At 42.0% G+C, this 72,089-nt stretch overlaps 1 protein-coding gene across 1 annotated transcript; it reads right to left on the bottom strand.

The window, feature by feature from the left end:
* Positions 1-37,982: 37,982 nt before the first annotated feature.
* Positions 37,983-62,360, bottom strand: LOC148773028 (odorant-binding protein-like). The gene is made up of 6 exons (XM_088834379.1): positions 62,283-62,360; positions 61,671-61,810; positions 55,012-55,079; positions 50,379-50,489; positions 48,352-48,453; positions 37,983-38,080 (listed from the first exon to the last, which is right to left on the bottom strand). The coding sequence occupies exons 1-6, from the start codon at positions 62,358-62,360 to the stop codon at positions 37,983-37,985; spliced, it is 597 nt and encodes a 198-aa protein (XP_088690505.1).
* Between the last annotated feature and the right edge of the window lie 9,729 nt (positions 62,361-72,089).

Below are 72,089 nucleotides of genomic sequence, written 5' to 3'. Positions count from 1 at the left end.
CTAAGTTGAGATAGATCCCCTGTTTGAGTTCCCTGAGACATACAGCAAATTCCCATTGGCTATCTATTTTTCATATGTCCATGTCATTTTGCATATTTCTCTTTCCGTACATTTTACCGTCTCCTCCCCTCTCCACATGCACATAAGTCTCTCCTCTATGACTGATTCTCCACTGATGCCCTGCAAATAAATCCATTATCAGTACCATCTTTCTAAATAAGTCCTTTATCAGTACCATCTTTCTAGATTCCATAGATATGCAGATTCCATATGTATGTGTTAGAATACAATATCAGTTTTCTGATACACTGTAAGCCTGGGAACACTTGTAAGATAAAACTTTGACCTGTTCCATGTTTCAAATGCATTGTTCTTATCAACACTGATATCACCCCCTCAAGTAACCACACAGGAACACTAAGAGGTGTGTGTGCCATGGGGACAACAGGTGTCTATTTCAGAAAAGGTTACTGGGTAGAATGGTAGGTTCATGAAAGAGTAAATCATGCCCTGTTATTATGTGTGATCAGGTGAATGTGTCCGTGGAAGGAGAGAAAGGTGGTTCCTACTAAGCCTGGTGTACAAACAGATATGAGAGGCAGGTATATACGCAAGGAAGATGAGACAAGTAAGTAGGTTCCATAGTAGGATGGGCTCAGCCCCAAATTCATGAAGATCCTGGCAAGTTTTTGGGGTCCAGCTCCTGATGCTGAGGAGTAAGGTGTCCTACTAACCAAGTTGGACTGGGGTCAATTCTTAAGACAAAAGCACATGTTTGTGTCATGGGAACCATTGAGAGCTCTTGGATTCTACAAGTGAACATCTGATTGTCACGTTTCATTTCTTCTTCTATAGATTCAGAAAAATCCGTGGGTTCCCAGGGGTCGACAATTCTGTTTTTTGTTCGGTGATTTTACCGGCAAAGGAAATAATGTAGACTCAAAATACAAAGAGAAGTTCAACAACGCGGTGAGAGAAAAAGGGATTCCAGAAGAAAATGTCCTGAACTTCATCGACATTGGTAAAGGAATTAAATTTTTTCCCTACACATACAATTCACCTGGTGTGTATAAACCAGAGAACAAGTCAACTTATTCAAAATGTCTTCTTCCACAAGTAATCTCTTTTAAGATCGTTATTAAAACAAAGGAAGGAAGGAACAAAGAAAACTTGGAAATGCTGGGAAATGTTAGTAATCGGTGGCTCTTTCATTTCTCCCATTTTGTTTTTCCCTAGATAACTGTCCAGAGGAGTGAAAAAAAGTGACTCTGACACTTTTGTAAGTAAACACAGTCCATTATTAACGCTGCCCTATTCAGATGAAGCAATAAGTAACACTGTTATTCATATTTGTGAAATGTTAGTTCCACCACTTTAAATGTATCACTAAAGAATTTTTTGTTCAGTAATATCACTGCTCTTGAGCCATATTATTGAAAGCACTTTGATTAATTAACGCCAAGCAGCTGTGGTGAGAGAGTCTTATCCTGCAGAAATCTTGCAGACCAGAGTCATCTGACAGAAGCAGGAATCCTCATGAGTTGGTGGAAATTATTAGTGTTCCCATCAGTCCTGACCTCGTGGGTGTCCCCACACATTCCTCCCCCAAGAGAATCGGTATGAAACAGAGCTCTGCTTCCCTGAAGCAGGGCTTCCCTGATACCTCAGTTGGTAAAGAAACCGCCTGCAATGCAGGAGACCCCGGATCGATTCCTGGGTCTGGAGGATCTGCTGGAGAAAGGAAAGGCTACCCACTCCAGTATTCTTGGGCTTCCCTTGTGGCTCAGTGGGGGAGACCTGGGTTGGATCCCTGGGTTGGGAAGATTCCTTGGAGAAGGGAAAGGCTTCTCCAGTATACTGGTGTGGTGAGATCTATGGACTGTCGTGGTCCATGGCATTACAAGGAGTTGGAGATGACCGAGAGACTTCCACTTTCACACTTTCCGCAAGACCACTGTTTGATCTCATATGATTCCGAAAGAAACAGTAGATGCCTTCCCAACACACTGTCTGAAACATGCATTTGCGATGTATTCCTACTCAGATGTTCCAAAAGGGAGATATTTAAGCTTTCTAAACTAATACAATCTCCAGAAAGGACACTGATCTAAGCTAAATTATGGCGTTTAATACTCTGTTGAGAAAGAATCTTAACAAAAATAGTGACTAAAAGCACGAGCAGATGTGGTACCTATAGTCAATGGAACATTTCTCAGCCAGAAAAAGAAGCAACTACCTCTATTAACAGCAACATGGATGCACAAGTCAGAAAGAGAAAGAACAATGCCAGAAATATCACTTATAGTCTTCAGTTTAGTTCACTACCTGTCATATCCAACTCTTTGTGACCACATGGATTGCCGTAATCCAGGCCTCCCTGTCCATTATGAACTCCCGAAATTTGCTCTAACTCATGTCCATTGAGTCAGTGATGACCTCCAACCATCTCATCCTTTCTCGTCCCCGTCTCCAAACCGTCCAATCATCCCCAGCACCAGGATGTTTTCAAATAGGTCATTTATTCGCATTACGTGGCCAAAGTATTGGAGTTATAGCTTCTACATCAGCACTTCCAATGAATATCAAGACTGATTTCCTTTAGAATGAAATGGTTGGATCTCCTTGCAATCCAAGGGACTCTCAAGAGTCTTCTCCAACTCCACAGTTCAAAAGCATCAATTCTTTGGCGCTAATCTTTCTTTAGAGTCCACCTTTCATTTTAGTGTAGATAAAATGACATGGTTCAGATGGTCACAAATTTGCCAACAATGCAGGAGACCCACATTCGATCCCTGTTTCAGGAAGATCCCCTGGAGACTAAAATGGCAACACACTCCAGTATTCTTAACTGGAGCATCTCCATGGACAGAAGAACCTGGTGGGCTACAGTCCAAGGGGTCACGGAGAGTTGGACACGACTAAGTGACTTTCACTTTCTCATAGATATCACTTCTGCTTGGAATCTAAACCATGACATGGAGGAATTTATTTACAAAACAGAAACTGGCTCACAGACGTGGACAACAGACTTGTGGTTGTCAATTCGGAGGGACTTGGGGAAGAGAAGAGTCGGGAGGTTTGTGCTTGAAAAGAGAAAGTGAAAGTAAAGGCTAGTTGCTCAGTCATATCCAAACCTCTGTGACCCCATGCACCATAGTCTTCCAGACTTCACTGTGCATGGGATCTTGCAGGTAAAAATACTGGCGAGGGTAGCCATTCTATCATATATAGGATCTCACCAACACAGGGATCGAACCTGGGTCTCCTGAATTGTTTGCAGATACCTTACACTCTGAGAAGTGTGGGGTTATTAGATACAAACTATTATATACAGTATGGATAGAGAACAGTTTTCAACTGCACAGCACAGAGGACTGTACGCAATACTCTGTAAAACCTAAATGGGAAAGGAATCAGAAAAATAATAGATACTAATTTTTGTATGTATAATTACTTGGCTGTAAACCTGAAATCAATGCAACATTGATAATCAACTATACTCTAATATTTAAAAAAGTAAAGAATTTAATTCTTGAAGACCCAAAAGACAAAACTTACAGTATTTGATTTGTCTGCTGCAATTACCAAGCCTTAAAATCATCACTAGATGAAAATGTACATGCATTGGGAAATCATTATTCATAGAATCAATCCCCAAAGAAATTTCCAACCTTGTGTCCATCCTAGGGACAATTCCACAGGGAACTTACTGTCACAGAGGTCTGGAGTGCTGACATCCAGCTGGAGTTGTACACTGGCTCAGCGACCAGCTCCCTGTACCCTGAACAGCTGACTGCCTGAGGCCTACCCCTGTCAGCCATCACACGGTCAACTCTACTAAACGTCTGGTTCTGTTTTATTCACCTACAGAAAGATTCACTGAGACCAGACATGTCCTTGTCTCTGTGGAATCAAGATCAACAACACGAAGACTTTCCTGATTCCTGATTAACATGATCCTGCTCTCTTCACACTCACACTCCCTCTCACATCATATTGTTCCCCATCACTGCATCATGTCTTGATTCGTGTTATTTGATTGCTGAGGGTTTAAATAAATCGATTGAATATCTGCCTTGCACATGCATGACTGTGCAAAAGTCAACTCATTTAAAACACACAAATGTCCACATTAAGTATCCAGGAAACTGTGCCTTTCACAGGACAGGGGTTCATCAGAGACACTCCTTATGTAGATTTGGTAGACATGCCTTCAGGTGTCCAGGCAAGAGGGAGAAAGGAGACTAAAGCATCATGGGTCAGAGTTATGGATCCTCCACCATACGGGCTTCTCTGATGGATCAGATGGTAAAGAATCTGCCGGCAATGCAGAAGACCCAAGGTCTATCCTTGAATGAGGGAGATCCTCGGGAAGAGGAAACGGTAACACACTCCAGTGAAGAATGCCATGGACGGAGGAGCCTGGTTGGCTACAGTCCATAGCATCCTAAAGAGATGGACAGGCCTGAGCGACTAACACTTTCACTTCCAGGGTACTGTATGGAAGGGGTCAGTCTGATCAACGGAGAATGCCTAAAATGCATCCTATTCATTCCCAAGAAAGGAACATACATTCCACTCACTAAGGCTTGTGCACGAAAAGCACAGGATGACATTAGTATTCAGTTCAGTTCAATCGCTTAGTCGTGGCCGAATCTTTGTGACCCTATGAATCGCAGCACCCAGGTCTCCCTGTCCATCACCGACTCCCGGAGTTCACCCAAAGTCATGTCCATCGAGTCGGAGATGCCATCCAGCCATCTCATCCTCTGTCTTCCCCTTCTCCTCCTGCCCCCAATTACTCCCACCATAATCAACTCTTCACATGAGGTGGTTAAAATATTGGAGCTTAAACTTCAGCATCAGTCCTTCCAATGAACACTCAGGACTGATCTCATTTAGGATGGACTGCGTGGATCTCCTTGAAGTCCAAGGGACTCTCAAGAGTCTTCTCCAACACCACAGTTCAAAAGCATCGATTCTTCAGTGCTCAGCTCTCTTTTTCAGTACAACTCTCACATCCGTACATGACCACTAGAGGAAACATAGCCTTGACTAGATGGACCTTGGCTGACAAAATAATATCTCTGCTTTTTAATAGGCTATGTAGGTGAGTCATAACTTTCCTTCCAAGGAGAAAGCGTCTTTTCATTTCATGGCTACAGTCACCATCTGCAGTGATTTTGGAACCCAAAAAATAAAGTCTGACACTGCTTCCACTGTTTCCCCATCTAATTCACATGAAGTGATGGAACCAGATGCACTGATTTTGGTTTTCTGAATGTTGAGCTTTAAGCCAACTTTTTCACTCTCCTCTTTCACTTTCATCAAGAGGCTCTTTAGTTCCTCTTCACTTTCTGCCACAATGGTGGGGTCATCTGCTTATCTGAGGTTATTGATATTTGTCCCGACAGTCTTGATTCCAGCTTGTGCTTCTTCCAGCCCAGCATTTCTCATGATGTACTCTGCATTTACGTTATATAAGCAGGGTGGCAATATACAGCCTTGACGGACTCTTTTTCCTTTTGGGAACCAGTCTGTTGTTCCATGTCCAGTTGTAAATGTTGGTTCCTGACCTGCATACAGGTTTCTCAAAAGGCAGGTCAGGTGGTCTGCTATTCCCATCTCTTTCAGAAGTTTCATAGTTTATTCTGATCCATACAGTCAAATGCTTTGGCATAGTCAATAAAGCAGAAATAGATATTTTTCTGGAATTCTCTTGCTTTTTCGATGATTCAGCAGATGTTGGCAATTTGATCTCTGGTTCTTCTGCTTTTTCTAAGACCAGCTTGAACATCTGGAAGTTCACGGTTCATATATTGCTGAAATCTGGCTTGGAGAATTTTGAGCATGACTTTACTAGCATGTGAGATGAGTGCTATTTTGTGGTACTTTCAGCATTCTTTGGCATTATCTTTCTTTAGGGTTGGAATGAAAACTGAGCTTTTTCATTCCTGTGTCCACTGCTGAGTTTTCCCAATTTGCTGGCATAATTAGTCAAGCACTTTCACATCATCATCTTTCAGGATTTCAAAGAGCTCATCCTGAACTCCATCACCTCCACTGGGTTTCTTCTTAGTGAGGCTTCCTAAGGCCCACTTGACTTCACATTCCAGAATGTCTGACTCTATGTGAGTGATCACACCATCGTGATTATCTGGGTCTTGAAGATCTTCTTTGTACAGTTGTTTTATGCATTCTTGCCTCCTCTTCTTAATATCTTCTGCTTCTGTTAGGTCCCTACAATTCCAGTCCTTTCTACAGCCCATCTTTGCATGAAATATTCCCTTGATACCTCTAATTTTCTTGAAAAGATCTCTAGTCTTTCCTACTCTATTGTTTTTCTTTATTCCTTTGCATTGATTACTCAGGAAGTCTTTCTTACCTCTCTTTGCTATTCTTTGGAACTCTGCATTCAGATGCTTATATCTTTCCTTTTCTCCTCTTCCTTTTGCTTCTCTTCTTTTCACAACTATTGGTAAGGCCTCCTCAGACACCTTTTTTTTTTTTTCATTTATTTTTCTTGGGGATGGTTTTGCTCCCTGTCTTGAGTACAAGGTCATGAACCTCTGTCCAATGTTCTTCAGTAACTCTGTCTATCAGATCTAGTCCCTTAAATCTATTTCTCACTTCCACTGTGTAATCGTTAGGGATATGATTTAGGTCATTCCTCCCCGTGGTCATGTTTGAATCTGATAGTTGGACTGTGATGAAAGCTGATCACCGAAGAATTGATGCCTTTGAACTCTGGTGCTGCAGAAGATGCTTGAGAGTATCTTGGACTGCAAGGATATCCAACCAGTCCATTCTAAAGTAGATCAATCCTGAGTGTTGATTGGAAGGACTGATTCTAAAGCTAAAACTCCAATATTTTGGCCACCTCATGCAACGAGTTGACTCACTGGAAGAATCTGATGTTAGGAAGGATTGGCGGTGGGAGAAGACGGGGACGACAGAGAATGAGATGGCTGGATGGCATCACCGACTCGATGGACATGAGTTTGAGTGAACTCCGGGAGTTGGTGATGGACAGGGAGGTCTGGAGTGCTGTGATTCCTAGGGTCACGACTGAGCGACTGAACTGAACTGAATGGTCAAGTGGTTTTCCCTACTTTCTTCATTTTATGGCTGACTTTGGCAATAAAGAGTTCACGATCTGAGCCACAGTCTGCTGCTGGGCTTGTTTTTGCTGACTGCATAGAGTTTCTCTATCTTTGGCTCCAAAGAATATGATCAATCTGACTTCAGTTTTGACTGTCTGATGATGTCCATGTGTAGGATCTTCTCTTGTATTTTTGGAAGAGGGTACTTGCTATGACCAGTGCATTCTCTGGGCAGAACTCTGTTAGCCTTTGTCCAGCTCCATTCTGTACTCCAAATCAAATGTGCCTGTTACTCCAGGTGCTTTTTGACATCCTACTTTGTCTTCCAGGCCTTACAATGAAAAGGACATCTTTTTTTATTTTGTTAGTTATAGAAGGTCTTGTGGGTCTTCATAGTATTGTTGAACTCTAGTTTCTTCAACATTACTGGTCTGGGCATAGACTTGGATTACCGTGATATTGAATAGTTTCTCTTGGAAATGAACAGAGATCCTTCTGTCGTTTCTGAGACTGCATCCAAGTACCGCATTTTGGACTCTTTGGTTGACTATGATGGCTGCTCCATTTTCTAAGGGATTCCTGCCCACAGACCTCGATATAATGGTCATCTGAGCTCAATTCACTCAATCCAGTCTATTTTAGTTCGCTGGTTCCTAACATGTCGACATTCACTCTTGCCACCTCCTGTTTGATCACTTCCAATTTACCGTGATTTATGGAACTATCATTCAAGGTTCCTTCAATATTGCTCTTTACAGCATTGGACATTGCTTGTATCACCAGTCACATCCACAGCAGGGTACTGTTTTTGCTTTGGCTCCGTCTCTTCATTCTTTCTGGAGATATTTCTCCATTGATCTCCAGTAGCCTAATGGTCACTTACTGACTTGGGGAGGTGATCGTTCAGTGCCGCATCTTTTTGCCTTTTCTTACTGTTTATGGGGTTCTCTAGGCAGGAATTCAGAAGTGGTTTGCCATTCCTTTCTCCAATGGACCGCATTTTGTCATATCTCTCCACCACGCCCTGTCCATCTTGGCTGGCCCTACAGAGCCTGGCTCATATTTCATTGAGTTAGACAAGGTGGTCGTCCATGTGATTAGATTGTTTAGTTTTCTATGATTGTGATTTTTAGTTTATCTGACCTCTGATGGAAAAGGATCAGAAGCTTATGAAAGATTCCTGATGGGATAGTCTCACTGAGGGGGATACTGGGTCATGTTTTGATTGGTGAGACCCTGCTCAGTAAATCTTTAATCCAGGTTTCTGTTGATGGGTGGAGCTGTGTTCCCTCTGGGTCCAAACTATGGTGCAAGTATTGAAGATAATGGTGACCTCCCTCAAATGGTCCCATGCATGTACTGCTAGAGTTCCTGTGCTTAACCCTGAAGCAGGCCACACCAATCCACACTTTCACCCAACAGAGACTCCCAGACACCCACAGGCAAGTCCGGGACAGTCTCCTCTGGGGTCACTGTTCCTTTTTCCTGGGTCCTGGTGCACAAATTCCTGCTGTGCCCTCCAAGAGTCTATTTCGAGTCCTGTGTAAGTTCTGGCCACTCTATCGTTGGGTTAATGGCGGCCTCCTCCAGGAGGAATTATGCCATACCCACACTCAGAGCCCCTGTCCCTTGACACTCCCAGAAGCGTCCTTCTGATGAAGCAGAACAGCCACTACCCTCTTTTTCCATAAGATTGTGGAATGGACTGTGAGAGTGTCGAACTTAGCGAAGAACCAAAGGTGACTCCAGTTGGAACTGTTTCTTTGACTTGCTTTCTGTTGCCATTCTTACTATAATCATACCTTGTGGCCTGCCTCCGAATGCCCTACCCTTCAGCCTGACTGTGAAAGTGCCTTTTCTCAGCTCACAGGGAGATAAACTGACCCTACCCAGCTATGAAAAGAAGAAATTACCCAGGGGAAGGGAACAAGATAGCATAGGAACAGGACGGAGAGACCAATTTCTCCCCCACAAATTCATCAAGAGAACATTTGAACTTGGAGTAAAGTCCACCAAGCAACTTCTGAATGCTGGCAGAGGACATTAGGCACCCAGAAAAGCAGCCCATTGTCTTCAAAATGAGGTAGGAAAAACCAATAGATAAAAAGAGAGACAAAAGAAGTAAGAACAGTGCTCCGTCCAGGCTAGGGAGGCTTTAAAAAGAGAGAAGTTTCCAAACACCAGGAAACACTCACTGGCGAGTCTGTGGCAAGCCTTGGAACCTCAGAGGGCCACATTACCAGCAGGAAAAGAAAGAAAGAATTAAAACCCACAGATTACCCGCCAAACATTAACTCCAAGAGGAGAAGCAGTGCAGACGCCTGCATCCGCCATTAGCAAGACGGGGCTGGGCAGGGAGGGGTCGGCTGAACTGCTTAGAGAGAGGACTGGGCATGAATGCCACGAGAACCTTCTGAGAAAACTAACTGGGGATAGCAAAGCAGACTGGGATAGCTTCCCTCGTGAAAAGGTGGAAAGACCTAACCTAAGACTCTGCCAGCCCCGCTCACATAAAAAAGAACCCCATCCCCCACCGAGACAGGCAGGGAGGGCAACCAGAGCCAGAGGGGGCAACCGCGGCCTCAGAAACGCATCCGATACCAAACTGCAGGCTGGCTTTGTTGCTAATCAAGACTTCTTGCGCTCGGGCCGGTAGATATCCACCTCAAAAACTGCGTCGGTTGTACACACAGAAAACCAAATGGCAGAGACTGGGGAGGCCATAACTTACAGAGACCGCACTGACAAAACATCTGGTCACCTGAGCTGCTTGGACCGGGGAAGGCACAAAACGCAGGCCCAACGAAGCCTGCGCCTGTGTGGAGTACCCAAGAAACTGAACTTGACCCGCTCAGACCTGGGAAGTGCATACAACCCAGCTCTGGCCTCGGACAGTTCCCAGCAGAGCCTCTAGAGACTGTGCAGTGTAGACTGGGACAGCACACATGCTGTGAGTGGGGACAAACCCATTGTGGCTGAGACACTGCGAAAACTCCCCACAGACGCCAGAGATATTTGTCTGCAGCGTTCCTCCCTTCCCAGAACAGGACTGACAAACTGACCCTTAAAAAGTGTCCACCACCGCCCCCTAGTGTTCAGGGCTGAAATTAGACACGGAAGAGACCACCAAGCAGAAGCTAATACAGAGGGAACCACCTTGGAAATGACAGATAGAGAAGTCTAGGGGCTACTCCAAGAATAAGACCGAAAACCAGAGGGAAGAGGCTTAAGCCCGAATCCTGAAAATATCAGAGAACTCCTGACTCCAGGGAACATTAATCGATAGGAGCTCATCAACTGCCTCCATACCTACACTAAAACCAAACACCACCCAAGGGTCAACAAGTTCCAGAGCTAGACATACCACGCAAATTCTCCAGCAACACAGGAAAATAGCCCTGAGCTTCAATATACAGGCTGCCAAAAGTCACTCCAAACCCACTGACATCTCATAACTCATTACTGGACAATTCATTACACTCCAGAGAGAAGAAATCCAGCTCCTCTCACCAGAACACTGACACAAGCTGCCCTAACCAGGAAACCTTGACAAGCCACCCAACCAACCCCACACACAGCAAGGAAACTACATAATAAAGAGAACTCCACAAACTGCCAGAAGATGGAAAGACCACCCCAAGCAAAGCAATATAAGCAAGATGAAGAGGCAGAGAAATATCCAGCAAGTAAAGGAACAAGATAAATGCCCACCAATACAAACAAAAGAGGAAGATATAGGGAATCTACCCGATAAAGAATCTTGAATATTGCTGGTGAAAATGATTCAAAATCTTGAAAGCAAAATGGAGTTACAGATAGAAAACCTGGAGAAAAGGATTGAGAAGATGCAAGAAAGATTCCATAAGGATTTAGAGGAAATAAAAAGTCAATATACAATGAAAAATGCAATAGATGAGATCAGAAACACTCTGGAGGAAGCAAACAGTAGAATAACAGAGGCAGAAGACAGGATAAGCGAGCTAGAAGATAGAATTGTAGAAATAAATGAACCAGAGAGGAAAAAAGAAAAACGAATTGATAGAAATGAGGACAATTTTAGAGAACTCTGGGACAATGCTAAACGTCCCAACATTCGAATCATAGGATTCCGAGAAGAAGAAGAAGACAAAAAGAAAGACCATGAGGAGATAATAGTTGAAAACTGTCCTAAAATAGGGAAAGAAATAATCACCCAAGTCCAAGAAACCCAGAGAGTCCCCAACAGGAAAAACCCAAGGAGAAATACCCCAAGACACAAATTAATCAAATTAATAAATATCAAACACAAAGAACAAATATTAAAAGCAGCAAGGGAAAAGCAGCAAATTGCAAATAAGGGGATTCCCATATGGATAACAGCTATTCTTTCAACAGAAACTCTTCAGGCCAGGAGGGAATGGCAAGACATACTTGAAGTGATGAAAGAAGATAACCTACAGCCCAGGTTACTGTACCCAACAAGGATCTCATTCAAATATGAAGGAGAAATCAAAAGCTTTACAGACGGTAAAAGCTGAGAGAATTCAGCATCACCAAAACAGCTCTCCAACAAATGCTAAAGGATCTTCTCTAGACAGCAAGCACAGAAGGGGTGTATAAACTTGAACCCAAAGCAATAAAGAAAATGGCTATGGTATCATACTTATCAATAACTACCTTAAACGTAAATGGGTTGAATGCCTTAAACAAAAGACAAAGGCTGGCTGAATGGATACAAAAACAAGACCCCCATATATGTTGTCTACAAGAGACCCACCTCAAAACGAGGGACACATACAGACTGAAAGTGAAGGGCTGGAAAAAGATATTCCATGCAAATAGAGACCAAAAGAAAGCAGGAGTAGCAATACTCATATCTGATAAAATAGAGATTAAAACAAAGACTGTGAAAAGAGACAAAGAAGAAAACTACATAATGATCAAAGGATCAATCCAAGAAGAATATATAACAATTATAAATATTTATGCACTCAACATAGGAGCACTGCAATATGTAAGACAATTACTAACAAGTATGAAAGAGGATATTAACAATAATGCAATAATAGTGGGAGAGTTTAGTATCCCACTTACATCTATGGATAGATCAACTAAACAGAAAATTAACAAGGAAACACAAACTTTAAATGATACAATAGACCAGGTAGACTTAATAGATATCTATAGGTTATTTCACCCCAAAACAATGAATTTCACCTTTTTCTCAAGCGCACACGGAACCTTTTCCAGGATAGATCACATCCTGGGCCATAAATCTAGGCTTGGTAAATTAAAAAACATTGAAATCATTCCAAAAATCTTTTCTGACCACAATGCAGTAAGATTAAATCTCAATTACAGGAGAAAAACTATTAAAAATGCCAACAAATGGAGGCTGAACAACACGCTGCTGAATAATGAACAAACCACAGAAGAAATCAAAAGAGAAATCAAAATATGCATAGAAATGATGAAAGTGAAAACACGACAACCCAAAACCTCTGGGACACTATAAAAGCAGTGCTAAGGGGAAGGTTCAGAGCAATACAGGCACACCTCAAGAAACAAGAAAAAAGTCAACAAAATAACCTAACCCTACATCTAAAGAAACTAGAAAAGGAAGAAATGAAGAACCCCAGGGTTAGTAGAACGAAAGAAATCTGAAACATTAGGGCAGAAATGAATGCAAAAGAAGGAAAAGAGGCCATAGCAAAAATCAACAAAACCGAAAACTGGTTCTTAGAGAGGGTAAATAAAATTACAAACCACTAGCCAGACTCATCAAGAAACAAAGAGAGAAGAACCAAATCAATAAAATTAGAAATGAAAATGGAGAGATCACAACCAACAACACAGAAATACAAAGGATCATTAGAGAATACTATCAACAATTATATGCAATAAAATGGACAACTTGGAAGAAATGGACAAAGTCTTAGAAAAGTACAACTTTCCAAAACTGAACCAGGAAGAAACAGAAAATCTGAACAGACCCATCACAAGCATAGAAATTGAAACGGTAATCAGAAATCTTCCAGCAAACAAAAGCGGAGGTCCAGACGGCTTCACAGCTGAATTCTACCAAAATTTTAGGGAAGAGCTAACACCTATTCTACTCAAACTCTTCCAGAAAATTGCTGAGGAAGGGAAACTTCCAAACTCATTCTAAGTGGCCACCATCACACCAATCCCAAAACCTGGTAAAGATCCCACATAAAAGGAAAACTACAGGCCAATATCACTGATGAACATAGATGCAAAAAGCCTTCACAAAATTCTAGCAATCAGAATCCAACAGCACAATAAGAAGATCATACATCATGAACATATGGGCTTTATCCCAGGGATGCAAGGATTCTTCAATATTCGCAAATCAATCAACGTAATACACCACATTAACAATCTGAAAAATAAAAATCATATGATTATCTCAATAGATGAAGAGAAAGCCTTCGACAAAATTCAACATCCATTTATGATAAAAACCCTCCAGAAGTTGGGAAAAGAAGAAACATATCTCAACATAATAAAAGCTATATATGACAAACCCACAGCAAACATTATCCTCAATGGTGAAAAACTGAAAGCATTTCCCCTAAAGTCAGGAAAAGACAAGGGTGCGCACTCTCACCACTACTATTCAACATAGTTTAAGAAGCTTTGGCCACAGCAGTCAGAGCAGAAAAAGACATAAGAGGAATCCACATTGGAAAAGAAGTAAAACTTTCACTGTTCGCTGATGACATGATCCTCTACACAGAAAACCCTAAAGACTCTACGAGAAAACTACTAGAGCTAATCAATGAATACAGTAAAGTTGCAGGATATAAAATTAACACACAGAAATCCCTTGCATTCCTATACACTAATAATGAGAAAATAGAAAGAGAAATTAAGGAAACTATTCCATTCACTGTTGCAACGAAAAGAATAATATACTTAGGAATATATCTACCTAAAGAAACAAAAGACCTGTACATAGAGAACTATAAAACCCTGGTGAAAGAAATCAGAGAGGACACTAATAGATGGAAAAATATACCATGTTCGAGGATTGGAGAAAAAATATTGTGAAAATGAGTATACTACTCAAAGTAATTTATACATTCAATCCAATGTCTATCAAGCTACCAACGATATTTTTCACAGAGCTAGAACAAATAATCTCACAATTTGTATGGAAATACAGAAAACCTCGAATAGCCAAAGCAATCTTGAGGAAGAAAAATGGAACCGGGGGAATCAACCTGCCAGACTTCCGGCTGTATAACAAAGCCACAGTCATCAAGACAGTATGGTACTGGCAGAAAGACAGAAATATAGATCAATGGAACAAAATAGAAAGCCCAGAGATAAATCCAGGCACTTATGGACACCTTATCTTTGACAAAGGAGGCAAGAATATAAAATGGAGTAAAGACAGTATCGTTAACAAGTGATACTGGGAAAACTGGTCAGCCACTTGTAAAAGAATGAAACCAAAACACTTCCTAACACCATACACAAAAATAAACTCCAAATGGATGAAATATCTCAATGTAAGACCAGAAACTATAAAACTCCTAGATGAGAACATAGGCAAAACACACTCCGACATAAATCACAGCAGGATCCTCCATGACCCACCTCCCAGAATATTGGAAATAAAAGCAAAAACATACAAATGGGACCTAATTAAAATTAAAAGCTTCTGCACTACTAAGGAAAGTATAAGCAAGATGAAAAGACAGCCTTCAGAATGGGAGAAAATCATAGCAAATGAAATAACTGACAAAGAATTAATCTCTAAAATATACAAGCAACACCTGCAGCTCAATTGCAGAAAAATAAACGACCCAATCAAAAAATGGGCCAAAGAACTAAACAGACATTTCTCCAAAGAAGACATACAGGTGGCTAACAAACACATGAAAAAATTGTCAACATCCCTCATAATCATAGAAATGAAAATCAAAACCACAATGAAATACCATTTCACACCAGGCAAAATGGCTGCTATCCAAAAGTCTACAAGCAATAAATGCTGGAGAGGGTGTGGAGAGAAGGGAACCCTCTTACACTGTTGGTGGGAAATCAAACTAGTACAGCCACTATGGAAAACAGTGTGGAGATTCTTCAAAAAACTGGAAATAGAACTGCCATATGATCCAGAAATCGCATTCCTGGGCATACACAATGAGGAAACCAGAATTGAAAGAGACACGTGTACCCCAATGTTCATCGCAGCACTGTTTATAATAGTCAGGACATGGAAGCAACCTAGATGTCCATCTGCAGACGAATGGAAAAGAAAGCTTCGATACATGAACACAATGGAGTATTACTCAGCCATTAAAAAGAATGCATTTGAATCAGTTCTAAAGAGGTAGATGAAACTAGAGCCTATTATACAGAATGAAGTAAGCCAGAAAGAAAAACACCAATACAGTATACTAATGCATATATTTGGAATTTAGAAAGATGGAGATGACAACCCTGTATACAAGACAGCAAAAGAGACACAGATGTATAGAACAGCCTTTGGGACTCTGTGGGAGAGGGTGAGGGTGGGATGATTTGGGAGAATGGCACTGAAACATGTATATTATCATATGTGAAATGAATCGCCAGTTCAGGGTCGATGCATGTTACAGGATGCTCAGGGCTGGTGTGCGGGGATGACCCAGAGGAAGCATAAGGGGAGGAGGGAGGGGTTGAGGAAGGGGAACTCATGTACAGGCGGGGCAGATTCATGTCAATGTGTGGCAAAAGCAGCCGATATAATATTGTAAAATAATTAGCCTTCAATAAAAATAAATTAAATAAATAAAAGAAATTACCACACACATTCCGAAGGCTGGCCCATCCTGGGATGATCTGCAAGACTGAAAATCCTTTTTACTTTACTTCCTCACTGACTCTAACGTGCTATTCTGCCTTTTGACTTTAGTTTGTCATCACTGCTCTCCCTCTGGCTCTATACAAGAACCTGGCCTCCAGACCCTGACAAGATGGTTACTTCGAGACATTCTTCTACCACCTTCTCAGCCGACTGTCCAAAGTAATTCCTATTGCTTGCCTCCCCACCACCTTTCTCGGGTTCACTGGTCTGTCAGTAGCACAACTAGAGAGTCCGTGTGCCATGACTAAAGACCCCAGCAATGATGAAACAAAGATTTTGCGTGCAGCAACTGAGACCTGGTGCAGACAAATAAATTAATGGAGAAATAAATCTAGTACTATATTTTTGTAATAAAAGTCATATACACAATTACTTTCTTAAAAACAGTGGGCTTGTGTTTTGTTGGTTCAACTTTAGACTCTAAATGCATTGCAACCTTGACTATGTATCTTTGAGGCAACCTGGAATTTCGAGTGGCCAAGATCAATAGGCCTCCTAGCACTGTTTAGTTAGGAGTTGCGCAATCTAAAATGTAAAAACAGTGGTTACAGAAAGAAAAATTTAAAAAAAGAAAAAACAGAAGAGTAAAGCAAAATTAATAACCTGTTGTTAGAGGCTTCTCAGTTACAAAAATATGAATAAATTTGAGGAGAAAACAGGAAGCTGTACCAAGCAGTACTTAGGCTTATTTGGAGGGAATTACAGCAGTACTGTATTTATAAGATGGTTCTGGTTTGATTTATTATTCTATTGCCTACATTTTCACCAATATTAAAGAGAGTTGGGATGAAAGGGCATACGAGACTTTGCAGTATAAAGCAATAGGATTTTTCACATCAGTTTCCTTAAGAATGAAATCTTATTTCTTTTCAATTCTATCTTTTAATTGGTGGAGAATATTTTACAATGTTCTCTGGGCTCCTGCCATACAACATTGGAAATCAGCCGTAATTATTCATTAATCACCTCCTTTTTGAGCCTCCTCCCCTCACTGCATCTCACCCCTCCAGGTCACCACAGAGCGCCTCTCTGGGCTCCCTGTGTTTCGCCACCTTCTCATCAGCTGCCTATCGTTTGCGGGGAGGAAACCGAGAGGCAGATATAGAGAACAGAATGTGAGCACAGGGAGGGAAGAAGAGTACGGAGACCAGTGGAAACCAACACGATTACTACAACTGTCGCAAGAATCTCTGAGAAGAATTCGTGTCTAATCTCCCCTTGATTGGCAGTTAGAAAGACTTCCTAAGATGGGATGGGCCTAGGATACACTCCCAGGGGACACATGTTGGTAAGAGTCCAAAAGGAAACCCTGGGAATGCTGGTGGTACAAAATAGAGATGGAAGGGTGATGATGGGTTGATAAGGGGTGTTAGCTGGGATCACTGGACCACTGAAATTTATCCGAGTCAGGGACTTCTCTGGTGGTCCAGTGGTTAGGATACTGTCCTTCCCCTGCACAGACTATAGGGTTCATACGGGCTTCATCCCTGTTGGAGAGCTAAGAACCTGCATGCTGCATGGGGCAGCCTAGATAAAGAAACAGACTCAAAAAAAAAAATTAAATTAATATCTGGGTCAAAGAACAAGGAGAGGAAACGGTTTCAGGATATTCAGAGACATGAAACCTTCAATCACACAGACTTTCCAGCTGAAAATATGACACGATAATATACAGAGGAATGCATGAACAATGGAGATAACATGACTTTGCAACTGAAAGAAAAGAGAGTAAAAGGAGAAAATATAGATACTATTTTCGGTCCATGTGAACATGAAGGGAAGTGATCCTCTGAGGATGTGAGCTGAGGACGCCCTTGAGATGACAAACTCTCCTCAAAGGTCTGAATTCAATTGAAATGAATGAATCTTATCTCCAATCAGTCGCAGGAGCAGACAGCACTGGGTCAGTTCTCACTTCGTTGACTCAGGAAATCTGAATCTCATTTCTTCTTTTCTGTACTAAGAAAAAAATAAATCTTTTAAAGTATCTACTTGACAAAAAAAAACAGTGAATAAAGATGAAAATAAGTAAATTTTGATTTAAAAAATGAACAAAATGACTCACTGTTTCTGTGATCTTGAGTTAGGAAATTTTTTTTTCCCATTAAAAATTCTAAAAATTTCAAGAACTGCTGTCCAGCCTTTTTTGCTCACTGGGAGAAACAACTGAGTTAGTGAGTAAATATTATATTAAGGTTAAAATGGGTAAAAGGGGGTCTCTACAGAAATCACTGAAAATAAACTACTGATATGCCTTCTTCAGATGACTTTAAGCAGTGCATTACCAGATCGACTTCTTACTACTTAGAGGAAAAAAGCCCACATTGGGGCAGGAGAGGGTTACAAATACTCTGTGCTAACCTGCTCCCCACCTCAGAATAATAGGATTCTTTCCAAGGGTCTCTTTGGAAATAGTGTTCCCTTGGCTAAACCACACAGTCAATCATTACTTTTAGAAAATAAATCTTACACTATCACCTGCATATTAACAGAACCATGCAGAAGTGAGGGATATGTACCTTGGACAGCTCGTCTCATTTTGGATCTCGTGATAAGCAGGAAAATAAATAATTGTCCTCTTGCAATATTGGACGTACTGCAGTTTCTCACTTTAATGGTCAAATGCCCACATCCACATATGCTTCTCTTAAAACAAATATCGTTATTAAGATGACCGAATGCCAGAAAAGTTCATCTCTGCAAACCAGGATACTGAAGGTGCCTTATGTTTTAACTGTAGTCATAAGAGAAACAAGCATTGGTTCATGATGTGTCACGCCAACAGATGCAGGCTACAAAAGAGGCAGCACTTTTGCATCTTCTCCAACCACTGGGAAACCCTCAGCTTCTAGAGAAGAAGGGCCACAAGAGTCAACAAGATGAAGGCTCTGCTGTTCAGTCTTGTCCTCGGTCTGCTTGTTGCCAGTCAAGGTGAAGCTCAGACAGACGCCTCACAGGTACCAGGGCATTTGAACGGTGGTCCAAGCTTGGGAGGAGTTCTTAGCGTGTATCCGTGTGAGTGTCCTTTTCGAGGTTTTGGTCATGTGGACTGCTAAGTCTCGCCATCTCCCTGCAACTGAAAATTGCTCCATTCACTGGCTCTATGCCTGCTGTTTGTGAGGTCTGTATCATCTCTACCATCCATTCATCGGCTCTCATGTATGTTCACTACTCGTGTAAAACCGAAGGATGGTTTCACAGGTGTTGGATTGGGTCTCTTGCATTTGACAACATAGCTCAAGCTATCTCAGTAATACCTCAATTATTTCCTTTATCTCACTTGAGTTTTCACGTGATTTCGTACCTAGGGCTGTGTTCATAAAGATAGGTAACTTCTGCTAAGTGAAAGGGCAGGGAATCTCCTGAGGGATGGTATCGAGCAGAATTTACAGAGATGGACTAAGATTTCTGAAGGGAATTTTGCTTTTAGCTTACAGGAAGATGGTTAACCCAATACGTGGCGGCCAGTAACAAAGAGAAGATCACCGAGCGGGGGGGGGCATTCCACGCTTTCATGCGTTACATTGAGCTTCATGAAGAAAATGGAACAATACTGATGCACTTTTATGTCAAGTAAGTAAAAGTCACCCAAAAGGAAAACACCTCTAAACTCTGGCCTGAGGGAGGGTGTCTCTCCCCCATCTGCAGGCAGCTCTCTGGTTGATGTTGAGAGGAAGACGCCCTGAGCTGTGGGGCTGAGCAGGGATACTGAGCTGGGGGGAGGTCAGTATCCCTGTGAGCACCAGGGATTGTCCCGAAAACTCTGCGGAGAGGGGGAACCAGAAGCTCACTGTCATCAACTCATTACAGTAAAGGGGGACACAGCCAGGGAAGAGGCTCATGTCCTGGAACCCACAGTCCCCACCAGGCGCTTGACCCCTTCCTGCAGAATTTGTAAGAGACGGTTCCCACTGAGCCCAGAAGTGAGAGCAGGGGGAGAGCACACAGTGAGCTCTGACTTCGGGGCTTCCTCATGGGAGGTTTCAACATTGCTGAGTTTCCCAAAGTCGTCAGAGCCCCTAGTGACTTTCCCAAGTCCTTTCCCAGGCGCTGCCATTACACGTGATAGCAGTTCGATCCCTGGATCAGGAAGATCCCCTGGAGAAGAAAATGGTGACCCACTTCAGTATTCTTGCCTGGAGAATCCCATGAACAGAGATGCCTGCTGGGCTATTGTCCAAGTGTTCGCAATAGGTCAGACAGGACTGAGCAACCAACCACACACACACAGAGATCCAAGTACCATTCATGGAATGTCCACTATACTGCAGATGGTTTCCTAGGAACGTGCAAAGTACGGCAAAAATCAACACATTTGTTCAGCAATTATCTCCCACCCCACCCGAAAAAAACCAGAACATGTAAACTCAGGTATACATTGTGAGGAATAAAAGTATTAAGAACAGAAACAACTAAACATTTTATGCTTGGAGATATTGCTTTATAAATATATATCACCGATTATGTATTATATATAACCATATGGTTGATAGCATCAGTTCATTCGCTCAGTCGTTTCTGTCACTTTGCGACCCCATGAACTGCAGCAAGCCAGGCCTCCCTGTCTATCAACAACTCTCAGACTTCACCCAACTCATGTCCATTGAGACGGTAATACCATCCAACCATCTCATCCTCTGTCGTCCCATTCACCTCTTGCCCTCAATCTTTCCCAGCTTCAGGGTTTTTTCCAAGGAGTCAGTTCTTTATATCAGGTAGCCAGAGTATTGGACTTTCAGCTTAGCATCAGCCTTTCCAATGAATATTTAGGACTGATTTCTTTAGGATGGACTGGTTGGATCTCCTTGCACTTCAACGGACTCTCAAGAATCTTCTCCAATACCACAGTTCAAAAGCATCTATTTTTTGGTGCTCAGCTTTTTTTACAATCCAAGCCTCACATCCATACATGACAACTGGAAAAACCATAGCCTTGACAAGATAGACCTTTGTTGGCAAAGTAATGTCTCTGCTTTTTAATATGCCACCTTGATTGGTCATAACTTTCTTCCAATGAGCAGGCGTCTTTTAATTTCATGTCTGCAATCAGGATCTGCAGTGATCTTGGAGCCCCCAAAAATAAAGTCTGACACTGTTTCCACTGCTTCCCCATCTATTTCCCATGAAGTGATGGGACCGGATGCCAGGATCTTACTTTTCGGAATGTGGAGTTTCAAGCCAACTTTTCCACTCTCCTCTTTCACTTTCATCACGAGGCTTTCTAGTTCTTGTTTATTTTTGCCATTAGGGTTGTGTCAACAGCACATCTGTGGTTATTAATAATTTTCCTGGCAATCTTGATTCCAGCTTGCACTTCTGCCAGCCCAGTGTTTCTCATGATGTATTCTGCATATAAGTTAAATAAGCAGGGTGATATATACAGCCTTGACAAACTGCTTTTTCTATTTGGAACCAGTCTGCTGTTCCATGTCCAGTTCTAACTGTTGCTTCCTGACCTCCATATACATTTCTCAAGAGGGAGGTCAGATGATCCGGTATTTCCATCTCTTTGAGAATTTCCACAGTTTATTGTGATTCACACAGTCAAAGGCTTTGGCATAGTCAGTAAACTCGAAATAGATGGTTTTCTGGAACTATTTTGCTCTTTTGATGATCCAACAGATGTTGTCAATTTGATCTCTGGTTCCTCTGCCTTTTCTAAAACCTTCTGGAACTTCTGTAAGTTCACGGTTCATGACTTGTTGAAGTCTGTCTTAGAGATTTTTGAGCATTACTTTGCTAGTGTGTGAGATGAGTTCAATTGTTTGGTAGTTTGAGCATTTCTTGCTATTCCCTTCCTTTGGCATTGGGATGAAAGCTGGCATTTTCCTGTCCTGTGGCCACTGCGGAGTTGTCCAAATGTATTGCCATATTGAGTGCAGCACTTTCATAGCATCATCGTTTAGTATTTGAGATAGCTCAACTGGAATTGCATCACCTCCACTAGCTTTGTTCATAGTGATGCTTCCGTGGGCCATCTTCACTTCACATTCCTGGATGTCTGGCTCCTGGTCAGTGATCACACCATCATGATATCTGGGCCGAAAAGGTCTTTTTTGTATAGTTTTCTGTGTATTCTTGCCACCTCTTCTTTATATCTTCTGCTTCTGTTCGGTCCATTTCTGTCTTTATTGTGCCCATCTTTGCATGGGATGTTCCCTTAGGATCTGTACTTTTCTTGAAGAGATCGCTAGTCTTTCGCATTTTATGATTTTCCTCTATTTCTTTGCACTGACCACTGAGGAAGGCTTTCTTATCTCTCCCTGCTATTCTTTGGAACTCTGCATGCAAATGGGTATATCTGTCTTTTTCTCCTTTGCTTTTTGCTTCTCTTCTTTTCACAGCTATTTGTAAGGCCCTTCAGACAGCCATTTTGGTTTTATTCATTTCTTTACCTTCGGGATGATCTTGCTCCCTGTCTCCCATGCAATGTCACGAACATCCGTCCATAATTCTTCAGGGACTCTGTGTATCAGATCTAGTCCCTGAAATCTATTTCTCACTTCCACTGTTTAATCAGAAGGCATTTGATTTAGGTCATATCTGGATGGTCTAAAGGTTTTCCCTACTTTCTTCAATTTAAGTCAGAATTTGGCAATATGGAGTTCATGATCTGAGCCACAGTCAGCTCCTGGTCTTCTTTTGCTGTACTGTATACAGCTTCTCCATCTTTGGCTGAAAGAACATAATCTATCTGATCTCAGTGTTGGCCATCTGGTGATGTCCATATGTAGAGTCTTCTCTTGTGCTGTTGGAAGAGGCTGTTTGCTATAACCAGTTCGTTCTCTTCGCAAAGCTTATTAGACTTTGCCCTGCTTCATTCTGTACTCCAAGGCCAAATGTGCTTGTTACTCCAGCTGTTTCTTGACTTCCAACTTTTCCATTCCAGTCCCCTATAACGAAAAGGAATTCTTTTTATGATGCTAGTTCTAAAACGTCTTGTAGGTCCTCATAAAGCCATTCTATTTCAGCTTCTTCAATGTTACTGGTTGGGGCATAGACTTGGATTACCGTAATGTTGATTGGCTTTCCTTCAAAATGAACAGAGATCATTCTGTCGTTTTTGAGATTGCATCAAAGTTCTGCATTCCCGACTCTTTTCTTGATCATGATGGCTACTCCATTTCTTCTAAGGGATTCCTGCTCACAGTGGTAAGTTTATTGTTCATCTGAGTTAATATTCACCCATTCCAGTCCATTTTAGTTCACTGATTCCTAGAGTGTCAATGTTCACACTTGCCATCTCTTGTTTGACCACTTCCAATTTGTATTGATTCATGCACCTAACAGTCCAGGTTCCTATGCAATATTGCTCTTTACAGCATCAGACCTTACTTCTATCACCAGTAACATCCCCAAATGGGCGTTGTTTTCGGCATCCCTTCATTCTTTCTGGACTTCTTTCTCTACTGATCTCCACTAGCATACTATGCCCTTACCGACCTAGGGAGTTCACCTTCCAGTGTCCTATTTTTTGCCTTTTCATACTGTCCTTTTCTTTACTCATCATTAAATGTCTATGCCTAGAGCCAGAGGTAAGACCAGATCAGCATATTGCAAAAGTTTTGGCTCTTCACGTGAGAAAATTATGCAGTCTGAATCATCTTCCCCACCTTCCTCTCGCAGCACAAAATTTAAAACAGTTATCAGTGTCTGCATATGCAAGGAATCACGTTTTCCAAGCCAAATGAAAGGAGTTTGTCTGCTCAGATAAAATTTTTTTGTATTTGCAGTTATGTTGGATAATTGCTGTGTTCCCACTTTGTGGTTGTTTTTCAGTGAGTTCAATGCCTTTCAATTCCCTAATGACTCAGAGGGCTTCCCTGATAGCTCAGGTGGTAAAGAATCTGCCTGCAATGCAGGAGACCCTGGTTCAATTCCTGGGTCAGGAAGATGCCCTGGAAAAGGGATAGGCTACAACTCCCGTATTCTGGCCTGGAGAATTCCATGGAATCTATAGTCCATGGGGTCTCAAATAGGTAACATACCTGAATGACTTGCACTTTCACTTTCAATGACTAAGAACACTCACCACACTTCACTGTGGGCATTCTTTTCCAAGGTGTCTGTTCAAAAATAAATCCAGTCCCTGTAGAGTTATTTCCCTTTTAGTATTTGTTTCATGAAAATTCTTTATATGGGCCAAATACACCTTTTTCACATACATGTAGAGAGGACATATGTGAAGCCACGTACTCCTGTTATAGAGCTGACAATATATACTTATCATATAGTGTATCCATAAATTTCTTCATGATATCGTACAAACACATCGTGTGTACTAAAATTTTTGCTTGTTAAGTGTCCGTGTGAGTGTAAAATCTGTCTGTATACAGACACGTGTCTTTCAAGTTTAATCCTCATATGGTATTGTGATGGAGGAAGAGTGTGTGTTTGGAGAAAATTAAACTTTTTTTAAATTGCGTTATTTTGGGCTCTTATATTGTCTAATGAGGGCTTCCCTGGGGCCTCGTATATTGTGAAAGAAAGCCTGGTGGATTTTATGTTTTCTAATAAGGCCTGGTGGCTCTCATATTGTCTAATAAGGGCTTTCCCTGGTGTCTCAGAGGGTAAAGAATCTGCCTGTAATGCAGGAGACCCGGATTCGATCTCTGGGTCAGGAAATTCCCATGCAGAAGGAAATGGCAACCCACTCCAGTCTTCTTGCCTGGAGTTTCCCACAGACAGAGGAGGAGACTGTTGGGCTACAGTCCATGGGTTCTCAGAGAGTCAGACACAACTGAATGACAAACTCTTTCACTGTCATTGTCTAATGAATCACTTCCAGGGTTGTGACCATGCACAAGGTTTGTCTTGATGGCTAAGCCTCTCAGTTTTCAGAATCCATATAAAGGAAAAGTTCATTCTTTTCCTTTCTTCCTAAAATTCTAGATTTCGCCATGTTTATTGCTTTACACACGACCTGCTTTGTGTCTGTGGTTATCTCTGTAACTACTAGTCAAATTTAGCGTGTAGACAAATCATCTTTGCCGATTGATATATGCTGGATCTCAGACAACATATTTTATCTCTTTTGAAGGTCAAATTGTTCACCAGCACTGAGGTGATACCTGACACATATTCTTGGGTGACATACAGAAAGAAACCAAATTTTTATTATGTTAATCAACCAACATGAATATATTTTGTTTTTAAGGAAGAACGGAGAATGCATAGAAAACTATGTCTCAGGCACAAAGGAAGGAAACGTTTATGCTATTGACTGTAAGTATGAAAGTTTCACTGGAAAGACGACGTTCAGGTAGAAATCTTGGTCTCAGCTTTCTTCACTAACCCCATACACCTGAATTCTACTCCCACTAAAAATCAGAGGTCAGGGACTGGATAGCCTTCCCTCAACGGAGTGTTACTCAGGGAGGCCAGATCCAGACATCCTAGACTGAGAAGTTAAGTGGGTCTTAGGAAGCATTATGAAACAATGCTAGTGGAGGTGACAGAATTCAAGCTGTGCTCTTTAAAATCCTAAAAAGTGATGCTGTTAAAGGGCTGCAGGCAATGTGTCAGCAACTTTGGAAACCTTCGCAGTGGCCACAGAACTGGAAAAGATCAGTTTCCATTTCAATCTCCAAAAAGGACCATGACAAACAATGTTCAAACTACCGCACGGCTATGCTCACTTCACATGCGAGCAAGGTTCAGTTCAGTTCAGTTGAGTCCCTCAGTCGTGTCCGACCCTTTGCGACCCCATGAATCACAGTACGCCAGGCCTCGCTGTCCATCACCAACTCCCAGAGTTCACTCAAACTCACGTGCATCGAGTCGGTGATGCCATCCAGCCATCTCATTCTCTGTCGTCCCCTTCTCCTCCCTCCCCCAATCCTTCCCAGCATCAGAGTCTTTTCCAGTGAGTGCTCAAGATCCTTCAAGTCAAGATTCATTTTTCTTATTCCCACTATATGTTTTATTTTGGCCAAGTCATGAACGCTTCCACTGTCTTTACTCTTCTCCATTTTTGCAATCCTTTTTAGCTTGAATTTTACACAGTGACTTAAGAAGGAAGACAACAAAAGTGCAAAACTTCTTGGAAGGTCTCTAGGGGACCAATCATTGCAGCCTTCAGGTTTGTTTAGAAACGGTGAAGTGAAGCTACCTCAGGCCCAGTTACCAGCAGTGGCCTTGATGGTACCTGACGCCCTGAAGACAGCTTTGCTTTCACTTTCCTATCACCTTCATTAACATCACAGTCAATTCATTGATGTTGCTATGTCCACCTCGGTAAATCCATGGTGAACCACAAGTGGTCACTGATAATCTGAGGACATTCATAGTTTCAATTAAGCTGTCCTACCGTGAGCAAGGATGGTGAACTCAGCATGGCCTTGGGAAAATTGCATATTCTTGTCAGGGCTATGAGAGTCTGAAGCTGCTTTGGATGCCTTCTTTTTTTCTTTTTTCCTTTTTTTTTATTAAGCACACTGATAATTTTCAGTGGCTCAGACACTGAGCAGTGGTGTTTGCAGGCTTCGGGAATACAGATGTGCATTTTTACATTCCACGTTGCTGAGTGATTGCAGGAAGGTGAGATGGAGGCCAGGACATAGGGAGTGTGGCGGTGACACACAGTAGGTCAGAGCTGCTTCTTGTTCAGACACGCAGGCAGGGCAGAGCGGAGGGGCAGCGCTCCAGGTGGGGAAGGAACTCACCACTAGGAGGTGAGACCAGAGAAGGAATATATCGCAAATGCATGTTTCAGAGAGTGTGGTGGGAAGACGTCTACTGTTTCTCTCGGAATCATATGAGATCAAACAGTGGTCTTGCGGAAAGTGTGAAAGTGGAAGTCGCTCGGTCATCTCCAACTCCTTGTAATGCCATGAACCATGACAGTCCATGGAACTCACCACACCAGTATACTGGAGAAGCCTTTCCCTTCTCCAGGGAATCTTCCCAACCCAGGGATCCAGCCCAGGTCTCCCCCACTGAGCCACAAGGGAAGCCCAAGAATACTGGAGTGGGTAGCCTTTCATTCTCCAGCAGATCCTCCAGACCCAGGAATCGATCCGGGGTCTCCTGCATTGCAGGCGGTTTCTTTACCAACTGAGGTATCAGGGAAGCCCTGCTTCAGGGAAGCAGAGCTCTGTTTCATACCGATTCTCTTGGGGGAGGAATGTGTGGGGACAATCACCAGGTCAGGACTGATGGGGACACTAATAATTTCCACCAACTCATGGGGATTCCTGCTTCTGTCAGATGACTCCGGTCTGCAAGATTTTTGAAGGGTAAGACTCTCTCACCACAGCTGCTTGGCGTTAATTAATCAAAGTGCTTTCAATAATATGGCTCAAGAGCAGCGACATTATGGAACAAAAAATTCTTTAGTGATACATTTAAAGTGGTGGAACTAACATTTCACAAATATGAAATAATAGTGTTACTTGTTGCTTCATATGAAAGGGGCAGCGTTAAAAATGGACTGTGTTTACTTACAAGAGTGTCAGAGTCACTTTTTTTCACTCCTCTGGACAGTTATCTAGGGAAAAACAAAATGGGAGAAATGAAAGGGCCACCGATTACTAACATTCCCCAGCATTTCCAAGTTTTCTTCCTTCCTTCCTTCCTTTGTTTTAATAACTGATCTTAAAAGAGATTACTTGTGGAAGAAGACATTTTGAATAAGTTGACTTGTTTTCTGGTTTATACACAACAGGTGAATGGTATGTGCAGGGAAAAATTTAATTCCTTTACCAATGTCGATGAAGTCCAGGACATTTTCTTCTGGAATCCCTTTTTCTCCCACCGCCTTGTCGAACTTCTCTTTGTATTTCGAGTCTACATTATTTCCTTTGCCGGTAAAATCACCGAGCAAAAAACAGAATTGTCGACCCCTGGGAACCCATGGAAATTTCTCAATCTACAGAAGTAGAAATGGAACGTGACAATCAGATGTTCACTTGTAGAATCCAAGAGATCTCAATGGTTCCCACGACACAAACATGTGCTTTTGTCTTAAGAATTGACCCCAGTCCAACTTGGTTAGTAGAACAACTTACTCCTCAGCATCAGGAGCTGGACCCAAAAAACTTGCCAGGATCTTCATGAATTTGGGGCTGAGCCCATCCTACTATGGAACCTACTTACTTGTCTCACCTTCCTTGCGTATATACCTGCCTCTCATATCTGTTTGTACACCAGGCTTAGTAGGAACCACCTTTCTCTCCTTCCACGGACACATTCACCTGATCACACATAATAACAGGGCGTGATTTACTCTTTCATGAACCTACCATTCTACCCAGTAACATTTTCTGAAATAGACACCTGTTGTCCGCATGGCACACACACCTCTTAGTGCTCCTGTGTGGTTACTTGACGGGGAGATATCAGTGTTGATAAGAACAATGCATTTGAAACATGGAACATGTCAAAGGTTTATCTTATAAGTGTTCCAAGGCTTACAGTGTATCAAAAAACTGTTATTGTATACTAACATATACATATGGAATCTGCATATCTATGGAATCTAGAAAGATGGTACTGATAATGGACTTATTTGCAGGGCATCAGTGGAGAATCAGTCATAGAGAAGAGACATATGTGCATGGGGAGAGGGGAGGAGACGGTAAGATGTATGGTCAGAGAAATATGCAAAATGACATGAACATATGAAAAATAGATAGCCAATGGGAATTTGCTGTATGTCTCAGGGAACTCAATCAGGGGCTCTATCTCAACCTAGAGGGGTGGGAGGTAGATAGGAGGCAGTTTCAAAATGGAAGGGACATATATGTGTGTGTATATATATATATACCTATTGACTTCCCTGTGACTCTGCTAGTAAAGAACTCTCCTGTAGTGTGGGAGCCCTGGGTTTGTTCTGTGTGTTGTTAAGTTACCCTGGAGAAGGGAAAGGCTGCCCATTCCAGTTTTCAGACCTGATGAATTCGATGGACTGTATAGTCCATGGGGTCACAAAGAGTCAGACAAGACTGAGTACTTTTCACACAATCATATGTTTACCTATGGCTGATTCATGTTGATATTTGGCAGAAAACAGTACAATCTATAAAGCAGTTATCCTTCAATTAAAAAATAAATAAAATTTTAAACATGAAATGAAGTCAGCTTCATTACAGACATGGCTTGAAATTTGTTGACATATGTAAAATAAAATATTCTAGCAAAACTTCATTTTTTTTAAGATTTCAGCACATAGGAATCATTGTGAAATGCCTGATGATGTGATATTCTGCACCCTATGGCCTCCTGTTTCTTGGTAAATTACCTTCCAGGATCCTTAATTTGGTGAGCATAAATACGCAGGCCTTGCACCCTGAATATGGAATACTGTCAGCACCTCCTGATATTCTGAATGAAAGTCCTGAGAGTGTACCTGTTACATGACAGTGGTTATGGGAATTTTAGAATATCATACCTACCAAATAATCCCACCAGTTCTGTCTCCTTGCCATGTCCATCCACCTTGATATTATACACTAAGAGAGTGTTCTCATCCCCACTAATGAGTTGAAATTCATTGCGACCCGCATCTGTGAGAGAGAGAAAAGATACAAGCAGCCCACCCTTAACTTGTCAGTTAGATTATTGTGGCACATGGCGGGCATGAAGAACGGTCCATCCTGTATAGACCCACTCACTTTATGCTTGGACAGAATGCTACCGTTATCCATGGCAAAAGAAGGAGGTACGATTTTCCTCATCCACACCTTTTCCTACAGTTAACCAGCCACTCCTTGCTGTCTTACTAAGATGCTTTATAGAATGTGTGTTCTGAGAAGCCTAAGATGCTTTATAGAACGTGCGTGCAGATAAACCTAACAGATTCTTTTTCTGATTTTTATTTATTTATTTTTGATTTTCTGAGTCTTCCCTGTTGCCCGTGGACTTTCTCCACTTGTGGTGACGGTGGAGTACAGTCTAGTTGTGGTGTGCAGGACCTCAGTTCATAAATCTGTTGAAAATTATCTGTGAGAATCCTACAAAATCGATATACACTCAAGTTTACCACATCCTTCTTGTTGATATTAAATCTCTATGTCATGTCTGACTCTCCATTACCCCATGAGCTGTACCACACCAAGTTCCCTGTCCTCTATGAGCTTCCAGATTTTGCTCAAATTCGTGTACTTTGAGCCGATAATTACATCCAACCATCTAATCCTCTGTCATCCCCTTCTCCACCAGCCTTCAAATATTCCCAGCATCAGGGTCTTGTGCAATGAGTCAGTTCTTCACATCAGGTGGCCAAAGGACTGGGACTTCAGCTTCAGCATCATTCCTTCCAATGAATATTCAGGACTGATTTCCTTTAAGATGGACTGGTTGAATCTCCTTGCAGTCCAAGGGACTCTCAAGGGTCTTCTCCAGCACCACTATTCAAAAGCATCAATTCGTTGGTGCGCAGCCTTTTTTATGGTCCAACTCTCAAATACATACATAAATACGGGGAAAAAAAAACATTCAGTTGACTAAAACGACCTTTGTTGGTAAAGTGATGTCTCTGCATTTTAATAAGCCGTTTTGGGTTGTCATAGCTGTCCTTCCCAGTATCAGTTATCTTTAATTACGTGGTTACAGTCACAATCCTCAGAGATTTTCGAGCCCAAGAAGATAAAACCTGTCACTGCGTCCACTCTTGCACTTTCTATTTGCCATAAAGTGAGGGACCAGAGGCCATGATCTTCCTGGTGTTGAATGTTGAGTTTGAGACCAGCTTTTTCAGTCTCCTCTTGCACCGTTATCATGAGACTCTTTAGTTCCTCTTCACTCTCTTCCATAAAGTTGTATCATCTGCATGTCTGATGCTGTTGCTTTTTCTTCCAGCAATCTTGATTCCAGTTTGTCATTCATCCAGCCTGGGGTTTAGCATGATGTACTCTGCATATAAGTTATAGAAGCCGCATGACCGTATTTGCTATCTTGTACTCTTTTCCCAATTTTGAACCAATATGTTGTTCCCTGTCCAGTTCTCACTGTTGCTGACTGATCCACATACAGGTTTTTCTGAAGCCTGGTAAGGCAATCCAGTATTACCATATCTTGAAGAATTTTCCGCAGTTTGTTGTGATCCACAAAGTCAAAAGCTTTCCCCTAATGAAGCCGGAAAAAAATTGTTTTTTCTGGAATTGCCTTGCTCTCTCCATGACCCACTGAATGTTGACAATTTCATCGTGTTATTCTACCTTTTCTTAATCAAGCCTATATTTCTGGAAGTTTTCTGATCATATACCTCTGAATCTAACTTGAAGGATCTTGAGCACTATCTTGCTCGCATGTGAAATGAGCACAGCAGTGCGGTAGTTTGAACATTTTTTGTCATGGTCCTTCTTTGAGATTGAAATGGAAACTGACCTTTTCCAGTCCTTGGCCACTGCCAAGGTTTCCAAAGTTGCTGACACATTGCTTGCAGCCCTTTAACAGCATCATTTTTCAGGATTTTAAAGAAGACAACTTGAATTCTGTCACCTCCACTAGCGTTGTTTTATAATGCTTCCTAAGACCCACTTAACTTCTCAGTCTAGGATGTCTGGATCTGGTCTCTCTGAGTAACACTCCGTTGAGGAAAGGCTATCCAGTCCCTGACCTCTGAATTTAGTGGGAGTAGAATTCAGGTGTATGGGGTTAGTGAGGAAAGCTGAGACCAAGATTTCTACCTGAACGTCGTCTTTCCACTGAAACTTTCATACTTACAGTCAAGAACATAAACGTTTCCTTCCTTTGTGCCTGAGAGGTATTTTTCTATGCATTCTCCATTCTTCCTTAAAAACAAAATATGTTCATGTTGGTTGATTAGCATAATAAAAATTTGATGTATATTTAGGATTCTTTCTTTGTGACACCCAAGAATATTTGTGAGGTATCACCTCAGTGCTGGTGAACAATTTGACCTTCAAAAGAGACAAAATATGTTGTCTCAGATCCAGCATATATCAAGCGGCAAGGATGATCTGTCTACACGCTAAATCTGACTAGTCGTTCCAAAGGTAACCACAGATACAAAACAGGTAGTGTGCAAAGACAATAAACATGGCAAAATGTAGAATTTTAGGAAGAAAGAAAAAGAATGAACTTTTCATTAATATGGTTTCTGAAAAATAAGAGGCTTAGCCATCAAGACAAACCTTGAGCATTGTCACAACCCTGGCACTGATTTATTAGACAATGAAAGGGAAAGTGTTTGTCATTCAGTTGTGTCTGACTCTCTGCGACCCCATGGACTGTAGCCCACCAGTCTCCTCCTCTGTCTGTGGGAAACTCCAGGCAAGAAGACTGGTGTGGGTTGCGAAATCCTTCTGCATGGGAGTTTCCTGACCCTGAGATCGGATCCAGGTCTCCTGCATTATAGACAGATTCTTTACCCTCTGAGACACCAGAGAAAGCCCTTTTTAGACAATATGAGAGCCGCCAGAACTTATTAGACAATATGAAATCCACCAGGCTTTCTTACACAATACAAGAGCCCCCAGGGAAGCCCTCATTAGACAATATGAGACCCCAAAATCACAAAATTTAAAGAAAGTTTAATTTTCTCCAAACACACACTCTTCCTCCATCTCAATACCATATGAGGATTAAACTTGAAAGACACATGTCTGTATACAGAAACATTTTGCACTCTCACGGACACTTACACAAGTAAACACTTAAAAACACACGATGTGTTTGTATGATATCATGAAGAAATTTATGGATATAGTATATGATAAGTATATATTGTCACCTCTATAACAGGAGTACGTGGCTTCACATACTGAATATGTACGTGATAAATGTGTATTTGGCCCATATAAAGAATTTTCATGAAACAAATACTAAAAGGTAAATAACTCTACAGGAACTGGATTGATTTTTGAACAGACACCTTGGAAAAGAATGCCCACAGTGAAGTGTGGTGAGTGTTCTTAGTCATTGAAAGTGAAAATGCAAGTCACTCATTCATGTTGCCTCTTTGTGACCCCATGGGCTATACAGTCCATGGAATTCTCCAGGCCAGAATACTGGAGTTGTTAGCCTATCCCTTCTCCAGAGCATCTTCCTGACCCAGGAATTGAACCAGGGTCTCCTGCATTGCAGGCAGATTCTTTACCACCTGAGCTATCAGGGAAGCCCTCTTAGTCATTAGGGAATTGAAATGCATTGAACTCACTGAAAACCAACCACAAAGTGGGAACACAGCAATTATCCAACATAACTGCAAATACACAACATTTTATCTGAGCAGACAAACTCCTTTCATTTGGCTTGGAAAACGTCTTGCATATGCAGACGCTGATAACATCTTTAAACTTTGTGCTGAGAGAGGGAAGGTGGGGAATATGATTCAGAGTGCATAATTTTCTCACGTGAAGAGCCAGAAAAGTTTAGAATATGCAGATCTGTTCTTACCTATGGCTCTAGGCGTAGACATATAATAACGAGTAAAGAAAAGGGTGGTATGAAAAGGCAAATAATAGGACACTGAAAGGTGAACTCCCAAGGTCAGTAGGTGCCCAATATGATACTGGAGATCAGTAGAAAAAGAAGTCCAGAAAGAATGAAGGGATGGCAAAAACAACGCCCATTTGGGGATGTTACTGGTGATAGAAGCAAGGTCTGATGCTGTAAAGAGCTATATTGCATAGGAACCTGGACTGTTAGGTGCATGAATCAAGACAAATTGGAAGTGGTCAAACAAGAGATGGCAAGAGTGAACATTGACACTCTAGGAATCAGTGAACTAAAATGGATATGGAATGGGTGAATTTAACTCACATGACCATTGTATCTACTACTGTGGGCAGGAATCCCTTAGAAGAAATGGAGTAGCCATCATAGTCAACAAAAGAGTTGGAAATGCAGAACTTGGATGCAATCTCAAAAACGACAGAATGTCCTCTGTTTGTTTCCAAGGCAAACCAATCAACAGAACAGTAATCCAAGTCTATGCCCCAACCAGTAACATTGAAGAAGCTGAAATAGAACGGTTTTATGAGGACCTACAAGATGTTTTAGAAGTAACATCCCAAAAAGATGTCCTTTTCATTATAGGGTACTTGAATGGAGAAATTGGAAGTCAAGAAACACCTGGAGTAACAAGTAAATTTGGCCTTGGAGTACAGAATGAAGCAGGGCAAAGGCTAATAGAGCTTTGCGAAGAGAACGAACTGGTCTTAGCAAACAGCGTCTTCCAACAGCACAAGAGAAGACTCTACACGTGGACATCACCAGATGGCCAACACTGAGATCAGATAGATTATGTTCTTTCAGCCAAAGATGGAGAAGCTGTATACAGTCCGGCAAAAGAAGAATGGGACCTGACTGTGGCTCAGATCATGAACTCCATATTGTCAAATTCTGACTTAAATTGAAGAAAGTAGGGAAAACCACTAGACCATTCAGATATGACCTGAATCAAATCCCTTATGATTAAACAGTGGAAGTGAGAAATAGATTTCAGGGACTAGATTTGATAGAAAGAGTGCCTGATGAACTATGGATGGTGGTTGGTGACATTGCATGGGAGACAGGGAGCAAGATCATCCCCAAGGTCAAGAAATGAATAAAAGCACAGTGGCTGTCTGAAGGGCCTTACAAATAGCTGTGAAAAGAAGAGAAGCAAAAAGCAATGGAGAAAAAAACAGATATACCCGTTTCCATGCAGAGTTCCAAAGAATAGCAGGGAGAGATAAGAAAGCTTTCCTCAGTGGTCAGTGCAAAGAAATAGAGGAAAATAATATAACGCAAAAGACTAGAGATCTCTTCAAGACAAGTAGAGATACTAAGGGAACTTTCCATGCAAAGATGGGCACAATAAAGGACAGAAATAGACCGAACAGAAGCAGAAGATGTTAAGAAGAGTTGGCAAGAATACACAGAAGAACTGTACAAAAAAGACCTTTTCGGCCCAGATAATCACGATGGTGTGATCACTGACCAGGAGAGAGACATCCAGTAATGAGAAGTGAACTGGGCCTTCTGAAGCATCACTATGAACAAAGCTAGTGGAGGTGATGGAATTCCAGTTGAGCTATCTCAAATACTAAATGATGATGCAATGAAAGTGCTGCACTTAATATGGCAATAAATTTGGAGAACTCAGCAGTGGCCACAGGACAAGAAAATGACAGCTTTCATCCCAATGCCAAAGAAAGGGAATAGCAAAGAATGCTCAAACTACCAAACAATTGAACTCATCTCACACACTAGCAAAGTAATGCTCAAAATTCTCCAAGACAGACTTCAACAAGTCATGAACCGTGAACTTCCAGATGTTCCAGAAGGTTTTAGAAAAGGCAGAGGAACCAGAGATCAAATTGACAACATCTGTTGGATCATCAAAAGAGCAAAAGTGTTCCAAAACATCTATTTCGTGTTTACTGACTATGCCAAAGCCTTTGACTGTGTGAATCACAGTAAACTGTGGAAAATTCTTTAAGAGATGGGAATAACGGACCATTTGACCTGCCTCTTGAGAAACGTATATGCAGGTCAGGAAGCAACAGTTAGAACTGGACATGGAACAACAGACTGGTTCCAGATAGGAAAAGCAGTTTGTCAAGGCTGTATATATCACCCTGCTTATTTAACTTATATGCAGAGTACATCATGAGAAACACTGGGCTGGCAGAGTGCAAGCTGGAATCAAGATTGCCAGGAAAAATATTAATAACCACAGATGTGCAATTGACACCACCCTAACGGCAAAAATAAAGAAGAACTAGAGAGCTTCGTGATGAAAGTGAAAGAGGAGAGTGGAAAAGTTGGCTTGAAACTCCACATTCCGAAAAGTAAGATCCTGGTATCCGGTCCCATCACTTCATGCGAAATAGATGGGGAAGCAGTGGAAACAGTGTCAGAATTTATTTTTGGGGGCTCCAAAATCACTGCAGATCCTGATTGCAGACATGAAATTAAAAGACGCTTACTCCTTGGAAGGAAAGTTAAGACCAATCGAGATGGCATATTAAAAAGCAGAGACTTTACTTTGCCAACAAAGGTCTATCTAGTCAAGGCTATGGTGTTTCCAGTTGTCATGTACGGATGTCAGGCTTGGACTGTAAAAAAAAGCTGAGCACCAAAAAATAGATGCTTTTGAACTGTGGTATTGGAGAAGATTCTTGAGAGTCCCTTGAACTGCAAGGACACCCAACCAGTCCATCCTAAAGAAATCAGTCCTGAGTATTTATTGGAAAGGCTGATGCAAAGCTGAAAGTCCAATACTCTGGCCACCTGATGTAAAGAACTGACTCCTTGGACAAAAAAACCCTGATTCTGGGAAAGATTGAGGGCGAGAGGTGAATGGGACGACAGAGGATGAGATGGTTGGATGGTATTACCGTCTCAATGGACATGAGTTTGAGTGAAGTCTGAGACTTGTTGAAGGACAGGGAGGCCTGGCTTGTTGCAGTTCATGGGGTCGTAAAGTGACAGACACGACTGAGCGAATGAACTGATGCTATCAACCATATGGTTATATGTAATACATAATCCGTGATATATATTTATAAAGCAATATCCCCAAGCATTAAATATTTAGTTGTTTCTGTTCTTAATACTTTTATTCCTCACAATGTATACCTGAGTTTACATGTTCTGGTTTCTTTCGGGTGGGGTGGGGTGGGAGATAATGGCTGAACAAATGTGTTGATTTTTGCCATACTTTGCATGTTCCTAGCATACCACCTAAAATATAGTGGACATTCCATGAATGGTACTTGGATCTCTGTGTGTGGTTGGTTGGTTGCTCAGTCCTGTCTGACCTATTGCGAACCCTTGGACTATCGCCCAGCAGGCATCTCTGTTCATGGGATTCTCCAGGCAAAAATACTGAAGTGGGTCACCATTTCCTTCTCCAGGGGATCTTCCTGACGCAGGGATTGAACTGCTGTCACGTGCAATGGCAGTGCCTGGGAAAGGATTTGGGAAAGTCACTAGGGGCTCTGACGACTTTGGGAAACTCAGTAATGTTGAAACCTCCCATGAGGAAGCCCCGAGGGCAGAGCTCACTGTGTGGGCTCCCCCTGCTCTCACTTCTGGGCTCAGTGGGAACCGTCTCTTACAAATTCTGCAGGAAGGGGTCAAGCGCCTGGTGGGGACTGTGGGTTCCAGGACATGAGCCTCTTCCCTCAGCTGTGTCCCTCTTTACTGTAATGAGTTGATGACAGTGAGCTTCTGGTTCCCCCAATCCGCAGAATTATCAGGACATTCGCTGGTGCTCACAGTGAAACTGCCCTCCTCCCAGCCCAGGATCCCTGCTCAGCCCCACAGCTCAGGGAGTCTTCCTCTCAACATCAGCCAGAGAGCTTCCTGCAGACGGGGAAGAGACACCCTCCCTCAGGCCAGAGTTTAGAGGTGTTTTCCTTTTGGGTGACTTTTACTTACTACATAAAAGTGCATCAGTATTGTTCCATTTTCTTCATCAAGCTCAATGTAACTCATGAAAGCGGGGAATGGCGCCCCCTCGGTGATCTTCTCCATGTTACTGGCTGACGTGTATTGGGTTAACCATCTTCCTGTAAACTAAAAGCAAAATTACCTTCAGAAATCTTAGTTCATCTCTGTAAATTCTGCTCGATACCATCCCTCAGGAGATTCCCTGCCCTTTCACTTAGCAGAAGTTACCTATCTTTACTAACACAGCCCTAGGTATAAAATCATGTGAAAACTCGAGTCAGATAAAGGAAATAATTGAGGTATTACTGAGATAGCTTGAGCTATGTTGTCAAATGCAAGAGACCCAATCCAACAGCTGAGAGATCATCCATTGGTTTTGCAAGAGTAGTGAACATACAAGAGAGCCGATAAATGGATGGTAGAGATGATACAGACATCACAAACAGCAGGCATAGAGCCAGCGAGTGGAGCAATTTTCAGTTGCAGGGAGATGGCGAGACTTAGCAGTCCACATGACCAAACCTCAAAAAGGACACTCACACGGATACACGCTAAGAACTCCTCCCAAGCTTGTCCACCGTTCAAATGCCCTGGTACCTGTGAGGCGTCTGTCTGAGCTTCACCTTGAATGGCAACAAGCAGACCGAGGACAAGACTGAACAGCAGAGCCTTCATCTTGTTGAGTCTCGTGGCCCTTCTGCTCTAGAAGCTGAGGGTGTCCCAGTGGTTGGAGAGGATGCAAAAGTGCTGCGACTTTTGTAGCCTGCATCTGTTGGCGTGACACATCGTGAACCAATGGTTGTTCGTCAAATGACCACAGTTAAAACAGACGGCACCTTAGGATCCTGGTTGGCAGAGATAAACTTTTCTGGCATTCTGTCATTTTAATAATGATATTTGTTTTAAGAGAAGCATATGTGGATGTGGGCATTTGACCTTTAAAGTGAGAAACTGCAGTACATCCAATAATGCAAGAAGACAATTATTTATTTTCCTGCTTATCACGAGATCCAAAATGAGATGAGCTGTCCAAGTTACATATCCCTCACTTCTGCAAGGTTCTGTTAATATGGAGGAGATAGTGTAAGATTTATTTTCTAAAAGTAAAGATTGACTTTGTGATTTAGCCAAGGGAACACTATTTCCAAAGAGTCCCTTGGAAAGAATCCTATTATTCTGAGGTGGGGAGCAGGTAGCACAGAGTATTCGTCACCTTCTCCTGCCCCAATGTGGGCTTTTTCCTCCTAAGTACTAAGAGGGCGATCTGGTTATATGCTGCTTAAAGTCATCTGTTGAAGGCATATCAGTAGTTTATTTTCAGCGATTTCTGTCTAGACACCCTTTTACCCATTTAATCCTTAATATAATATTTACTCACTAACTCAGTTCTTTCTCCCTTGAGCAAAAAAAAATCTGAATAGCAGTTCCTACAATTCTTAGAGTTTTTAATGGAAAAAGCAAATTCCTAACACAAGGTCACTGAAACAGTGAGTCTTTTTTTTTTTTTCTTTTTAATCAAAATTTACTTATTTTCATCTTCATTCACTGTTAATAGGCAAATAAATACTTTAAAAGATTTTTTTTTTCTGAGTATCAGTTCAGTTCAGTTCAGTTGCTCAGTCGTGTCCGACTCTCTGCGACCCCATGAATCACAGCACGCAACGCCTCCCTGTCCATCACCAACTCCTAGAGGTCACTCAAACTCATGTTCACAGAGTCAGTGATTCCATCCAGCTATCCCATTCTCGGTCGTCCCCTTCTCCTCCCGCCCCCAAACCTTCCCAGCATCAGAATCTTTTCCAGTGAGTCAACTCGTCGCATGAGGTGGCCAAAGTATTGCAGTTTCAGCTTAAGCATCAGTCTTTCCAATGAACACCCAGGAGCGATCTCCCTTAGAATGGACTGGTTGGATCTCCTGGCGGTAAAAGGGATTCTCAAGAGTCTTCTCCAACACCACAGTTCAAAAGCATCAATTCTTCGGCCATCAGCTTTCTTCACAGTCCAGCTCTCACATCCATACATGACCAAGGGAAAAACCATAGCCTTGACTAGATGGACCTTGGTTGCAAAGTAATGTCTCTGCTTTTTAGTATATTATCAGGGTTGGTCATAACTTTCCTTCCAAGGAGTAAGCGTCTTTTAATTTCATGGCTGCAATCAGCATCTGCAGTGATTTTGGAGCCCAAAAAAATAAAGTCTGACACTGTTTCCACTGTTTTTCCATCTATTTCCCAGGAAGTGATGGGACCAGATGCCATGATCTTTGTTTTCTGAATGTTGAGCTTCAAGCCAACCTTTTCACTCTCCTCTTTCACTTTCATCAAGAGGCTTTTGAGTTCCTCTTCACTTTCTGCCATAAGGGCATTGTCATCTGCATATCTGAGATTATTGATATTTCTTCCAGCAATCTTGATTCCAGCTTGTGCTTCTTCCAGCCCAGCGTTCCTCATGATGTACTTTGCATATAAGTTAAAGAAGCAAGGTGACAAAATACAGCCTTGACGCATTCCTTTTCCTATTTGGAACCAGTCTGTTGTTCCATGTCCAGTTCTAACTATTGCTTCCTGACCTGCATACAGGTTTCTCAAGAGGCAGGTCAGGTGGTCTGCTATTCCCAACTCTTTCAGAATGTTCCACAGTTTATTGTGATCCACACATAAAGGCGTTGGCATAGTCAATGAAGCAGAAATAGATGTTTTTCTGGAACTCTCTTGCTTTCTCCATGATCCAGCGGTTGTTGGCAATTTGATCTCTGGTGCCTCTGCCTTTTCTAAAACCTGCTTGAACATCTGGAAGTTCACGGTTCACATATTGCTGAAGCCTGGCTTGGAGAATTTTGAGCATGACTTTACTAGCGTGTGAGATGAGTGCAATTGTGCAGTAGTTTGAGCGTTCTTTGGCATTGCCTTCCTTTTGGATTGGAATGAAGACTGACCTTTTCCAGTCCTGTGGCCATTGCTGAGTTTTCCAAATTTGCTGGCATATTGAGTGCAGCACTTCTACAGCATCATCTTTCAAGATTTGAAATAGCTCAACTGGATTTCCATCACCACCACTAGCTTTGTTCGTAGTGATGCTCTCTAAGGCCCACTTGACTTCACATTCCAAGATGTCTGGCTCTAGGTCAGTGATCACGTTATCTTGACTATCTTATTCGTGGAGATCTTTTCTGTACAGTTCTTCTGTGTATTCCTGCCACCTCTTCTTAATATCTTCTGCTTCGGTTAGGTCCATACCATTTCTGTCCTTTATCGAGCCCATCTTTGCATGAAATATTCCCTTGGAATCTCTAATTTTCTTGAAGAGATCTCTTGTTTTTCCTATTCTGTTGTTTTCCTCTATTTCTTTGCATTGATCACTGAGGAAGGCTTTCTTATCTCTCCTTGCTATTCTTTCGAACTCTGCATTCAGATGCTTATATCTTTCCTTTTCTCCTCTGCTTTTCGCTTCTCTTCTTTTCACAGCTATTTGTAAGGTCTCCTCAGACAGCCATTTTGCTTTTTTGCATTTCTTTTCCATGGGGATGGTCTTGGTCCCTGTCTCCTGTACAATGTCAGGAACCTCCGTCCAGAGTTCATCAGGTACTCTATCTATCAGATTTAGACCCTTAAATCTATTTCTATAATCATAAGGGATTTGATTTAGGTCATATCTGAATGGTCTAGTGGCTTTCCCTACTTTCTTCAATTTAAGTCTGAATTTGGCAATAAGGAGTTCATGATCTGAGCCACAGTCAGCTCCTGGTCTTGTTTTTGCTAACTGCATACAGCTTCTCCATCTTTGGCTGCAAAGAATGTAATCAATCTGATTTCGGTGTTGACCATCTGGTGATGTCCATGTGTAGATTCTTCTCTTGTGTTGTTGGAAGAGGGTGTTTGCTATGACCAGTGCGTTCTCTTGGCAAAACTCTATTAGCCTTTGCCCTGCTTCATTTCGTGTTCCAAGGCCAAATTTGCCTGTTACTCCATGTGTTTCTTGACTTCCTACTTTTGCATTCCAGTCCCCTATAATGAAAAGGACATCTTTTTTGGGTGTTAGTTCTAAAAGGTCTTGGAGGTCTTCATAGAACTGTTCAACTTCGGCTTCTTCAGCGTTACTGGTTGGGTTATAGGCTTGGGTTACTGTAATAGTGAATGGTTTGCCTTGGAAAAGAACAGAAATCATTCTGTCGTTTTTAAGATTGCATCCAAGTAGTGCATTTTGGACTCTTTGGTTGACCATGATGGCTACTCCATTTCTTCTAAGGGATTCCTGCCCACAGTAGTAGATATAATAGCCATCTGAGTTAAATTCACCCATTCCAGTCCATTTTCGTTCACTGATTCCTAGAATGTCGACATTCACTCTTGCCATCTCCTGGTTGACCACTTCCAATTTGCCTTGATTCATGGACCTAACATTCCAGGTTCCTATGCAATATTGCTCTTTACAGCACCGGACCTTGCTTCCATCACCAGTCACATCCACAACTGGGTATTGGTTTTGCTTTTGCTCCATCCCTTTATTCCTTCTAGAGTTACTTCTCCTCTGATCTCCAGTAGCATACTGGGCCCCTACCGACCTGGGGAATTCCTCATTTAGTATCCTATCATTTTGCCCTTTGATATTCTTCATGGGGTTCTCAAGGCTAGTATACTGAAGTGGTTTGCCATTCCCTTCTCCAGTGGACCACATTCGGCTGTGGTCCATGTGATCAGATCGACTAGTTTCCTGTGATTATGATTTCAGTGTGTCTGCCCTCTGATGCCCCCTGGCAATACCTACCATCTTATTTGCGTTTTTCTTACCTTCACGCGAGAGATGCCAGCCCCGTTTCAGCCGACCAGGCAAAGAGGCGCGGCCGAGAGGAGCTACCCCACGCCTGATGCCAGGGCCAGCGGCCAAGAGGAGAGACCCCACATCCAACAGGCAGTGGCTGAGCGGGCACAGGAGGGCCGAGAGGAGCTACTCCGCGTTCAAGGTCAGGAGGGGCGGCCTTGAGGAAAAACCCCTCATCCAAGGTAAGGTACAGTGGCTGCACTTTGCTGGAGTGGCTGTGAAGAGATGTTTTTCTGAGTATAGAAAAGAAGAAATGAGATTCAGATTTCCCGAGTCAACTAAGTGAGAACTGACCCAGTGCTGTCTGCTCCTGGGACTGATTGGAGCTCAGATTCCTTCATTTGGAATGAATTCAGACCTTTGAGGAGACTTTGTCCTCTCAAGGGCATCCTCAGCTCACATCCTCAGAGGATCACTTCCCTTCATGTTCACATGGACAGACAATAGTATTTATATTTTCTCCTTTTGCTCTCTTTTCTTTCAGTTGCAAAATCATGTTATCTCCTTTGTTCATGCATTCCTCTGTATATTATCCTGTCATATTTTCAGCTGGAAAGTCTGCGTGATTGAAGGTTTCATGTCTCTGAATATCCTGAAACCATTTCCTCTCTTTGGTCTTTGACCCAGATATTCATTTTCTTTCTTTCTTTCTTTTGTCTGTTTCTTTATCTTGGCTGCCCCATGCAGCATGCAGGTTCTTAGTTCTCCAACAGGGATGAAACCCCAATGAACCCTATACTCTGTGCAGGGGAAGGACAGGATCCTAACCACTGGACCACGAGAGAAGTCCCTGACTCAGATAAATTTGAGTGGTCAATTGATCCCAGCTAACACCACTTATCATCACCCTTCCATCTCTACTTTTGTACCACCAGCATTCCCAAAGTTTCCTTTTGGACTCTTACCAACGTGTGTCCCCTGGGAGTGTATCCTAGGCCCATCCCATCTTAGGAAGTCTTTCTAACTGCCAATCAAGGGGCAATTAGACACTAATTCTTCTCAGAGATTCTTGCGACAGTTGCAGTAATCATGTTGGTTTCCACTGGTCTCAGCACTCTTCTTCCCTCCCTGTGCTCACACTCTGTTCTCTATATCTGCCTCTCTGTTTCTTCCCTGCAAACGATATGTAGCTGATGAGAAGTTGGTGAAACACGGAGCCCAGAGAGTCGCTTGTGATGTTCTGGAAAGGTGAGATGGTGTGAGGGGAGCAGCTCAAAAGGCAGGTGAGTAAATAATAATTTTTGCTGATTTGCACTGTTGTATGGCAAATGGCAACCCACTCCAGTGTTCTTGCCTGGAGAATCCCGGGGACGGGGAAGCCTGGTGGGCTGCCGTCTATGGGGTTGCAAAAGAGTTGGACACGACTGAAGCGACTTAGCAGCAGCAGCAGCATGGCAGAAGCCAAGAGAACATTGTAAAACATTCTCCACTCACTAAAAGATAGAATAGAAAAGAAATAAGGTTTCATTCCTAAGGAAACTGATAAAAAAATAATTCTATTGCTTTGTACTGAAAGGTCTCTTTTACCCTTTCATCCCAACTCTCATTAATATTGGTCAAAATGTAGGCAATAGAATAGTAATAAAACCAGAACCATCTTACAAAATTTTTACTGCTGTAACTCCGTACAAATAATGCTAAGTACTGCTTGGTACATCTTCCTGTTTTCTCCTCAAATTCATTCATGTTTTTGTAACTGAGAAGCCTCTAACAACAGATTATTAATTTTGTTTTACTTTTCTGGTTTCTTTTCTTTCTTTTTTTTTCTGTAACCACTGTTTTTACATTTTAGATTGCACAATTCCTAACTTAACACTGCTAGGAGGCTTATTGATCTTGGCCACTCAAAATTCCAGGTTGCCTCAAGGATACATGGTCAATAACCTCAGGTATGCAGATGACACCACTGTTATGGCAGAAAGTGAAGAGGAACTAAAGAGCCTCTTGATGAAAGTGAAAGAGGAGAGTGAAAAAGTTGACTGAAATCACAACATTCAGAAAACCAAAATCATGGCATCTGGTTCCATCACTTCATGGGAACTTGAGGGGGAAACAGTGTCAAACTTTATTTTTTGGGTTCCAAAATCACTGCAGATGGTGATAATAACCATGAAATGGAAAGACGCTTACTCATTGGAAGGAAAGTTATGACCCACCTACACAGCATATTAAAAAGCAGAGATATTATTTTGTCAACTAAGGTCCATCTAGCCAAGGCTATGGGTTTTCCCGTGGTCATGTATGGATGTGAGAGTTGGACTATAAAAGAGAGCTGAGCACTGAAGAATTGATGCTTTTGAACTGTGGTGTTGGAGAAGACTCTTGAAAGTCCCTTGGACTGCAAGGAGATCCAAACAGTCCATCTTAAATGAGATAAGTGCTGGGTGTTCCTTGGAAGGACTGAAGCTGAAGCTGAAGCTTCAATAGTTTGGGCAGCTCATGTGAAGAGTTGACTCACTGGGAAAGACCCTTATGCTGGTAGGGATTGGGGGCAGGAGGAGAAGGGGACGACAGAGGATGAGATGGCTGGATGGCATCGCCGACTCAATGAGCATGAGTTTGTGTGAAATCCGGAGGTTGGTGATGGACAGGGAGGCCTGGCATGCTGCGATTCATGGGGTCGCAAAGATTTAGAGACGACTGAATAATTGAACTGAATAGAACAGTAATGTCATCCTGCGCTTTCTGTGCACAAGCCTTAGTGAGTGGAATGTATGTTCCTTTCTTGGGAATGAATAAGATGCATTTTAGACACTTTCCTTTGATCAGACTGACCCCTTCCGAACAGGAGACAGAAAGTGAAAGTGTTAGTCGCTCAGGCCTGTCCATCTCTTTAGGATGCTATGGACTGTAGCCAACCAGGCTCCTCTGTCCATGGCATTCTTCACTGGAGTGGGTTACCGTTTCCTCTTCCCGAGGATCTTCCTCCCCCAAGGATAGACCTTGGGTCTTCTGCATTTCAGGCAGATTCTTTACCATCTGATCCATCAGAGAAGCCCATATGGTGGAGGATCTATAACCCTGCCCCATGATGCTTTAGTCTCCTTTCTCCCTCTTCCCTGGACATCTGAGGGCATATCTACCAAATCTACATAAGGAGTGTCTCTGATGAACCCCTGTCCTATGAAAGGCACAGTTTCCTGGATACTTAATGTGGACTTTGTGTGTTTTAAATGAGGTGACTTTTGTACAGACATGCGTGTGCAGGGCAGATATTCAATCGATTTATTTAAACCCTCAACAATCAAATAACACGAATCAAGCCATGATGTAATGATGGGGAGCGATGAGGTGGAAGTGGGAGTGTGAGTGTGAAGAGAGCAGGATCATGTTAATCAGGAACGAGGAAAGTCGTCTTCGTGTTGTTGATCTTGATTCCACGGACACAAGGACATGTCTGGTCTCAGTGACTCTTTTTCTAGGTGAATAAAAGAGAACCAGAGGTTTAGTTCAGTCAACGGTGTAATGGCTGACAGGGGTGAGCTTCAGGCAGTCAGCTGTCCAGGTTACAGGGAGGTGGTAGTTGAGCCAGTGTCCAATTCCAGGTGGACCTCAACACTCCACATCTCTGTGACAGCAAGTTGCCCGTGGAATTGTCCCTAGGATGTACACAAGTTTGGAAATTCCCCATGGGGATTGGTTCTATGAGAATGATTTCACAATGCATATACATCTTCCTCTAGTGATGGTTTTAAGGCTCGGTAATTGCAGCAGACAGCTCTAATCCTGCAAGTTTTGTCTTCTGGGTCCTCAAGAATTAACTTCTTTGCTTTTTAAATTATAGAGTATAGTTGATTATCTATGTTGCATTGATTTCAGGTGTACAGGCAAGTGATTATACATACAAAAACTAGGATCTATTCTTTTTCAGATTCTTTTCCCATTTAGGCTTTACAGAGTATTGTGTACAGTCCCATGTGCTATGCAGTTGAAAATTATTCTCTATCCATCCTGTATATAATAGTTTGCATCTACTAACCTCACACTTCTCAGAGTGTAAGATATCTGCAAACAATTCAGGAGACCCAGGTTCAATCCCTGTGTTGGTGAGATCCTATATAGGAGGGAATGGCTACCCTCGCCTGTATTTTTCCCTACAGAATCCCATGCACAGAGGAGTCTGGAAGGCTATGGTGCATGGGGTCGCAGAGATTCGGACATGACTGAGCAACTAGCCCTTTCTTCCACTTTCCCTTTTCAACCACAAACCTCCCAATTCTTCTCTTCCCCAAGTCCCTCCGATTTGACAACCACAAGTTTGTTCTCCACTTCTGTGAGCCTGTTTCCGTTTTGTAAATATTTTCCTCTATGTCATGGTTTAGATTCCAAGCACAAGTGATATCTTTGAGAAAGTGAAAGTCACTCTGTCGTGTGCAACTCTTGGTGACCCCTTGGACTGTAGCCCACCAGGTTCCTCTGTCCATGGAGATGCTCCAGGCAAGAATAAGAGAGTGTGCTACCATTTCACTCTCCAGGGGATCTTCCTGAAACAGGGATCAAATGTGGGTCTCCTGCATTGTTGGCAAATTTGTGACCATCTGAACCATGGCATTTATCTACACTAAAATGAAAGGTGGACTCTAAAGAAAGCTGAGCGCCAAGGAATTGATGCTTTTGAACTGTGGAGTTGGAGAAGACCCTTGAGAGTCCCTTGGACTGCAAGGAGACCCAACCAGTCCACCCTAAAGGAAATCAGTCTTGATAATCATTGGAAGTACTGATGTAGAAGCTATAACTCCAATACTTTGGCCACTTAATGCGAATAAATGACCTATTTGAAAACATCCTGATGCTGGGGATGATTGGAGGCGTTGGAGACGGGGACGAGAAAGGATGAGATGGTTGGATGTCATCACTGACTCAATGGACATGAGTTAGAGCAAGTTCTGAGAGTTCATGATGGACAGGGATTCCTGGAATACGGCAGTCCATGGGGTCACAAAGAGTTGGATATGACAATTAGTGAACTAAACTGAAACCTAGAAGTGACATTTCTGGCATTGGTCTTTCTCTTTCTGAGTTCTTTCACTCAGCGTGACAAATATCTTGGTCCATCCATGTTGCTGTAAATAGAGTTAGTTGCTTCTTTTTCTTGCTGAGTATTGTTCCATTGAAAATAGGTACCACATCGCTGTTATCACATTCACCTGGATGCTCGTGCTTTTAGTCACTCTTTTTGTTAAGATTCTTTCTCGACAGAGCATTAAACGCCATGACATCTGAGTAGGAATATATTGCAAATGCATGTTTCAGACAGTGTGGTGGGAAGGCATCTACTGTTTCTCTCGGAATCATATGAGATCAAACACTGGTCTTGTGAAAAGTGTGAAAGTGGAAGTCGCTCGGTCATCTCCAACTCCTTGTAATGCTATGGACCGTGACAATCCATGGAATTCACCACACTAGTATACTGGAGAAACCTTTCCCTTCTCCAGGGAATCTTCCCAACCCAGGGATCCAACCCAGGTCTCCCCCACTGAGCCACAATGGAAGGCCAAGAATACTGGAGTAGCCTTTCCATTCTCCATCAGATCCTCCAGACCCCGGAATCGACCCGGGGTCTCCTGCATTGCAGGCGGATTCTTTAGCAACTGAGGTATCAGGGAAGCCCTGCTTCAGGGAAGCAGAGCTCTGTTTCATACCGATTCTCTTGGGGGAGGAATGTATGGGGACAACCACGAGGTCAGGGCTGATGGGAACACTAATAATTTCCACCAACTCATGGGGATTCCTGCTTCTGTCAGATGACTCTAGTCTGCAAGATTTCTGTAGGATAAGACTCTCTCACCACAGCTGCTTGGCGTTAATTAATCAAAGTGTTTACAATAATATGGCTCAAGAGCAGCAATATTACAGAATAGAAAATTCTTCAGTGATACATTTAAAGTGGTGGGACAAACATTTCACACATATGAAATAACATTGTTATCTTATTGCTTCATCTGGAAGGGGCATCGTTTAAAACGGACTGAGTTTACTTACGAGAGTGCCAGAGTCACTTTTTTTTCACTCCTCTGGACAGTTATCTAGGGAAAAACAAAATGGGAGAAATGAAACACTCCCCAGCATTTCCAAGTTTTCTTCCTTCCTTCCTTTCTTGTAATAAAGTATCTTCAAAGAGATTAAATGTGTAAGAAGATATTTTGAATAAGCTGACTCGTTTTCTGGTTTATACACAACAAGTGAGTGATATGGGCAGGGGAAAAAGTATGATTCCTTTACCAATGTCGATTAAGTTCAGGACATTTTCTTCCGGAATCCCTTTTTCTCTCACCATGCTGTCAAACTTCTCTTTGTATTTCGAGTCTACATTATTTCCTTTGCCTGTAAAATCACAGAACAGAAAACAGAATTGTCGACCCCCGGGGAACCCATGGAAATTTCTGAATCTACAGAAGAAGAAATGGAACGTGACAATCATATGTTCAATTCTGGAATCTAAGAGCTTTCAGTGGTTCCCATGAGACAAATATGTGCTTTCTGTCTTAAGAATTGACCCCAGTCCAACTTGGTGAGTAGGACACCCTACTCCTCAGCATCAGGACCTGGACCCCAAAAACTTGCCAGGATCTTCGTGAATTTGGGGCTGAGTCCATCCTAATATGGAGCCTACTTGCTTGTCTCACCTTCCTCGCGTATATACCTGCCTCTCATATCTGTTTGTACACCAAGCTTAGTAGGAACCACCTTTCTCCCCTTCCATGGACACATTCACCGGATCACACATAATAACAGGGCGTGATTTACTCTTTCATGAACCTGCCATTGTACCCAATAACATTTTCTGAAATAGACAACTGTTGTCCCCATGGCACACACACCTCTCAGTGCTTCTGCATGGTTACTTGAGTGGGTGATATCAGTTTTCATAAGAACAATGCATTTGAAACATGGAACAGGTCAAAGATTTTCTTATAAGTGTTCCAAGGCTTACAGTGCATCAGAAAACTGATATTGTATACTAACACATACTTATGGAATCTAGAATGATGGTACTGAAAATGGACTTATTTTCAGCGCATCAGTGGAGAATCAGTCATAGAGAAGAGACGTATGTGCATGGGGAGAGGGGAGGAGACGGTGCGATATATGGAGAGAGTATCATGCAAAATGACATGACCATAGTTAAAATAGGTAGCCAGTGGGAATTTGCTGTATGTCTCAGGGAACTCAAACAGGGGCTCTATATCAACCTAGAGGGGTGGGAGGGAGATGGGAGGCAGTTTCAAAAGGGAAGGGTCATATATATACCTATTGACTTCCCTTGTGACTCTGCTAGGAAAGAACTCTGCTGCAATGTGGGTGCCCTGAGCTTTATCTGTGGGTTGGGAAGTTACCCTGGAGAAGGGAAAGGCTACCCATTCCAGTATTCTGGCCTGATGAATTCAATGGACTGTATAGTCCATGGAGTCACAAAGAGTCAGATATGACTGAGCAACTTTCACACAAGCATATGTATACCTATGGCTGATTTGTGTTGGTATATGGCAGAAAACAGTAGAATCTATAAAGCAGTTATCCTTCAATTAAAAAATAAATAAAATTTTAAAATTTATTTATTTAAAATAAATAAATAAAATTTTACCTAATTTTTTATATTAAAACTTCATCAGCATGACTTTAGGGATTTGTGTCATTAAAATGAAAAACTTTTCAGTCACTAAAACTTTGAACTTCTGTTTATATTAACGTGAGCCTGTAACTGAGATTTGGAGAAGGTGTCTGTCCTTGAAACAACATCGGGCCTAGGTTAAGTTCTCTCTTCAAAGTCAAAAGTCCTATACTGAAAAAATTTTATAGTATGCCTTCTGTATTTGCATTTCTCAAGGTACAAAGAATAAATTTGGTAAAAAGCCTATTGATATTTGTTAAACACCAAGTATTTATTCAGTAGCTGGAATTATTCCTAAGGTACACTGTATATTTTGATTATTTGTCATCCTCATTATAGACATGACTTGAAATATGTTGACATATGTAAAATAAAATATTCCAGCAAAACTTCATTTTCTAATATTTGAACACATAGGAATCATTGTGAAATGCCTGATGATGTGATATTCTGCACCCTATGGCCTCCTGTTTCTTGGTAGATTACCTTCCAGGATCCTTAATTTGGTGAGCATAAACACGCAGGCCTTGCACCCTGAATTTGGAATGCTGTCAGCACTTCCTGATATTCTGAATGAAAGTCCTTACAGTGTGCGTGTTACATGACAATGGTTATGGGAATTTAATATCATACCTACCAAATAATTCCACCAGTTTTGTCTCCTTGCCATGTCCATCCAGGTTGACATTATATGTTAAGAGCGTGTTCTCGTCCCCACTAATGGGTTGAAGTTCATTGTGACCCGCGTCTGTGAGAGAGAGAAAAGATACAAACAGCCCCACCTTAACTTGTTGTCAGTTAGATTATTGTGACACACGGCGGGCATGAAGAACGGTCCATCGTGTATGGACCCACTCACTTCATCCTGCACAGAATGCTGCCGTTAACCATGGCCACAGAAGGAGGTACGATTTTCCTCATCCCCACCTTTTCCTACAATTAATCAGTCACTCCTTGCTGTCTTACTAAGATGCTTTATAGAATGTGTGTTCTGAGAAGCCTAAGATGCTTTATAGAACGTGTGTGCTGATAAACCTAACAGATTCTTTTTCTGCATTTATAATTAATTATTTTTGATTTGCTGAGTCTTCCCTGCTGCCCGTGGGCTTTGTCCACTTGTGGGGACGGTGGAGTACAGTCTAATTGTGTTGTGCGAACTTCTCACTGCAGTGGCTTCTCTTGTTGCTGAGCATAGGCACTGGGGTGCATGAGCTTCAGTAGTTACAGCTCGGAGTTCTAGAGTGCAGGATCAGTAGTTTTGGTACATGAGCTTAGTTCCGACATGGCATGTGGGACCTTCTTGGACTAGGGATTGAACCTATGTTTCCTGCCCTGGCTGGCAGATTCTTATCCGCGGGACCACCAGGGAAGTCCCAAGAGTGTTTTAAGCAGCATACACATATTATCCAATCGAGGTTCAAAAATTTTTTGTATTGCTGTGACCCCAGCCATGGAATTGGTTTCTATTGGCCAATGTCAGCCTACCTTGGGTTCATCAACTTCTGTTCCTGAGTGGTGACATTAGGCCAGGCAACCTTTTGAGCACTTTAAGTATTGTGTTTCCCGACCCTTCACACTGGAGTATGATACAGCCCCCTGCCGTGTCTGTTGGTGTGAAGACAGCTTACCTGCTGGGACAGGTAGGCAGTGACCTCCTAGTGGTGAGCTCCTTCCCCACCTGGAGCACTGCAACTCCCCTCTGCCCTGCCCGCGTGTCTGGACAAGAAACAGCTCTGACCTACTGTGTGTCACCGCCACACCCTCTATGTCCATTCTCTCTCTCCTGGCCTCCATCTCACCTTCCTGCAATCATTCAGCAACATGGAATGTGAAAATGAACATCTGTATTACTGAAGCCTGCAAACACCACTGCTCAGTGTCTGAGCCACTGAAAATTATCAGTGTGCTTAAAAAAAAAAAAAAAAAAGGCATCCAAAGCAGCTTCAGACTCTCATAGCCCTGACAAGAATATGCAATTTTCCCAAGGCCATGCTAAGTCCACAAGCCTTTCTCACGTTGGGACAGCTTAATTCAGACAACGAATGTCTTCAGATTATCAGTGACCACTTGTGGTTCACCATGGATTTACCAAGGTGGACATAGCAACATCAATGAATTGACTGTGATGTTAATGAATGTGATACAAAAGTGAGAGCAAACCTGTCTCCTGGGCTTCAGGTCACCATCAAGGCCACTGCTGGTAACTGGGCCTGAGGTAGCTACACTTCACTGTTTCCAAACAAACCTGAACGCGGCAATGGCTGGTACCCTAGAGTCTTGCATTTCTGTTGTCTTCCTTCTTTAGTCACTGTGTAAAATTCATGCTAAAATGGATTGCAAAAATGGAGAAGGATAAAGACAGTGGAAGCATTCATGATTCGGCGAAAAGAAACCATATAGTGGGAATAAGAAAAATGAAAGCACAATTTTGAAAACTTCAAATATCAGAAGCTATCCATCAAAGTATGGGGAAATATTTCAGGCATGAATTTTACTAATTTGTGGCTATGCCATATGTACTGTGTGACTTCTTCGTTTAGGAAAGGGTTGTGATCACATATTGATGTGTTTAAATTTTAATCAAACATGTATCCTTTAGGCTGTGTGAAAATAATAATGCTATTTAGGGCCATTATAAAGAGCTCAGAGATACAAAGCTTAGCCAGCATGCCCATTGCTTTGTATAGAAGCTGCCTTTATGGTTGAACTCTCGATGATTTCCTTGAGTTCAAGTTCCTCCATCTAAATTTGAATGGACTCAGATATTATAAGATTCTTTTTAAAAAGTGATGCTCAGGGCTGGTGAACTGGGATGAACCAGAGGAATGGGATGGGGAGGGAGGCGGGAGGGGGTTCAAGATGGGGAACACATGTACACCCGGAGCAGATTCATGTCAATGTATGGCAAAACCAATACAATAATGTAAAGTAATTAGCCTCCAATTAAAATTAAAAATAATTAAATAAAAGTGAATGGCACTAATGTGCCATCTCAATATAGACCCCGTGATCTTAGTTCATAAACCAGTTGTAAATTTTCTGTGAGACTCCTAAAAAATAGAAATTATACACTCATGGTTAGCCACGTTGTTCTTATTGATATTAAATCACTATGTCATGTCTGAATCTCCATGACCCCATGAACTGTACTGCACCAAGTTCCCTGTCCTCCATGACCTTCCAGAATTTGCTCAAATTCGTGTACTTTAGTCGATACTGCAATCCAACCATATAATCCTCTGTCATCCCCTTGTCCTCCCGCCTTTAAATTTTCCCAGCATAAGGGTCTTTTCCAATGAGTCAGTTCTTTCCATCAGGTGGCCCACGTACTGGGACTTCAGCTTCAACATCGGTCCTTCCAATGAATATTCAGGACTGGTTTCCTTTAGAATGGACTGGTTTGATCTCCTTGCAGTCCAAGTCACTCTCAATAGTCTTCCCCAGCACCACGGTTTAAAAGCGTCAGTTATTTGGTGCGCAGCCTTCTTTACGGTCCAACGCTCAAATCCATACATAAATGCGGGGAAAAAAATAAACATACTTTTGACTAAACGGGCCGTTGTTGGCAAAGTGAAGTATCTGCATTTTACTAAGCTCTCTTGGTTTGTCACAGCCTTCTTTCCAAATATCAGTTATCTTTAATTACGTGGCTGAAGTCACAATCCTCAGAGATTTTCGAGTCCAAGAAGAGAAAACCTGTCACTGCGTCCACTCTTGCACTTTCTATTTGCCATAAAGTGAGGGGACCAGAGGCCATGATCTTCCTGGTGTTGAATGTTGAGTTTGAGACCAGCTTTTTCAGTCTCCTCTTGCTCCGTTATCATGAGACTCTTTAGTTCCTCTTCAATCTCAGCCATAAAGTTGTATCATCTGCATATCTGATGCTGTTGCTATTTCTTCCAGCAATCTTGATTCCACCTTGTCTTTCACCCAGCCTGACACTCAGCATGATGTACTTTGTATATAAGTTATAGAAGCCGCATGACCGTATATACTATCTTGTACTCTTTTCCCAATTTTGAACCAATCTGTTGTTGCGTGTCCAGTTCTCACTATTGCTGACTGATCCACATACAGGTTTCTCTGAAGCCTGGTAAGGCAATCCAGGATTACCATATCTTGAAGAATTTTCCACAGTTTGTTGTGTTCCACAAAGTCAAAAGTTTTACCATAGTCAATGAAGCAGAAAAAAAAAAAACTGTTTTTTTTCTGGAATTGCCTTGCTTTCTCCATGATCCTGTGAATGTTGACAATTAGATCGGGTTCATCTGCCTTTTCCAAAAAAAGACTATATTTCTGGTAGTTGTCTGATCATGTACCGCTGAATCTTGACTTGAAGGATCTTGAGCACTCACTGGAAAAGACTCTGATGCTGGGAAGGATTGGGGGCAGGAGGAGAAGGGGATGACAGAGAATGAGATGGCTGGATGGCATCACTGACTCGATGGACATGAGTTTGAGTGAACTCCGGGAGTTGGTGATGGACAGGGAGGCCTGGCATGCTGTGATTCATGGGGTCGCAAAGTGTCGGACACGACTGAGCGACTGAACTGCACTGAACTGAACCTTGCTCGCATGTGAAGTGAGCATAGCTGTTCGGTAGTTTGAACATTTTTTGTCATGGTCTTTCTTGGAGATTGAAATGGAAACTGACCTTTTCCAGTTCTGTGGCCACTCCCAAGGTTTCCAAAGTTGCTGACACATTGCTTACAACCCTTATCAGCATCACTTTTTAGGATTTTAAAGAGCACAGTTTGAATTCTGTCACCTCCACTAGCGTATTTTATAATGCTTCCTGCTGCTGCTGCTAAGTCATTTCAGTCATGTCCGACTCTGTGTGACCCCATAGATGGAAACCCACCAGGCTCCCCCGACCCCGGGATTCTCCAGGCAAGAACACTGGAGTGGGTTCCCATTTCCTTCTCCAATGTGTGAAAGTGAAAGTGAAGTCTCTCAGTCGTGTCCGACCCTTAGCGACCCCACGGACTGCAGCCTACCAGGCTCCTCCATCCATGGAATTCTCCAGGCAACAGTACTGGAGTGACTTGCCATTGCCTTCTCCATAATGCTTCCTAAGACCCACTTAACTTCACGGTCTAAGACGTCTGGATCTGGTCTCGCTGAGTAACACTCCGTTGAGGGAAGGCTTTCCAGTCCCTGACCTCTGATTTTCAGTGGGAGTAGAATTCAGGTGTATGGGATTAGTGAAGAAAGCTGAGACCAAGATTTCTACCTGAACGTCGTCTTTCCAGTGAAACATTCATACTTACAGTCAAGAGCATAAACGTTTCCTTCCTTTGTGCCTGAGACATATTTTTTGATGCATTCTCCATTCTTCCTTAAAAACAAAATATATTCATGTTGGTTGATTAACATAATAAAAACTTGATGTATATTTAGGATTCTTTCTGTATGACACCCAAGAATATGTGTCAGGTATCACCTCAGTGCTGGTGAACAAATTGGCCTTCAAAAGAGACAACATATGCTGTCTCAGATCCAGCAATTATCAAGCGGCAAGGATGATTTGTCGACACACTAAATCTGACTAGTAGTTCCAAAGATAACCACAGATACAAAACAGGTCGTGTGTAAGACAATAACCATGGTGAAATCTAGAATTTTAGGAAGAAAGAAAAAGAATGAACTTTTCCTTTATATGGTTTCTGAAAATTGAGAGGCATAGCCATCAAGACAAACCTTGAGCATGGTCACAACCCTGGCAGTGATTCATTAGACAATGAAAGGAAAGAGTTTGTCACTCAGTTGTGTCTGACTCTCTGCGACCCCATGGACTGTAGCCCACCAGTCTCCTCCTCTGTCTGTGGGAAACTCCAGGCAAGAAGACTGGAGTGGGTTGCCATTTCCTTCTGCATGGGAATTTCCTGACCCAGAGATCGAATCTGGGTCTCCTGCATTACAGGCAGATTCTTTACCCTCTGAGATATCAGGAAAGCCCTTATTAAACAATATGAGAGCCACCAGGCCTTATCAGACAACATGAAATCCACCAGGCTTTATTACACAATGTAAGAGCTCCCAGGGAAGCCCTCATTAGACAATATGAGAGAAAAAAATCACAAATTTAAAAAAAAAGTTTAATTTTCTCTAAACACACACTCTTCCTCCATCACAATACCATATGAGGAATAAACTTGAAAGACACATGTCTGTATACAGACACATTTCACACTCACACGGACACTTACACAAGCAAACTCTTAAATACGCAAGATGTGTTTGTACGATATCATGAAGAAATTTATGGATATAGTATATGATAAGTATATATTGTCACCTCTATAACAGGAGTACGTGGCTTCACATTTGTCCTCTGTACATGTATGTGATAAAGGTGTATTTGGCCCATTTAAAGAATTTTCATGAAACAAATACTAAAAGGCATTTTACCCCATAGGAACTGCATTAAATTTTGAAGAGACACCTTGGAAAAGAATGCCCACAGTGAAGTGTGGTGAGTGTTCTCAGCCATTGAAAGTGAAAGTGCAAGTCACTCATTCATGTTACCTCTTTGTGACCCCATGGACTATAGAGTCCATGGACTTCTCCAGGCCAGAATACGGGAGTGGTAGTCTATCCCTTCTCCAGGGGATCTTCCTGACCCAGGAATTGGACCAGGGTCTCCTGCATTGCAGGCAGACTTTTGTTACCAACTCAACTATTAGGGAAGCCCTCTTAGTCATTAGGGAATTGAAATGTATTGAGCTCACTGAAAAACAACCACAAAGTGGGAACACAACAATTATCCAAAATAACTGCAAATACACAACATTTTATCTGAGCAGACAAACTCCTTTCATATGGCTTGGAAAACGTGATTCCTTTCATATGCAGATACTGATAACAGTTTTAAACTTGGTGCTGAGAGAGGACGCTGGGAAACATGATTCAGACTGCATAATTTGCTCACGTGAAGAGCCAAGATGTTTAGAATATGCAGATCTATTCTTACCTATGGCTCTAGGCGTAGACATGTAGTGATGAGTAAAGAAAAGGACAGTATGAAAAGGCAAATAATAGACATTGAAAGGTGAACTCACCAGGTCGGTAGGTGCCCAATATGCTACTGGAGATCAGTAGACACAAAATCCAGAAAGAATGAAGGGATGGCAAAAACAACGACCATTTGGGATGTTATTGGTGATAGAAGCAAGGTCCCATGCTGTAAAGAGCAAAATTGCATAGGAACCTGGAATGTTAGGTGCAAGAATTAAGACGATTTGAAGCGGTAAAACAAGAGTTGGCAAGAGTGAACATTGACACTCTAGGAATCAGTGAACTAAAATGGACTGGAATGGGTGAATTATTAACTCAGATGAACAGTATACCTACTACTGTGGGCAGGAATCCCTTAGAAGAAATGGAGTAGCCATCATGGTCAACAAAAGAGTCGGGAATGCAGACCTTGGATGAAGTCTCAAAAACGACAGAATGACCTCTGTTCATTTCCAAGGCAAACCAATCAATAGCACGGTTATCCAAGTCTATGCTCCAACCAGTAACATTGAAGAAGCTGAAATAGAATGGTTTCATGAGGACTTACAAGACGTTTTAGAACGAACATCCTAGAAAGAAATCCTCTTCATTATAGGGGACTGGAATGCAAAAGTTGAAAGTCAAGAAACTCCTGGAGTAACAAGCAAATTTGACCTTGGAGTACAGAATGAATCAGGGTAAAGGGTAAAAGAGCTTTGCAAAGAGAACGAATTGGTTATAGCAAACAGCCTCTTCAACAGCATAAGAGAAGACTCTACACATGGACATCTCCAGATGGCCAACAGTGAGGTCAGATAGATTATGTTCTTTGCAGCCAAAGATGGAGAAGCTGTATACAGTCCGCCAAAAGAAGAGTGGGACCTGACTGTGGCTCAGATCATGAACTCCATATTGCCAAATTCTGACTTAAATTGAAGAAAGTAGGGAAAACCACTAGATCATTCAGATATGACCTAAATCAAATCCCTTATGATTAAACAGTGGAAGTGAGAAATAGATTTAAGGGACTAGATCTGATACACAGAGTGCCTGATGAAGTATGGACGGAGGTTCGTGACATTGCATAGGAGACAGGGAGCAAGATCATGCCCAAGGTAAAGAAATGAATAAAAGCAAATGGCTATCTGAGGGGCCTTACAAATAGCTGTGAAAAGAAGAGAGCAAAAAGCTAAGGAGAAAAAGACAGATACACCCGTTTGCATGCAGAGTTCCAAAGAATAGCAGGGAGAGATAAGAAAACCTTCCTCAGTGGTCAGTGCAAAGAAATAGAGGAAAATAATATAATGCAGAAGACTAGCGATCTTTTCAAGAAAATTAGAGATACTATGCAGGTCAGGAAGCAACAGTTAGAACTGGACATGGAACAACAGACTGGTTCCAAATAGGAGAAGGAGTCCGTCAAGGTTGTATAGTGTCACCTTGCTTATTTAACTTATATGCAGAGTACATCATGAGGAACGCTGGGCTGGAAGAAGCACAAGCTGGAATCAAGATTGCCGGGAGAAATATCAATAACCTTAGATATGCAGATGACACCACCCTTATGGCAGAAAGTGAAGAGGAAGTCAAAGGCCTCTTGATGAAAGTGAAAGACTAGAGTGAATAGGTTGGCTTGAAGCTCAACGTTCAGAAAACGAAGATCATGGCATCTGGTCCCATCACTTCATGGGAAATAGATGGGGAAATAGGGGAAAGAGTGTCAAACTTTATTTTTGGGGGCTGCAAAATCACTGCAGAGGCTGATTGCAGCCAGGAAATTAAAAGCTCTTACTCCTTGGAAGGAAAGTTATGACCAAACTTGATAGCATAGTAAAAAGCAGAGACATTACTTTGCCAATCAAGGTCCTTCTAGTCAAGGCTATGGTTTTTCCCGTGCTCGTGTATGGATGTGAGAGTTGGACTGTGAAGAACGCTGATCGCCGAACTGTGATGCTAGAGAATTGATGCTTTTGAACTGTGGTGCTAGAGAAGACTCTTGAGAGTCCCTTGGACTGCAAGGATATCCAACCAGTCCATTCAAAAGGAGATCAATCCTGGGTGTTCATTGGAAGGACTGATGCTAAAGTTGAAACTCCAATACTTTGGCCATTTCATGCGACGAAATGACTTACTGGAAAGTAGTATGATGCTGGGAGGGATTGGAGATGGGAGGACACGGGGACGACGGAGAGTGAGATGGCTGGATGGCATTACTGACTCGATGGACATGAGTTTGCGTGAACTCCGGGTGTTGGTGATGGACAGGGAGGCCTGGCGTGCTGTGATTCATGGGATCGCAAAGATTCGGACACGACTGAGACACTGAACTGAACTGAACTGAAGAGAACTTTCCATGCAAAGATGGGCACAATAAAGACAGAAATGGACCGAAGAGAAGCAGAAGATATTAAGAGGAGGTGGCAAGAATACAAAGAAAACTATACAAAAAAGACTTTTACGGCTCAGATAATCTCGATTGTGTGATTACTGACCAGGAGCCAGACATCCAGGAATGTGAAGTGAAGATGGCCCACGGAAGCATCACTATGAACAAAGCTAGCGGAGGTTATGCAATTCCAGTTGAGCTATCTCAAATACTAAACGATGATGCTATGAAAGTGCTGCACTCAATATGGCAATACATTTGGACAACTCAGCAGTGGCCACAGGACAGGAAAATGCCAGCTTTCATCCCAATGCCAAAGGAAGGGAATAGCAAGGAATGTTCAAACTGCCAAACAATTGAAATCATCTCACATATTAGCAAAGTAATGCTCAAAATTCTCCAAGACAGACTTCAACAAGTCATGAACCGTGAACTTCCAGATGTTCCAGAAGGTTTTAGGAAAGGCAGAGGGGCAAGAGATCAAATTGACAACATCTGTTGGATCGTCAAAAGAGCAAAAGTGTTCCAAAACATCTATTTCGGGTTTAATGACTATGCCATAGCCTTTGACTGTGTGAATCACAATAAACTGTGGAAAATTCTTTAAAAGATGGGAATACCAGACCACCTGACCTGCCTCTTGAGAAACGTATATGCAGGTCAGGAAGCAACAGTTAGAGCTGGACATGGAACAACAGAGTGGTTCCAAATAGGAAAAGGAGTTCGTCAAGGCTGTATATATCACCCTGCTTATTTAACTTATATGCAGAGTACATCATGAGAAACACTGGGCTGGCAGAAGTGCAAGCTGGAATCAAGATTGCCAGGAAAAATATTAATAACCTCAGATATGCAGATGACACTACCCATATAGCAGAAAGTGAAGAGGAACTAAAGCGCCTCGTGATGAAAGTGAAAGAAGAGAATGAAAAGTTTGGCTTGAAACTCCACATTCAGAAAACTAAGATCATGGCATCTGGTCCCACCACTTCATGGGAAATCGATGGGGAAGCAGTGCAAACACTGTCAGACTGTATCTTTGGGGGCTCCAAAATCACTGCAGATGCTGATTGCAGACAGGATATTAAAAGACGCTTACTCCTTGGAAGGGAAGTTATGACCAATCGAGATGGTATATTAAAAAGCAGAGACATTACTTTGCCAACAAAGGTCTATCTAGACAAGGCTATGGATTTTCCAGTTGTCATGTATGGATGTGAGGCGGGAATGTAAAAAAAAAGCTGAGCACCGAAAAATAGATGCTTTTGAACTGTGGTATTGGAGAAGATTCTTGAGAGTCCCTTGAAGTGGAAGGAGATACAACCAGCCCATCCTAAAGAAATCAGTCCTGAATATTCATTGGAAAGGCTGATGCTAAGCTGAAAGTCCAATACTCTGGCCACCTGATGCAAAGAACTGACTCCTCGGAAAAGACCCTGATGCTGGGAAAGATGGAGGGCAATAGGAGAATGGGACGGCAGCGGATGAGATGGTTGGATGGCATTACCATCTCAATGGACATGAGTTTGAGTGAACTATGGGAGTTGTTGATGGACACGGATGCCTGGCTTGCTGCAGTTCATGGGGTCACAAAGAGTCAGACACAACTGAGCGAATGAACTGATGCTATGTAACATATGGTTATATACAATACATAATCCGTGATATATATTTATAAAGCAATATCTCCAAGCATAACATATTTAGTTGTTTCTGTTCTTAATATTTTTATTCCTCACAATGTATACCTGAGGTTCCATGTTCTGGTTTGCTTTTTTCGGGTGGAGTTGGGTAGGAGATAATTGCTGAAGAAATGTGTTGATTTCTGCCATACTTTGCATGTTCCTAGGATACCATCTGCCGTATAGTGGACATTCCATGAATGGTACTTGGATCTCTGTGTGTGTGTGCTTGGTTGCTCAGTGCTGTCTGACTTTTTGCGACCCCTTGGACTATATAGAACAGCAGGTATCTCTGTTCATGGGATTCTCCAGGCAAGAATACTGAAATGGGTCACCATTTCCTCCTCCAGGGGATCTTCCCAAACCAGTGATCGAACTGCTGTCACGTGCAATGGATGCGCCTGGGAAGGGACTTGGGAAAGTCACTAGGGGCTCTGATGACTTTGGGAAACTCAGTGATGTTGAAATTTCCCGTGAGGAAGCCCCGAGGGCAGAGCTCACTGTGTGCTCTCCCCACTGTTCTCACTTCTGGGCTCAATGGGAACCGTCTCTTACAAATTCTGCAGGAAGGGGTCAAGCGCCTGGTGGGAACTGTGGGTTCCAGGACATGAGCCTCTTTCCTCGGCTGTGTCCCTATTTTCTCTAATGAGTTGATGACAGTGGAGCTTCTGGTTTCCCCTCTCTGCAGACTTTTCGGGACATTCCCTGGTGCTCACAGAGAAACTGCCCTCTCCCCAGCTCAGCCCCACAGCTCAGTGTGTCTTCCTCTCAACATCACCCCGAGAACTTCCTGCAGACGGGGAAGAGACACCCTCCCTCAGGCCAGAGTTTACAGGTGTTTTCCTTTTGGGTGAGTTTTACTTACTTGACATAAAATTGTAAGTGTATTGTGCCATTTTCTTCATCAATCTCAATATAACGCTTGAAAGCATGGAATGGCCCCCCCTCGGTGATCTTCTCTTTGTTATTGGCTGCCGTGTATTGGGTTAACCATCTTCCTGTAAACTAAAAGCAAAGATCCGTTCAGAATACTTAGTCCATCTATGTAAATTCTGCCCGATACCATCCCTCAGGTGGTTCCCTGCCCTTTCACTTAGCAGAAGTTACCTATCTTTATCAACACAGCCCTACGTATATAATCACGTGAAAACTCAATTCAGATAAAGGAAATAATTGAGGTATTACTGAGATAGCTTGAGCTATGTTGTCAAATGCAGGAGACCCAATCCAACACCTGTGAGACCATCCTTCGGTTTTACACGAGTAGTGAACATACACGAGAGCCGATGAATGGATGGTAGAGATGATACAGACCTCACAAACAGCAGGCATAGAGCCAGTGAATGGAGCAATTTTCAGTTGCAGGGAGATGGCGAGACTTAGCAGTCCACATGACCAAAACCTCGAAAAGGACACTCACACGGATACACGCTAAGAACTCCTCCCAAGCTTGTCCACCGTTCAAATGCCCTGGTACCTGTGAGGCGTCTGTCTGAGCTTCACCTTGACTGGCAACAAGCAGACCGAGGACAAGACTGAATAGCAGAGCCTTCATCTTGTTGAGTCTCGTGGCCCTTCTGCTCTAGAAGCCGAGGGTGTCCCAGTGGTTGGAAAGGATGCAAAAGTGCTGCCGCTTTTATAGCCTGTATCTGTTGGCGTGACACATCCTGAACCAATGGTTGTTCGTCATATGACCACAGTTAAAACAGATGGCACCTTCAGTATCCTTGTTGGCAGAGATAAACTTTTCTGGCATTCTGTCATTTTAATAATGATATTTGTTTTAAGAGAAGCATATGTTGATGTGGGCATTTGACCTTTAAAGTGAGAAACTGCAGTACCTGCAATATAGCAAGAGGACAATTATTTATTTTCCTGCTTATCACGAGATCCAAAATGAGATGAGCTGTCCCAGGTACATATGCCTCACTTCTGCATGGTTCTGTTAATATGGAAGAGATAGTGTAAGATTTATTTTGTAAAAGTAAAGATTGACAGTGTGGTTTAGCCAAGGGAACACTATTTCCTAAGAGAACCTTGGAAAGAATCCTATTATTCTGAGGTGGGGAGCAGGTCAGAACAGAGTATTCATCACCTTCTCCTGCCCCAATGTGGGCTTTTTCCTCCTAAGTACTAAGAGGGCGATCTGGTAATACACTGCTGAAAGTCATCTGAAGAAGGCCTATCAGTAGTTTATTTTCAGTGATTTCTGTCCAGACACCGTTTTACCAATTTAATCTGTAATACAATATTTATTCACTAACTCAGTTGTTTCTCACAGTGAGCAAAAAACGCTGGACAGAGGTTCCTGCCATTGTTAGAATTTTTAATGGAAAAATCAAAATTCCTAACAGTAGGTCACTGAAACAGTGAGTATTTTTTTATTTTTTGGTCTTTTTTTTTTAATCAAAATTTACTTATTTTCAGCTTCATTCACTGTTATTTGTCAAATAAATACTTTAAAAGATTCATTTTTTTCTGAGTATAGGAAAGAAGAAATGAGATTCACATTTCCTGAGTCAACTAAGTGAGAATTGACCCAGTGCTGTCTGCTCCTGGGACTGATTGGAGCTCAGATTCCTTCATTTGGATTGAATTCAGACCTTTGAGGGGAGTTTGTCGTCTCAAGGGCGGCCTCAGCTCACATCCTCAGAGGATCACTTCCCTTCATGTTCACCTGGACTGACAATAGTTTCTATATTTTTTCCTTTTACTTTATCATGTTATCTCCATTGTTCCTGCATTCCTCTGTATATTATCGTGTCATATTTTCAGCTGGAAAGTGCGTGATTGAAGGTTTCATATCTTTGAATATCCTGAATCCGTTTCCTCTCCTTGGTCTTTGACCCAGATATTAATTTTCTTTGTTTTTTTTTTTGGTTTGTTTCTTTATCTAGGCTGACCCATTCAGCATTCAGGTTCTTAGTTCTCCTGCAGGGTTGAAACCCGTATGAACCCTATACTCTGTGCAGGGGAAGGACAGAATCCTAACCACTGGACCACGAGAGAAGTCCCTGACTCAGATAAATTTGAGTGGTCAATTGATCCCAGCTAATACCCTTTATCATCACCCCTCCATCTCTACTTTTGTACCACCAGCATTCCCAAAGTTTCCTTTTGTACTCTTACCAGCGTGTGTCCCCTGGGAGTGTATCCTAGGCCCATCCAATCTTAGGAAGTCTTTCTAACTGCCAATCAAGGGGAAATTAGACACTAGTTCTCAGAGATTCTTGCGACAGTTGCAGTAATCCTGTTGGTTTCCACTGGCCTCCGTACTCTTCTTCCCTCCCTGTGCTCACACTCTGTTCTCTATATCTGCCTCTCTGTTTCTTCCCCGCAAACGATATGCAGCTGATGAGAAGTTGGTGAAACACAGGGAGCCCAGAGAGGCGCTTGTGATGTCCTGGAGGGGTGAAATGCGGTGAGGGGAGGGGGCACAAAAAGGAGGTGATTAATGAATAATTATGGCTGATTTGCATTGGCAGGAGCCCAGAGAACATTGTAAAACATTCTCCACCAATTAAAAAATAGAATTGAAAAGAAATAAGATTTCATTCTTAAGGAAACTGATTAAAAAAAAAAAAAAACCTATTGCTTTGTACTGAAAGGTCTTGTATGCCCTTTCAGCCCAGCTCTCCTTAATATTGGTGAAAATGTAGGCAATAGAATAATAAATAAAACCAGAACCATCTTACAAAAACAGTACTGCTGTAACTCCCTCCAAATAAAGCTAAGTACTGCTTGGTACAGCTTCCTGTTTTCTCCTCAAATTTATTCGTATTTTTGAAACTGAGAAGCCTCTAACAACAGGTTATTAATTTTGCTTTACTTTTCTGTTTCTTTCTGTAACCACTGTTTTTACATTTTAGATTGCGCAACTCCTAACTAAACAGTGCTAGGAGGCCTATTGATCTTGGCCACTCAAAATTCCAGCTTGCCTCCAGGATACATGGTCAAGGTTGCAATGCAGTTAGAGTCTAAGGTTGAGCCAACAAAACACAAGCCCACTATTTTTAAGAAAGTAATTGTGTATATGACTTTTATTACAAAAATATAGTATTAGATTTATTTATTTCTGCATTAATTTATTTGTCTGCACCAGGTTTTAGTTGCTGCACGCAAAATCTTAGTTTCCTCATAGCTGGGGTCTTTAGTCATGGCACATGGACTCTCTAGTTGTGCTACTGACAGACCAGTGAATCCCAGAAAGGTGGTGGGACTGCAAGGAATCGAAATTACTTTGGACATTTGGCTGAGACGATGGTAGACGAATGTCTCGAAGAAACCATCTTGTCAGGGTCTGGAGGCCAGGTCTTTTATAGAGCCAGAGGGAGAGCAGTGATGACAAACTAAAGTCAAAAGGCAGAATAGAGTGTGAGAGTCAGTGAGAAAGTAAAGTAAAAAGGATTTTCAGTCTTGCAGAACATCCCAGGATGGGCCAGCCTTCGGAATTTGTGTGGTAATTTATTCTTTTTTTTTTTAAATTTATTTTTATTGAAGGCTAATTATGTTGCAATATATTGGTTGGTTTTGCATACATTGACAAGAATCTGCCCCGCGTGTACATGAGTTCCCCTTTTTGAACCCCTCTCCAACCTCCCTCTTCCCCTTATGCTTCCTCTGGGTCATCCCCACACACCAGCCCCGAGCATCCTGTAACATGCATCAACCCTGAACTGGTGATTCGTTTCACATGTGATAATATACATGTTTCAATGCCGTTCTCCCAAATCATACCACCCTCACCCACTCCCACAGAGTCCCAAAGACTGTTCTATACATCTGTGTCTCTTTTGCTGTCTTGCATACAGGGTTGCCATTTCCATCTTTCTAAATTCCATATATATGCATTAGTATACTGTGCTGGTGTTTTTCTTTCTGGCTTACTTCACTCTGTATAATAGACTTTAGTTTCATCTACCTCATTAGAACTGATTCAAATGCATTTTTTTAATGGCTGAGTAATACTCCATTGTGTTCATGTATCGAAGCTTTCTTTTCCATTCGTCTGCAGATGGACGTCTAGGTTGCTTCCATGTCCTGACTGTTATAAACAGTACTGCGATGAACATTGGGGTACACGTGTCTCTTTCAATTCTGGTTTCCTCAGTGTGTATGCCGAGGAATGCGATTGCTGGATCATATGGCAGTTCTATTTCCAGTTTTTTGAGGAATCTCCACATTGTTTTCCACAGTGGCTGTACTAGTTTGCATTCCCACCAACAGTGTAAGAGGGTTCCCTTCTCTCCACACCCTCTCCAGCATTTATTGCATGTAGACTTTTGGATAGCAGCCATTCTGCCTGGTGTGAAATGGTATTTCATTGTGGTTTTGATTTGCATTTCTCTGATTATGAGGGATGTTGAGCACTTTTTCATGTGTTTGTTAGCCACCTGATGTCTTCTTTGGAGAAATGTCTGTTTAGTTCTTTGGCCCATTATTTGATTGGGTCGTTTATTTTTCTGGAATTGAGCTGCAGATGTTGCTTGTATATTTTTGAGATTAATTCTTTGTCAGTTGTTTTATTTGCTATGATTTTCTCCCATTCTGAAGGCTGTCTTTTCACCTTGCTTATAGGTTCCTTTGCTGTGCAGAAGCTTTTAATTTTACTTAGGTCCCATTTGTATATTTTTGCTTTTATTTCCAATATTCTGGGAGGTGGGTCATGGAGGATCCTGCTGTGATTTATTTCGGAGCGTGTTTTGCCTATGTTCTCCTCTAGGAGTTTTATAGTTTCTGGTCTTACATTGAGATCTTTCATCCATTTGGAGTTTATTTTTGTGTATGGTGTTAGGAAGTGTTCTAGTTTCATTCTTTTCCAAGTGTCTGACCAGTTTTCCCAGCACCACTTGTTAAACACACTGTCTTTTCTCCATTTTATATTCTTGCCTCCTTTGTCAAAGGTAAGGTGTCCATAAGTGCCTGGATTTATCTCTGGGCTTTCTATTTTGTTCCATTGGTCTATATTTCTGTCTTTATGCTAGAACCATACTTTCTTGATGACTGTGGCTTTGTTATAGAGGCTGAAGTCCGGCAGGTTGATTCCCCCAGTTCCATTTTTCTTCAACATTGCTTGGGCTATTCAAAGTTTTTGGTATTTTCATACAAATTATGAGATTATTTGTTCTAGCTCTGTGAAAAACATCGTTGGTAGCTTGATAGGCATTGCATTGCATGTATAAATTACTTTGAGTAGTATACTCATTTTCAGAATATTTTTTCTTCCAATCCTCCAACACGGTATATTTCTCCACCTCTTAGTGTCCTCTCTGATTTCTTTCACCAGGGTTTTATAGTTCTCTATGTACAGGTCTTTTGTTTCTTTAGGTAGATATATTCCTAAGTATTTTATTCTTTTCGTTGCAACAGTGAATGGAATACTTTCCTTAATTTCTCTTTCTATTTTCTCATTATTAGTGTACAGGAATGAAGGGATTTCTATGTGTTGATTTTATATCCCGCATCTTTCCTGTATTCATTGATTAGCTCTAGTAGTTTTCTCGTAGAGTCTTTAGGGTTGTCTGTGTAGAGGATCATGTCATCTGCGAACTGTGAAACTTTTACCTCTTCTTTTCCAATGTGGATTCCTCTTATGTCTTTTTCTGCTCTGACTGCTGTCGCCAAAACTTCTGAAACTATGTTGAATAGTAGTGGTGAGAGTGCACACCCTTGTCTTGTTTCTGACTTTAGGGGAAATGCTTTCAGTTTTCACCATTGAGGATAATGTTTGCTGTGGTTTTGTCATATATAGCTTTTATTATGTTGAGGTATGTTCCTTCTTTTCCCAACTTCTGGAGGGTTTTTATCATAAATGGATGTTGAGTTTTGTCGAAAGCTTTCTCTGCATCTACTGAGATAATCATATGATTTTTATTTTTCAGTTTGTTAATGTGGTGTATTACATTGATTGATTTGCGGATATTGAAGAATCCTTGCATTCCTGGGATAAAGCCTACATGGTCATGATGTATGATCTTCTTATTGTGTTGTTGGATTCTGATTGCTAGAATTTTGTGAAGGATTTTTGCATCTATGTTCATCAGTGATATTGGCCTGTAGTTTTCTTTTTTTGTGGGATATTTACCAGGTTTTGCGATTAGTGTGTTGGTTGCCTCATAGAATGAGTTTGGAAGTTTCCCTTCCTCAGCAATTTTCTGGAAGAGTTTGAGTAGAATAGGTGTTAGCTCTTCTCTAAACTTTTGGTAGAATTCATCTATGAAGCCGTCTGGACCTCGGCTTTTGTTTGCTGGAAGATTTTTGATTACAGCTTGTATTTCTGTGCTTGTGATGGGTCTGTTCAGATTTTCTATTTCTTCCTGGTTCAGTTTTAGAAAGTTGTACTTTGACAAGACTTTGTCCATTTCTTCCATGTTGTCCATTTTATTTCCATATAACTGCTGATAGTATTCTCTAATGATCCTTTGTATTTCTGTGTTGTCGGTTGTGATCTCTCCATTTTCATTTCTAATTTTATTGATTTGGTTCTTGTCCCTTTGTTTCTTGATGAGTCTGGCTAGTGGTTTGTCAATTTTATTTACCCTCTCTAAGAACCAGCTTTCGGCTTTGTTGATTTTTGCTATGGCCTCTTTTGTTTCTTTTGCATTTATTTCTGCCCTAATGTTTCAGATTGCTTTCCTTCTACTAACCCCGGGGTTCTTCATTTCTTCCTTTTCTAGTTTCTTTAGGTGTAGAGTTAGGTTCTTTAGTTGACTTTTTTCTTGTTTCTTGAGGTGTGCCTGTATTGCTCTGAACCTTCCCCTTAGCACTGCTTTTACAGTGTCCCAGAGGTTTTGGGTTGTCGTGTTTTCAGTTTCATTCATTTCTATGCATATTTTGATTTCTCTTTTGATTTCTTCTGTGGTTTGTTCATTATTCAGCAGTGTGTTGTTCTGCCTCCATATGTTGGCATTTTAATGTTTTTCTCCTGTAATTGAGATCTAATCTTACTGCATTGTGGTCAGAAAAGATGCTTGGAATGATTTCAATGTTTTTGAATTTACCAAGGCTAGATTTATGGCCCAGGATGTGATCTATCCTGGAAAAGGTTCCATGTGCGCTTGAGAAAATGGTGAAATTCATTGTTTTGGGGTGAAATATCCTATAGATATATATTATGTCTACCTGGTCTATTGTATCATTGAAAGTTTGTGTTTCCTTGTTAATTTTCTGTTTAGTTGATCTATCCATAGATGTAAGTGGGGTATTAAAATCTCCCACTATTATTGCATTGTTGTTAATTTCCACTTTCATACTTGTTAGTAATTGTCTTACATATTGCAGTGCTCCTATGTTGGGTGCATAAATATTTATAATTGTTAGATCTTGTTCTGGGATTTATCCTTTGATGATTATGTAGTTTCCATCTTTGTCTCTTTTCACAGTCTTTGTTTTAATCTCTATTTTATCTGATATGAGTATTGCTACTCCTGCTTTCTTGTGGTCTCTATTTGCATGGAATATCATTTTCCAGCCCTTCACTTTCAGTCTGTTTGTGTCCCTCATTCTGAGGTGGGTCTCTTGTACACAACATATATGGGGGTCTTGTTTTTGTATCCATTCAACCAGCCTTTGTCTTTCGGTTGGGGCATTCAACCCATTTATGTTTAAGGTGATTATTGATATGTATGATCCAGTTGCCTTTTTCTTTATTGCTTTGGGTACGAGTTAATACATCCTTTCTGTGCTTCCTGTCTAGAGAAGATCCTTTAGCATTTGTTGGAGAGCTCTTTTGGTGATGCTGAATTCTCTCAGCTTTTGCTTCTCTGTAAAGCGTTTGATTTCTCCTTCGTATTTGAATGGGATCCTTGCTGGGTACAATAAGGGGTTAGGTTATTTTCTTTCATCACTTTAAGTATGTCTTGCCATTCCCTCCTGGCCTGAAGAGTTTCTGTTGAAAGATCAGCTGTTATCCTTATGGGAATCCCCTTGGGTGTTATTTGCTGCTTTTCCCTTGATGCTTTTAATATTTGTTCTTTGTGTTTGATCTTTATTAATTTGATTAATTTGTGTCTTGGGGTATTTCACCTTGGGATTATCCTGTTGGGGACTCTGGCTTTCTTGGACTTGGTTGATTATTTCTTTCCCTATTTTAGGAAAGTTTTCAAATATTATCTCCTTTCTTTTTGTCTTCTTCTTCTTCTGGGACTCTTATGATTCGAATGTTGGGACGTTTAACATTGTCCCAGAGGTCTCTAATATTGTCCTCATTTCTATCAATTCGTTTTTCTTTTATCCTCTCTGGTTCATTTATTTCTACAATTCTATCATCTGGTTTGCTTATCCTGTCTTCTGCCTCTGTTATTCTACTGTTTGTTCCCTCCAGAGTGTTTCTGATCTCATCTATTGCATTGTTCATTGTATATTGACTTTTTATTTCCTCTACATCCTTATGGAATCTTTCTTGCATCTTCTCAATCCTCTTCTCCAGGTTATCTATCTGTAACTCCAATTTGCTTTCAAGATTTTGAATCAATTTCACCATCAAATATCGAAATTCTTTATCAGGTAGATTCCCTGTATCTTCCTCTTTTGTTTGTGTTGGTGGGCATTTATCTTGTACCTTTACTTGCTGGGTATTTCTCTGTCTCTTCATCTTGCTTATAATGCTTTGCTTGGAGTGGCCTTCCTGTCTTCTGGCAGTTTGTGGAGTTCTCTTTATTATGTAGTTTCCTCGCTGTGTGTGGGGTTGGATGGGTGACTTGTCAAGGTTCCCTGGATAGGGAAGCTTGTGTCAGTGTTCTGGTGGGTGGAGCTGGATTTATTCTCTCTGGAATTTGATGAATTGTCCAGTAATGAGTTATGAGATGTCAGTGGGTTTGGAGTGACTTTAGGCAGCGTGTATATTGAAGCTCAGGGCTATTTTCCAGTCTTGCTAGAGAATTTGTGTGGTATGTCTAGCTCTGGAACTTATTGACCCTTGGGTGGTGCTTGGTTGTAGTGTAGGTATGGAGGTGTTTGATGAGCTCCTATCGATTAATTTTCGCTGCAGTCAGGAGTTCTTTGGTGTTCTCAGGATTCGGGCTTAAGCCTCTTCCCTCTGGTTTTCGGTCTTATTCTTGGAGTAGCCTCTAGACTTCCCTATCTGTCATTTCCAAGGCGGTTCTCTCTGTTTTAAGCTTCTGTTTGCTGGTCTCTTCAGTGTCTAATTTCAACCCTGACACTAGGGGGCAGTGGTGGACACTTTTTAAGGGTCATTTTTCAGTCCTGTTCTGGGAAGGGAGGAACGCTGCAGACAAATATCTCTGGCATCTGTGGGGAATGCTCACAGTGTCTCAGCCACAAGGGGTTTGTCCCCACTCACAGCACGTGTGCTGTCCCAGTCTATACTGCATAGGCTCTAGGTTGCTCTGCTGGGAACTGTCTGAGGCCGGAGCTGGGTTCTATGCACTTCCCAGGTCTGATCTGCTCGAGTTCAGTTTCTAGAGTACTCCACACAGGCACAGGCTTCGTTGGGCCTGCGTTTTGTGCCTTCCCCTGTCCAAGCAGCTCAGGTGACCAGGTGTTTTGTGAGTGCGGTTTCTGTAACTTATGGCCTCCCCAGTCTCTGCCGCTCGGTTTTCTGGTATACAACTGGCGCACTTTCTGAGGCAGATATCAACAGGCCCGAGCTCAAGAAGTCTTGATTAGCAACAAAGCCAGCCTGCAGTTTGGTATCAGATGCGTTTCTGGGGCCGCGGTTGCCCCCTCTGACTCTGGCTGCCCTCCCTGCCTGTCTCGGCGGGGCATGGGGTTTGGGCCGACCACAGCCAGCTCACTCTGCTCATTCCTTTGTTCTGTGAGCGGGGCTGGTGGAGTATTAGGTTAGGTCTTTCCACCCTTCACGAGATACGCTATCCCAGTCTGCTTTTCTAGCCCCAGTTAGTTCTCTCAGATTGTTCTCTTAGCCCTCTGAGGTTCAAAGGCTTCCACAGAATCGCCAGTGAGTGTTTCCTGGTGTTTGGAAACTTCTCTCTTTTTCAAGCCTCCCTACCCAGGACGGAGCTCCATCCTTACTTCTTTTGTCTCTCTTTTTATCTTTTATGTTTTACCTAACTCTTTTGAAGACAATGGGCTGTTTCTCTGGGTGCCTGATGTCCTCTGCCAGCATTCAGAAGTTGTTTGGTGGACTTTAATCCGCGTTCAAATGTTGTCTTGATGAATTTGTGGGGGAGAAAGTGGTCTTGCCGTCCTATCCCTCCGACTCTTGTTCCCTCCCCCTCGGTAATTTCTTCTTTTCATAGCTGGGTAGGGTCAGTTTATCTCCGTGTGAGCTGAGAAAAGGCACTTTAACAGTCAGGCTGAAGGG

This window comes from Moschus berezovskii, chromosome Y (genome assembly GCF_049115385.1).
Source record: "Moschus berezovskii isolate FMDL1 chromosome Y, NW_MosBer_1.0, whole genome shotgun sequence".
Lineage (NCBI taxonomy): Eukaryota > Metazoa > Chordata > Mammalia > Artiodactyla > Moschidae > Moschus > Moschus berezovskii.
This window is presented reverse-complemented; position numbering and strand designations above follow the sequence as displayed.

Coding starts and splice junctions, on each gene's coding strand:
- LOC148773028 (XM_088834379.1), bottom strand. CDS start 62,360: ATGAAGGCTCTGCTATTCAGTCTTGTCCTCGGTCTGCTTGTTGCCAGT. Junction 50,490..55,011: donor AAACGTTTATGCTCTTGACT/GTAAGTATGAAT, acceptor TCTCTCTCACAG/ACGCGGGTCACAATGAACTT. Junction 48,454..50,378: donor AAAACTGGTGGAATTATTTG/GTAGGTATGATA, acceptor GTGATTTTACAG/GCAAAGGAAATAATGTAGAC.